The sequence below is a fragment of the Notamacropus eugenii genome, chromosome 2, assembly GCF_028372415.1.
Source record: "Notamacropus eugenii isolate mMacEug1 chromosome 2, mMacEug1.pri_v2, whole genome shotgun sequence".
Classification (NCBI taxonomy): Eukaryota; Metazoa; Chordata; class Mammalia; order Diprotodontia; family Macropodidae; genus Notamacropus; species Notamacropus eugenii.
This window is the reverse complement of record NC_092873.1, coordinates 359,507,488-359,566,252: the sequence shown is the minus strand read 5'-3', so window position 1 is coordinate 359,566,252 and position 58,765 is coordinate 359,507,488. Positions and strand designations below refer to the sequence as shown.

The following is a 58,765-nucleotide window of genomic DNA, read 5'->3' as shown; positions in this document are numbered from 1 at the left end:
AGTATGAACTATAATGGTAGTGAGACACATATATAGGGAACAGATGTGTCCAAGTCAACTTCCAACTCTGGGACTACAGGGCCACTATGTCCTTTCTCTCCTCGTGGAATCTTTGTGCTATGACTTCTCACGTATAATGATGGAGTATCACTTGCCTTCTCTATGGGTGAGGGAGGAAGGTAGAGAATTGGGAGCTCAATTTTTTTTAAGTGAATGCTAAAATAAATATACTTTATAAAATAAAGAAAAGAAATCTTAATGTTGTTCTCCTACTGCAAGTAGCATCTTTGTTGGGCAAGGTACTCAGGTAGACTCTCAGAATGCACTCCTCTTCGTGGCTCTAATCTTAATTTCCAGGGCTAATTCTCCCTTGAATTCAAAACTGACTCTTCTCTCCTGGCAGAGGTTACAGCCCTTAAAGATGCTTCCTCTCTTTTTTTTGCATCTGTCTGGAGAGTGTTTTTTTCTACTACCTGGGCTTTCCTGAATTGTCAGATTCTCAAACTGCTAGATACCAAAGCTAATGTAGTGAGGGTGGGGTGGGGGAGGGACAGAAATGAGAGAAATTCCCTTCTCTCCCTCTGCTGTCCTCTGGTATAGGCACAGAGGTCATGTTCCACAAAGTTGCTTGAGTTCTAGACTGCTCCAAACTAAGGAATAGGAATATTTCAAGGATTTGGCCAATTTTCAGCCTAGTCAATGACTTTACCTCTCCCAATTCAGTGAAAGGTTTACATTTTGTGTGGGTACAAAAAGGCAGCTAGGTGGCAAAGTGTAGAGTGCTGGGCCTGGAGTCAGGAAGACTCATCTTCCTGAGTTCAAATCTGGCCTGAGACACTTACTAGCTGTGTGACCCTGGGCAAGTCACTTAACCCTGTTTGCCTCAGTTTCCAAATGAGTTGGAGAAGGAAATGGAGAACCACTCCAGTATCTTTGCCAAGAAAACCCTAAATAGGGTCACCAAGAATTGGACATGACTGAACAATAGTAGGGAAGGTATTTTTTTAACTTCTATAATTTTTTCAACTTTTTATTTTCTCTTACTCCCACCTTCCCATCATTAAGAAAACAAATTCTTACAACAGATATTCACAGTCAAGCAAAACAAATTCATACAATGATCATGTCTAAAATGTATATTTCATTCTGTATCTTCAGTCCCTCAACTGTCAGGATCTGAGGAGGATGCTTCACTGTCTGTCCTCTGGAATCCTGGGTGGTAATTGCATCAATCAGAGTTCTTAAGTCTTTCAAAGCTGCTTCTCCTTACAATATTGTTGTCATTGTACAAACAGTTCTCTTGGGTCTGCTCACCTCACTTTGCATCAGTATACACAAATCTAGGGACAGCAAGCAGGGTGTGTTACCTTGTGACCTAAGAAGTAATTGGTCAGGACCCAATACCCCCTTCTCCTGCGTGTTAATAAATTTATTCCCATTGATATAAAAAGCTAGCATCCATCGACCTTAAATGACCTGATTAATAATAGCAGCTGCGACAAGATTGGCAGAGTCAGGGTTTCCTCCCCCAACCCTCCTCCACCTCCTTTAAGGAACAGGGGATATTTTCACCCTCAGCAGAAGCTGGAGTGAAGGGAGTGGGTCCTGGAACCAAGAGGAGAGAAAGAATATGAGTTATGATCATCTCTTAGAAATAATCATAAAGACTCATAAGGAAAAGCCACAGGTAAAAAACTGGTACAGAGGACTGATGCAAAGTGAAGTGAGCAGAACCAGGAGGATATTGTATACAGTAACAACAATGTTGCAGACTTAGCTATTCTCAGCAGTACAAAGATCCAAGACAATTCCGAAGGACTTAAGATGAAGAAAGCTGTCTACTTCCCGAGGAAAACTGATGGGGTCTGAATGCAGATTGAAGCATACGTTTTTAATTATTCTTGGATTTTTTTTGATCTGCATTTTCTTTTGCAACATGGTTATTATAGAAATGTTTTGCATGACTGTGCATATATAATCTCTCTCAAACTGTTTGCTCTTAAGTGGGGGAAGGGAAGGAGGGAGAGAGAAATTGGACCTCAAAATTTTTAAAAACAAATGCTAAAAATTTTTTGTTTATTTATAATTGACAAAAATAAATAAGTAAAAAAGCAATTGGTACAGATGTTAGATGGCTTGGGTCTCATTGAAGCTGGCCAATGAGGTTGGAATAATTGAATAGTGTTAGAAGATATTTCTAGCAACAAACCTAGAACCCACAACTGAGGCTGTATCCTACCCCATCATCTGCAGGACTCCTTTACACAAGGAAATTATCAAACCTTAAATGGCTCTATGACTTTTGGGGGACACTCTGTAGAAATATTACAGAGACAGCTGCTGGAGTTTACTTTGTGCCAAATGTGGAGCAGCTAATAACTCCTTGACTTTCCTTAGTGATTATTTTATCCTTTAGAAGGTGGAGGAACTGATAAAGATAAATTCTGTTCAGAATTTGATTCTCATTAATAAGGAGCAACTGACTGCTGGGGTGAATTTGGTGGAAACCTTTGGGGCAACTCCTTCCTAGATTTGTGACAAAGGAGAAAAAATATGGGCAGAGTTGTTGTGAAGATCAAATGAGGTAAGAATTGTAAACTGTTAAACACAGTATCTGGCTCAATAAGCAATGTTATATGTGTTAATTGGGGAATCTAGGAGGGCCTGGAGACAGGAAGGCTCGTCTTCAAATCTGGTCTCAGCTGTGTGACCCTAGGCAAGTCCCTTCACCCTGTTTGCCTCAGTTTCCTCATCTGTCAAATGAGCTAGGGAAGAAAATGGCAAAAAACTCCAGTATCTTTGCTAATAAAATTCAAAAAGAGGTCACAAAGAATTGGACACAATTGAAAATTGACTAACCAACAAAAAAGTTATTGTTTCTGTTGTTATTAATTTGGCAAAACCGAATTCCAAAGGGTTTGAAGGAAACACAAGTAGGATTCCATAGACTAAAATTCTTCCAGAGAAGTCAGGCCAGAAAAGATGGGAAGCTCTTAAGAATGAAATTCTTAAAGGACAAAGGGAAATGAGGTAAAGGTTGTCTTTAGGTAGGTTGTCTAAATATACCATTGTGGGGTTTTTTTGCTTATTATTTATTTCCAAGTGTCCTTAAATATGTATGATACTAGAGATTACACAGTTTTATCCTTTAAACAGTTATTCATTCAGATTGGAGGGCATTACTGTTGCTACTTCACACTAGAGTGCCATATTTAGGGGGTTCTGCAATCAGTTACAGTCCTCCAGGGGTGTAGCAACTAAGAGCTTAATACCCACTTAGCAGGATGAATCAACATAGATTCTAAAAAGATAAATAAATAAAGCGGAAGTAAGAGCAGGTCATGAGATGAATACAAAAATGTGACATAGTCCTGTAAAACTCATTATCAGGAGCGTGAAAACTCAAAAAGAGCTGAAACTGGTAAGGAAAACTAACAACATTTTTTTCCTAGTTTTATTTGGACAATGAAGACTATCAAAGATAGTATTGCTGGCTACTTATGTAACAGTGACCCTGGCATTCCTAACACCCCCACCACCACATCCAAAACCAGGTATGTGAGCTTGTTACATTTCAGCTCTCCCCCCAAAATCCTCCTGTACCTTTACGAGTGTTTGGAGGCATGACTAGTCTCTGCCATTGGCATTCACCAATTTAGGGGTCCCCTATACTCCAGTTCTATTTAACCATTTAAAGCAGATTAGCTTTTACAAAGGAATATTTACATCAAAGGCATAACAAACATGGGCAGCCAAGTGGTACAGTGGATAGAGGATGGACTTGGAATCAGAAAGACTCATCTTCATGAGCTTAAATCTGGCCTCAGACACTTAACTATCAGTATGGTCTTGGGTGAGTTATTTAACCCTGTTCGCCTCAGTTTCCTCATCTGTCAAATGAGCTGGAGAAGAAAATGGCAAACCACTCCAGTATTTGCCAAGAAAACCCCAAATGGGATAATGAAGAGTTGGACATGACTGAAAAACAATAACAAACATACAAACATTGTCCTCCAACACTGGAGTGGGGGTCTTTCTCTCCCCTATACCACCTCAGTCTCTGGGGAGAGAAGGAAGATTAGGTTCACAATTTAGCTCAGTTCTTACATAGTATAATCCCACCAAATTCCAAGTCCAAAGGCTTCCCCTTCCCTGACTTTAGTTCCAGAACCCTGGTTTCCAGGGCTTCCTGGCTGGCCTAGCTGTAATGATGAGTGTGGAATTCTGCTTCTAAGCTAGTTCTCAAGTTCCGGGACTCCATCATATGGCCTAGAACTGAAGAGGACAAAATGAAGTAGACCAAAATCCCAAACCCAAATCTCAGCTCCTAAATAGAAGGAGGAGAAAGTAGTCCTTCCCTCATACCCAGGTCAGGATATGCAGTGCTCATTCTTTGGGTGAACAGAACCTTCACTTCCTTGGATACCACCAGAATGAAAGAGGGAGATTGTTTTAAAGATCTGCTCAGTCTATTCCAGCAACTGCAGCCCCTGGAAAGAGGATTCCATCTACATTCCCACCCCAAGTATTAGTCAAACTCAGAATGCCTTCTTCCAAAAGTAGATTACTACCACCTCCCACATGAGTGCCTTTATCTTAGGTGATTTAAACCAGGGTTGGGGAACCTGTGGGTCATATGTGGCCCTCTAGGCCTTCAAGTGTGACCCTTTAACTGAATCCAAATTTCACCAAATAAATCTCCTTAATAAAAAGATTTGTTCTGTAAAACTTGGACTCAGTCAAAAGGCCACACCCAAGGACCTAGAAGGCCACATGTGGCCTCTAGGCTGCAGGTTCCCCACTAGATCCATGCAAAACTTCATTACATTCCTCTGGCTTCTTTTCTTTGCCAAGGAGCATGGTCTTTGCCATAAGGGAAGAAAACCAGAATGAAAATGGGAGTTGATACCCAAGATAAATGAGGAAACACTAAGACAGCACCTAGCTGTCCTTACTGAATTCAAGTCACCCAGCCCAGATGAACCACATGCTTGAGTGCTGAAAGTACTGACAGATGTGACTGCTGAACTTCTGCCAGTGATCTCTGAAAAAATGATGAAGACCAGGAGGATTACCTGCCACAGTACTGAAAAAGAGCAAATGTCCTGATTTTCATGAAATGTAAATAAGTTTGACTGATTCTTGGGGAAATTCTAAAATGGATTTTTAAGGAGATAACTAGTGAACACCTAGAAAAGAAATTGGTGATTATGAAAAGTCAGCAAAGCTTCATCAAAAGAAAATAATGCCATAGTAACTTTTCCCTTTTTTTTTTTTTTGGATAGGGTTATTAAGTTGGTAGATAAGGAAAGTGCCATGGATACATACATTCCAATAAAAGTAACTCATGCTCTTCTTGAGGAAAAGATGGAGAGAGACGGTTACCTAGAGAATGAGATGGACTCAGAGATGCTTAAATATTCAGACTCAAAGGGTAGTTATTAATGGCTTAAAGTTAACTTGGACAGGAGGTGATCAGGAGATCGCCCCAAGGATCTGGACTTCACTTTATGTTGTTTAATGTTTTCATCAGTGATTTGGATAAGGGTACAAATGGCCCACTCATTAGATTTGCAGAAAACAGAGCTTGGAGGGATGGCTGACTTGCTAGATGACAAGAGTCAAAGCTCAAAAGGTTCCTGATGGGCTAGAACATTGGCCTGAATCTAATAAGATGGAATTCAATAGCAATAATTGTGAAGTCTTATACTTATGTAACCCACCTTTTGGAGCCTGGCCAAGAGACTTGTACGCAGAGCAAGGAGAGATAGGGCAGGGCTACCTGCTGGCAGATAACCCCCTTTCCAGGCTTCACTGAACTCAGAGGGAATTTCTAACATGAAGGTAGACGACTCAGAGTGCTACTCTGTGGTTAACCACTCTTGTGGTTAGGAGATGGAGAAGCTAAACTAAGCAAGCAAAATGTGAATAAGGAGAAAGGGGTGTGTGTGTGTGTGTGTGTGTGTGTGTGTGTGTGTGTGTGTGTGTGTGTGTGTGTGTGTGTGTGTGTGTGCGCGTGCGCGTACATACACAAGCATCTGCATACATAATGTGTACATATATAAACCACATGTATGCACATATATAACCATGTATATGCATATACACACATATACATACATATATATCACATGTATATACACATACATATAATAGTGTGTATATTCATGTGCATATATACACAGACATACAAAAACATGTGTACATGCACATGTGTATATGCACATATACATTTATCCATACATAACCATATATATATACACACATATAACTGTGTGCTCACATGCACGTGTATGTGTATATATATTTGCATACATACATATATGTACAGCCATGTGTGTGCACACACGCACTGTAGATTCACTCACTTTGAAACCAGTGCTTCTCACAATTTAAGACGGACCTTGATAAGGTGGAAAGTAATCAGAGAACGACAACTAGGGTGGTGAAATGCTTTCAGTATCTTCCTCAATCAATCAATCAATAAAAATTTATTAGGCATCACTATGTGCTAGGCTCTGGGAATACAAAATCAAAAATAAATCATTCCTGCCCTCTGGGAACTTAACATTCAACCAGGGGAAGTGAACACATGCCTGAATAAATATACACACAAAATACATAAGCATATGCACATAACAAGGGTAGGGTGGGGCAAGTAGGGGTGTTGGGATTAGCAGAAAAACTAGCCCCTACTTGGCTTGAATGGCCCCTACTTGGATGGGGGCAGGTTCACTCTTTTTCACCTTTTCCTTCAACCATCCTCCTGGGTTTCCTTAAGTCAAAAACTTCATTCCATCCCACACTGAAGAAGCATGGGCCCCTTTTCACATTCTGGGAAAGAATAAAAGGGAATTCCACACAAGGCCAACTGCCACTCTTTCTCCTTGCTCCCCAGCTTCCTTCCCCCACATGAAAACTTCTTACTCACAGCTCAGATTTTTGTCAAGGGATAAAGCTTTTTGTCCCGCTTGGGGAAGTTAAGACATATAAAATCAATGAGATTCCCTTTCATTTCGTTCTAGGGTAACCCCCTAGTCAGGACAAAATCCCAATAATGAGTCTGTTTTTCCTTCCCTTCTCTATATCCCTGCGTGCCATGTTATTCAAATGCACTTCTCTCTGACTCTCCATCCAAAGAAAAGAAATACACTTCTCTGGGCCTCAGTTTCCTCCTCTGGAAGATAAGGGGGCTGGACTAGACTGCCTCTAAGGTTTCTTTCAGTTTTAAATCTATAATTCTATACATAAGAATTAGGAGATGCTATGATCCATCAATCAAACTTTATCTTAAGCCTGCACTCAGGACTAATCAAACAAAAATGTAAACAAACTTTTAAGCAACTGAAATGAGCTCTGGGGTTCCTTACTCTCCCTAGGAGGGGAAGAGGAGAGGAAGAGAGAAGGAGAAGCTTCACCATCAATATTCTTGACAGTAGTATAAGAAGCAGCAGAGACAGTGTTGACCCCCAGGCAAGCCCTCTATCATACAAGGGTGTGCTGGTAAATGTTTAACAACCAACTGTCAAAGAGGGAAGGGGGCATACCCATGACACACTTCTGCATTATTAACATTTCCTCCTTTATTTTCTCAACTCTAGACAATCACCAAAACAATAAATCAAGTCCTGATTTGTAGCATTTGCTGGACTTCTGAGATGCAAACGCTCAAGCTGAAAATTAATCTATATCACTGTCCTTTCCGTCATTCCAAGCTAGATGATCACTTGTATATATTACTGGCAATTTGTGGGTTGCACTCAGTGGCTACAGAGATCCCTTCCAACTCCCTCCTCTGCCCCAAACTAACACAAAGCCCCAAGAACTGCTCCTGGTTTTTTACCAGGTACCACAGAAATGAAAACAATGCCACAAGAATTCAAGGAACTGTTCCCTGGAGATCTGGCACTATACTGCTCTTTGGAGAGTGTAAAGATGAGGTCCTGCAGCAATCCTGGGCTTCTGGTTTCCCATCAGTGCTATGACCACAGTGCTGGATCATTGCCAATTGTTATGACCTATGTTTTGCCACTGGACTCAGATGAATCTGGAGGAAAGAGTGAGGTTGATGACTTTGCACAGCTCTGCCTCACTTCAATTCAATTCACTTGCAAGTCAAGACATCACCCTCCTGACATCACTGGTCCTCTTGGAGAAGGAAGGACGAACAACAGCCAACCACAACGAACATGTTGGAGGAATTGTCTTATTTGCCCAGATTCCATCCTCCATGTTTACTTCCATTCCCAGAATTTTGCAGACTTTTTTGTTTGAGAAAGGGTTCTTTGTTTAGCAGAGGGGAGAAAGGGAAGAATGGGGTTGTGATTTCACTATCAATGCAGATACTACAATTTGGGGAAACCCCGCCACCACTGCAGATGCTACAATTTATAGTCTGACAGAGATGCCTGGGGATGCTAGGAGGTTGTCAATCAACAGTGAAAAAAAAAAACAAACCCACATTTATTAAGTACTTAATATGTGCCAGACAGTGTGCTAAGGAAAGGAGGGGATGGGGTGGGGAAGGAAGCACAGTCCCTATCTTCAAGGAATTCATATTCTAGTGGAGACAGCATGGAAAAGGGGTAAGCTGAGGGGACCAGGAAAGGCTCCTGCCGAAGGGGGGATTTAAACTAAGACTAAAAGGAGGCCAAGAAGCCAAGGTGAATAGACAAAACATTCTAGGCAGGGGGACAGCAGAAATGGGAGATGAAGGAGCCAGGTAGATCAGTCACTGAATCATAGAAAGTGTTGAAGGGAGTAAAGTATGTGTGAAGAAGGCTGGAAAGAAAGATTATGAAGAGCTTTAAATGACAAAGAAAAGTTTGCATTTGATCCAAGAGATAATAGAGAACCATAAGAGCTCCTTAAGCAGGGATACTACATAGTTAATCACCTCAGAAGCTGAATGGAGGATGGATCTGAATAAGGAATGACTGGAAGCACAGAGACCAGTACCACTGCAATAATTCAGGTTGATAGGTGATGACCCTGACCTAGGGTTATGACTTTAGGAATGGAGAGGAAGGGATGTATAAGAGAAATGTTTAAGGTAGAAACAAGATTGGACAATGGATTGGATATGTGGGATGAGTAAAAGTAAGGAGCTGAGAATGTCTCTGAGGTTTCGAATCTGGGTGATTGGAACATTGATGGTATCTTTGACCATCAAAGGGAATATTTGGAAGAGGGAAGAGTTAGAGGAGATAATGAGTTCTGTTTTGGACTAGTTGATGAGTTGAGTTTGAGATGCCTATAGGATATTCAGTTTAAGTTGTCTAAGGGGCTACTGGAGATACTCCCCAGAGGGATGAGGACTGGATATATAGATATGAAAATTATCTACAGCTGTCCCTCTTCAGGACAGCTCATCCACTGGTATCCACTTTTCCCCCAACTCTCACCTCAGGTTCCAAGAAACCTGTGCAGCAGCCACAGCCCTGTAAAACTATCATGGCAGACTGGCTAAACCAGGCTGAGTGTAACTGATAAGCCTCAAACCCATCAGTGAGTTAGGGGGATGTTTAACCCAAGCATGTGAAGACTTCTACCACCTGGAGGAAGAGTCAAAGAACAATTTGTTCTAACAGTCATGAAGGAGGCTGAAGTAGGCGCTGTGGAGTGCTTAGAGCTTGGTCAGACATGGAAGATGGCAAGGTCATCCACTGCACCAGTTGCCCTGACTTTTGTCTTGGCATTGGACTTCTATGAATCTGAAAGAGAGAGTGAGGCTGATGACTTTGTGGAGCTCTGCCTCACTTAAATCCAATTCATGAATAAGTCAAGACATCACCCCCCACCCATGATGTCATTGGTCCTCTTCCAAAACAAAGGATGAACAACAGGTGAACAATGGAAGCTGAGGAGATTTTCAAGTGAAATAACAAAGAGTGAAAAGAGAAAGAAGCCTAGGGATGAGCAAAGAAGAAGGAGCAAGAGAGGCTGGACAAGTAGGAGGAAAACCTGGAGAGAGCAGTGTCATGCAATCTAGAGAGGAGGAAGTATCTAGGAGAAGGTAATTGACTCAATGACATGCTAAAGGGAAGTTAAGGAGGTTCAGAGGGAAGAAAAAGCCATTAGACTTGGCACCTAAGAGATCAAAGTTTGAGTAAGTGATTTGCCAAGGGTCATATAACCAGAATGTGTCAGGTAAGACTTGAACCTAGAACCTTCTGAGTCTCTATACACTACACCAAGGTGCTTCTCTCAAGAGCTACACATCTCTATTAATGTGTCTTTTATTAATGTAATATTTATTGTTTTATTAATGTAATTAATTTTTATTAATGTAATTAATTAATAATTATTCATATTAACTATTTTTGAGTTAGTACAACATTCCTGCATACAGCCCCATTTCCCCCCTTATCTCTGATATCTGACATCCTAACTTGTCTCTGTTAGAAAGATTTAAGAACTGGCAGGGATCTCGGAGATCATTTAGTTTGACTCCCTCATTTTACAGAGGAGGACATCTAAGTTCTGTATGGGAAAAAGACTTGTCCAAGGTCACACAGATAGTAATTACAGAGCAGGGATTTAAACCCAAGTAATACCTCTCACTTCAAAACTGCTCTACCTATCCTGTTGGAGCTGTCCCCTTGGATGAATTATGGGATCTATCCTCTCCTCACCAACAATAAGGGTGCTTTTCTTCTTTAAAATCTTCTTTTGTACATTCATTTTTAATTTGTCCCTCTTCCAATGAACACCCTTACCCTCCAAAAAAACCCTACAGAAAATAAAATTCTCATCATAAAATGCATAGTCCAGCAAAACGAATTCCCATGTTGGCCATGAACGAAGATGCCTATCTCTCTATGAACTTAAATTTCATCATCTCTCCGGCAGGAGGTAAATCTTTCCTCTTCAGTTCTCTAGACTTCTGGTTTATCATTACAGGGACTGGAATTCTAGAATTTATCAAAGTTGTTTTTCTTTGTAATGTTGCCATTGTACAAATCGTTCTCTTGGTTCTGCTTACTTTACTGTGCATCAGTTAACAGAGCTCTTCCCAGTTTTATCTGAAACTGTTTCTTCTCTAATTCCTTATGGCACAATAATATTCTAATATATTTGTCTGTCACAGTTTGTTTCACTGTTCCTCAATAAAAGGACATTCTTTTAATTTTCAAGTTTTAGTTGCTACAAAAAGAGTTATATTTTTCTACTATAGGTCCTTTTCTTCTTTTTGATCTCTTTGGGGATTAAAGCCTAGAAGTGATAATAGCTAGCATTTATGTAGCGCTTACTATATGCCAAGGGCTGTGCTTAGATCACCCTTACCATGTGCCAGACATTGTAAGAGCTTCACAATTATTATTTCATTTGGTCCTCACGACAACCCTGGGAAGTAGGTGCTATTATTATCCTCATTTTGCAGATGAGAAAACTGAGGCAAACAGAAGTCAAGTGACTTATCCAGGATCACACAGTAAGTGTATGTACAAGGGTCTTTCTTGAATTGCCTAGCTGCGGTGCTGGGTCAAAGTATGCCCCATTTCATGACTTTGGAGGAATAGTTCCAAATTTAGTTTCCAGAATGGTTGGGCCAATGTACAATTCCACCAACAGTGTACTACTGCACCTGTTTTCTATGGGGCTAGTTTTCAATTTCTCTCCACCCCCTATTCCAAGTCTCCTACACCTACCCCCTCTGATGAGGGCCCAGGGCTTTCCCTGGAATAAAGGACATTTCCGAAACGGGGTCAGGATGGGAGAACACTAATGAAGCTGACCCCCTGGGAGCTGGGGAAGAAACTGGCTCAGGTCTTTCCGCTTCTAGGGGAGAACTAAGCAGCCGGGGTGTGAACCTAAGATCCTCTGCCATATTGCCCAGCCCTGATGAGTGGAATGGGTAAGGTTCAAGGGAGTTTCTTGGGGGGTGTAAGTGACTCTTGGTAAGCACTGGGAAGAAAAGCCGACTGGAAGCCTCCCTTCTCCTCCAGAAGCAGATGGGAAGCTCAAAATTGGGGCAGAGTGGGGACTTGCCAGCCAGAGAGGAGCTGGCCCGGGGTATGGGGAGGGCTGCAGCAAGCTGGCTCATTTGCATCAGAAGTGATTGGTTTTCCCTGCTCGTCCCTCAGGAGGACACAATGGACAGTTGTTTGCTGCCGCAGCAGATCCATTTACCCCATAAGAAAGAAAACTGAGCACAAATGACTGATGGGTGATAACACCAGCCCCCATCTCTGCCTCCCCTCCCCCTCCCCCATCTCCGTCATTCATCCTCTCACCCTCCCAACCCATCCTTGCTTCATCTCTTTCAGTCAGTTCACTGTCTCTCTTTGCTCTTCTGTGTCTCTGTGTCTCTTCCAAGCTCGTTAAAGCTGAAAGGGTTCTTCAAACAACAGTAATAATGCTCACAGAGAATGTTCCAAAATTTTGAGTCCCTAAAGCTCAAGACTTTGGGGACACTGTATATTTTATGGTCACTCAAAAAATCAAATGATAATTATCACAAATAATTTATCAAATGATAAAATGATAATTATCACAAAATCAGTGATAACTCATCTTTTCATGATTTAAAGTTTGTAATTCACTTCCTCCATAACACATATGGGCCAAGGAGTATGTACAGATTAGTAGTCTTGGGGGAATATTTCTGACTTACTTTCCAGAATATCTGAACCAATTCACAGCTCTACAAACTCTGCTTCTATGGGATAGTAAGCAACAGTGACTGATCATCCCCACTGAGGTAGGAAATGAAACTATTCTTAATCACCATTTTACAGAGAAGGAAACTGAGGCTCAGAGATTATCCAAGATCCCACAGCTAGTCATCTATAGAAACAGGCCTTTCACCCCTTTCCACTACTATATTCTTGCGTTTCCTGGTCATCTTTGAGTTTCTCTTTCAGCCCCCGTTATCTGTCTCTGCCACTTTGTTCCTATCTCTCTTAGAAACAGATCCATTTCTCCTTGTCTCTGTTTCTATATTTCTTCATCAGTCCTAGGGCCTCTTCCTTTTGTTTCTTGTGACTTATCATGTGCTTGGCACATAGTAGGCATGTAATAAATATTGATTGATTGATTGATTGGTTTCTCCACAATTGATTGATTTTTCCACCTCAGTGTATGGTTGTATTTCTCTGTCCCTCTCCTCCTGGTAGAATAGAAAGAACCCTATACTTAAGAGTCAAGAAATCTGGGTTCAAATTCTCCCTCTGACAGTTAAGAGCTATGTGACATATGTAGGAAAGTTACAACTTTCTCAACCTTGATGTCTTCATCTACAAAATCAGGACATTGCTTTGTGTTACTTACCTTGCAGAAGTTTTGTTTGGTTTTCTTTTAAAGGGCAAGAAAGCACTTTGTAAATGCTTAAGTACTCTTATGAATCGGAATACTTTGACCCCATCTTTGTGCAGATTGAATAATTAGCAGGCTTATATTCAATGAACTCCTGCCCTAACATAATTGAGATCTGGCTGAGAGAGGTGGCAATTTGACACCCTTCTATGTAGGTGGATAAATATGGTACCATGACAAGATGAACAACTCCGCCCGGATGCCACCTTCACAGATGCATCCCCAGACAAGGGCAGCAGATCTGTGGCATGGGACTCAGGGGGCTTAGGGGCAGGTATTTCTCCTTTCTCTTCTACAGTTTCACAGGAACATAGATCTAAAACTGCAAGGGACCTCAAGTTTAACCTCTTCATTTTACAGATGAGGAAATCAAGGCCCAGGAAGATAAGTGACTGTCTTAGGGTCGAAAAGGTAGTCAGCATCTAACCCAGGTCCTCAGACTCCAGAGCAAAGGCTCTTTGGACCAACCTGCCTGCTTCCTTCTGAGTTTGTTTTGTCTATAAAACTAGACCAGAATACTCAAGAAGGACCCTTCAACTCAAACTGAGCCAAAATTATCTTCCTGAGATTATAAACTCTCTGAATAATGAACACTCCCCTCAGCCCCAGTTGAACTCCTGGTTTCCTGTACCTGCCTCCCACTCTCAGCCTGGCAAAGTGCTGGATTCAGAGTCTCAACTTTGCTTCTTCCAACCTATGTCATCCTTTAACTCTTCTAGGCCCCAGGTAATAATCTGTAAAATGATCCTATGACCCTTCTTCTGAAGGGCACTGGACTTTTTCAGAGGGCCAGCAACTCTGGGCAAGTCACTGAAACCTTTTTGCCTCAGTTTCCTCATCTGTAAAATGAACTGGAGAAGGAAATGGCAAACTACTCCAATATCTTTGCCAAGAAAACCCCAAATGGGGTCATGAAGAGCCAGACAGGATCGAAAACAACTGAACAAAAACAAAGCATGTCTGCATGATAGGGGTTGGGGGAAGGGGGGGGAGGTTGGAGGAAGATAGCTAGTGAATTGTATGGAGGAGAAACCTTGACATAAACTAAGCCGGGGCTGGGAATCTTGCAGCCATGAAGTCACATGGGGCCCTCTAGGTCCTCAAGTGCAGCCCTTTGATTGAACCTAAATTTCACAGAACAAATCCCCTTCATGAAAGGATTTATTTTGTAAAGCTTGGAATCAGTCAAAAGACTGCACTTGAACACCTAGAAGGCCCCATGTGGCCTCAAGGTGGAAGGTTCCCCACCCCTGAGCTAGGCAGAGGGGCTCTCCTCTCAGAAAGAGCTTCTCCTTCCCAACACACACATACCGTAACTTTAGTCAGGTTTCTGAGTTACCTACCTCCTATTGGCACAAGAATCAAATCTGTGAGTGAATCAGCTTGAGAGAGTGTGCGTGCGTGTGTGTGTGTGTGTGTGTGTGTGTGTGTACGCACCTATATCTCTTTTACTCTATTTCTCTGTGGGTTGGGGCTATCAGAGATACAGAGAGAGAGATACAGAGACACAGAAAGAGGGAGGAGGAGAGAGAGAAAAAGAGAGGGAGACGGAGAGAGAGGGAAGGAAGGAAAGACAGAGAGAGAGGGAGAGAGAAAGACAGAGAGAGAGACACAGAGATAGAGACAGGGTGTCTGTGTATGTATGTGAGAACATAAGGCCTCTGGATTCATTCTGTCAGTGAATGAAAAACTTGCCAATGATTTGTCCAGTTTCATTAGTGTGTGAACAGACATATGTTATTTCAGAATTCACAACTCAGGGGTTTTTGAGGGAAAGGAGCTTCCCCACCCTTTTTATTCTTGTAGACTTCCCCCACCCGTTTCATATTCTCCACCCACCATGGGCCTGGTCTCTCAAGCTGGCTCACAGTTTTGAGTCTGGGGGGTGGGGAAAAGGAAAGAGAACTCAAAAAACTCAAATGGATGGGAGGAGAAGGGGAGCAAAAACAGAACCAGGTACAAGAAACCACCAGTCCCTTCTCCCTAACTTCTCCTCCAGAGAATAAGTATTTGTGTAATACCTACTGTGTGCTAGGCATTGCTCTAAGCATTTGAATACATATATATATATATATATGTATATGTATGTGTGTGTGTATATATATATACATGTATATATATAATCTGATCCTTACAAAAACCCTACAGGCTAAATGCTATTTTTAGCCATATTTTATAATTGAAGAAACTGAGACAAATATGTTAAATGATTTGCCTAGGGTCATACAAGCCAGTGTCTCAGGCTGGATTTGAACTCTGGACTTCCAGACTCCAAAGTCAGCGTTCCATCCACAGCACAAGAGCTGCTTCTGGAACGGTGTTTTCCAAGTTCCCCATCTAAGTTCTGCCCTGATGCCATTTCCACAGATGCACCCCCAGACAAGGGCAACAGTTCTGTGGCATGGGACTCGGGGCTCAGGGGTGGGTATTTCTTGTCTCTCTTACCCACTTTCATAGGAGCATAGATCTATGAGTGCTCAGAGGCTTTCTAGTTCAAACCCCTCATTTCACAGATCAGGAAAGCGAGGTTCAGGAGGTTGTGACTTGCCTAGGGTGGAAGAGGTAGTCATCATCACAGGTGATATTTGAACCCAGGGTCTCAGACTTTAGAGTAAAGTGTCTTCACTGTACCAATGTTCCTGTCTCCCTCTGGGCTTGTTTCATCCACAAAACTGGACTGAATGACTCCTGAGGCTTCTGGTTTTAAATCTGTAGTCCTGATACAATCAGTCCTTCTTCCACCCTGGACCTGGACCACTAGAGAAATAAGCTGAATGTGTGGTACCATGGCAACCAGGGGAGCACCCATCAGGACAACGGGAAACACCACCTAACAAAGATGGTCTAGTGTCAGTAATCAGAGATTCCTGAGGGTACTCTTGGTCTTGTCCCCGGGAAGTAGCAAGGCCTGCAAACCTTAGACCGCCTGATTGGGTCAGGTCTTCTGAGGACAAGTCAACACTCTCTCATCAGCCCTCTCTGGGCAGTCTCTTCTCATTCTTTCCCATCGAATTCTTGTCAATCCTTTACCAGTAATAAGTGAGTATTACAATATTTCCTCTGTATTTCTGAGTAGGTGGTTTTATCCTATGTGTCAAATCTGGAGAGTGGTGGGGAAGGAATCAGTCTTTTCTATCAGAGGAGTTTCCCAGCGCTGCCTGCCTTCTGCCCAATTAATCTCCAGCCTCCCCTCTACTCCCCACTTTCCTTCCTCCCTCCTAATACAAGTTGAGTGCCTCAGAGGTTCAGAAAGAGTGGCAGCTTCTCCAGAGTCTGATTAGCTGTTTATTTCATTAAATGATTAACTGAGGCGATATTGTTTCCACAAGGATGCCTAATTTGTGGGGAAAGCAGCAGCTGAACCAGCCCCTGGTGCTTCCTCCTGATCCTAGGTGACAGGGCTCACCACCCTCCTGCCTGGGGGGAGGGGGGACAGTTCAGAGCAACAAAAGAGAACTGCCCCCACCCCTATTCTCACACACACTATCTCCCCCTCCCCTTTCCCATCTGTCTGCCCTCTCACCCCCAGCCTCAGAGCCTATTAGGTATCCCAGGTGTAAAGGAGGATGCAGAATTCATTTCCTGAAAATGCATTAAATGCTGACGTTTTGTCCCCCAGCAGATTTATCTTCCTAATTATGTTTTTTTAGGTTGATATTGAAATTCTGAGTTTGCTTTTCCTGGATGCAAATTATTGGGAGAGGGTGTGATGGGCAGGAAAGAGAGAGGTATCTGGAGGAGGGAAGATCGCCTGAGTTAGCAGGCCAGTAAAACCAATCTTGCATTACTTCCTTTGTAGCCACAAAGCATATAACTGCATTTCCTCTTACCAGGTATGATCCATAAGGTGGTCAATGGATAAAGTTTGAGTCATACACCCTGGGCAGCAACATTGCAGCCAAGCCTAGAACCCAAGGACTTCAATTACACTGGAGGGGGTAGGGTGGCAGTCAGAGAGATGCTTACCTCCTTTTGCCCCCTCTTGGACTCCTGAGTCCTTGCAGTTCTCTCTGCAACCGAATTTGATTTGTTCATACATAGGGTCTATGTTTATGGGGGCTAACTTTTCATTAATGCAGAAGGTAGGCCCTGAGAGTAAGCGAGAGATGACTGGAAATTTCCTTTCTTTGTTTGGAATGGGCAGGGGGAATTATTTTAAATGCCAAATTTCAGAGCAGATTCCCAGGGAAACATCCCAACAAAGAGGACATAGGTTATAAAGTATGATGGGAGAGGAGTACGTGCAAATTTAGGGGCCTGGGCTCTCTTGAAGTGGGGAGAAGCTAAGAATGCCAGTGTGGGAGAAAGGGTGCGATGGGGTGCTGTAGGTGAGGGAGGGCGTGTCTCTGGGTGAGAGACTATTCTCTCTGCTTAGGAGAGCCAGCCCTGTGTGGGCCAGCTCTCATTTCCCTATTATTAGGTACTAGGCTGGGGGGTTGGAAACAAGAAATTTCCTTCTCAAAACAACAGAGACTTAACACTCCCAAGAAGAGGATTCATGGAACCAACATCAGTGCAGCTGTGACTTTTAGTGTATACAACAATTCTCCATCCTTTTGTCATTTATTTTGTCACGAGAAAATTCTCCTCTCATTTCCCAGAAATTCAACATAGTTCTTTCCCTGCCCCGCTCCCCCTGCCCAGTTGCTGTCCTTGGCACCAGGGCCAGGGAGCAAAGGTGGACAGAGTGCAACCAAACACCTAACAAAACACACCAAGATATCACTTTGCTGGCTCCCTCCCACCTGGCTTCCCTCTTCTACCCTAGGACTCTCCAACCTAGAAAAAAGCACTGGATTAGGAGACACAAAACCTAGATTCAAATCCTGTCTCTAGAACTTGCTACCTTAGGAGACCCTGGGAAAGAGAAAAATCTCTTTGAGCCACGGGTTTTGTTATCTCTAGACAGCTATGTAAAGCATTTATTCAGTGCTTACTATGTACGTGTCAGGCACTCTGCTACAACATCTATAAAATGAGAGTAGAATGAAGTCTTTCTAAGTCCAAATCCCTTTATCCTATGAACCTTAGAACTGATGTACCCTTACCCAACCCAGACCTTAGAACTGTTGCCCCTTAACTCAAGGGAGCTCAGAAATGGCTAGGGGGGGCAGGGAGGGAAGCACTGGCCAGATTCCCCCAAATCAGCTAATGGTATCACAGGTTTTCATGATTCTCTGAATCTGGAATGAAATGGAAGTGATTTTTATTTTCCTGTCTGTGATAACCCCTCAAGGTGGGACATTTGGAACCTGGGTGTTGAGTGCAAGAGGGAATCCAAGACCATGAGGATGAGAGTCAAAGTTTCTGGGGAAAGGTGCATCCCCTCACCCCTTAACAAGTGGGGCTCCTGAATTGGCATTGGCAAAGGAGAGTTAATTGGGTTTGAAAGTTCATGACTATGTGACCTGAAATTAGGCCTGGCTGCCTGGAGGTGGTGGTTATCCTGGGGGACTCAGCTCTGCAGCGTGGTTTTAGTAGAGGAAGGGGGTCATGTGCCCAAACTTTTCTTTTCCCCCATCTAAAACAGAAAGAAGTGCCAGAGGGGCAATCCCAACCCACTTTTCCCAGAGAACTCCTTTTTCCTGTGGAAGTGATAGATGGGGGCCAGGGGGAGAGGTACAGCAGACTACATTTGCCAATGTCCTAAACTCTCCAGTACCTCCCAGAGCTCTTAAGACTCCCATCTTTCTCTGATTTCTACTGTAGAGAGCTCAGTCTTTAACCAAGATTCCTCTCCTTTTCAGTACCTTCAAATATTAGGAACTGTTATCTGGGGTCTAATTTCCATTGCTTAACCTCTATCTAACTAAGATGCTTCTCATCTGTGGTAGCCTCAAAAAGCAGCAAAAAATACCTGGGGTCTAACTCTCATCCCTCTTGCTTCTTTCTATAGATTTCAAAAATGCAATGAACTGAAGTACAGCCACTTTCCATGGACATGGGTTTTATTAGCCTCCTGTTGGTGAAAGAAGGCAGCAGGGAAGGAAACTGGATGGGGACATATCTTTTGTCCTGAATTTAGTGCATGTGGCCTGGAGTTAGGGGGTCAACAGAAGCAGATGAGTGATGGGAGCTGGAGGTGAGAGTAGCTCTGGGACCACCAGGGGCATGATATGAATATTGGGGCAAGTGCAGGAAGGTTACCTTCACCCGAGGATTTGGATACTCCTCATCGCCCTCATGTTCATGTGTATATATGTTCTGTGGACATGCCTGAGCCCATGCACACATACCTCTGGGCTTAGGGTTCTGTGTAGCATGTGCCCAGATCATATAATCATCAGGGACCCTCCCAGCCTCCCCAAAGTTCTATAAGTAAGAGAGAGGGAGGGAAGGTAGAGATGTTGGACATAAAAGTCCCACCCTCCCACCCATCCCCATCCCTATGCCAGATTAAACTAGATTATCAGGGTGAGTCCTAGAGGGCAATCATGGGTGAGACTGATCCCCTCCCCAGTACTCCCCTCAGGCTCAGCTGGGTGTCTGGGCTGCGCTCTCTGATCCCCTCACATGACGCTGCAGCTCTTGGCCCGGTCCTTACGAATCTCCGCCTCAGCCCCCTTGTCCGACCTCCCAGGCAGCTGTGCTGACCTCTGTGTTGACCTCTGTAGGCCTCTCCTCGAATCACTTCTACGAAGCTGCCTGTGGCCACGACCAAGAGAGGCCACGGTGGCCACGTGGAAGACATCTCGGACACTGCGCTCTGATGACCGGGATGAGCACTCAACGTAAGACACAGCCCCCACCTGCCGGGCGAGGACGCTGCCCTGGGACAGAGGGAAGCACAGAGGTAATGGTAGAACAAGGGAGCCCCCACGGAGCCAACCTCCACAGAGCCGACCCCCACGAACCAACAGTTGACACTCCCCAGCACACTGCACCAGTGTGGGTGTGGGTGTGGGGTTACTAGTCGCTGAGGGGCCTTGGGAATGACATGGTGGTCAGATCACGGAAGAGTTTGGAATGGAAATCAAAGGGTCAGAGGTGAGGGATACAGGCTGGACCACGGTCAGAGGTTAAGCTGGGTCAGAAGTTAGGGGGCCCAAGCTGGGACTGGGTCAGAGGGCGAGGTCTTGAGCCGCACCTGCTCATGTGTGACAGGGATGAGCCGCTGTTTGGAGAGTTCCCTCAGTGTCGCTAGGTCTGTCCTCATGTCCAGTTTACACCCGACCAGAACAACCTTAGCATTGGGACAGAATTCCTGGGTCTCCCCTTGCCACTGGTGGAGTAAAGAACAGGTTTGTTTGGAGGGAAGGAGGCATGGGGAGGGATCTTCCCCCTATCATAGGAAAGAGTTGCCTCTCTGACTTCAGAAGTGCCTATTCTGTATTTGAAGGCAGAGCAGTAGTGGGAGCTGGAGTCGTGGGAACTTTCTTAAGGGGTGTGTGAGAATGGAGGAGTCAGGATGGAGGGAAAGGCTTAAAAACTTGGGGCTTCTCACTCTCCTTCCCTCAGGGGAGGGGCTGACCTTCACCAGGGTTAAGGAACTCCCTTTTTCCCAAACTTTCCCTGGGAACTGACTAATTCAGACCCCCGCCCCCACCTCTTCCCAGGAACCCAGCAGGCCAAGAGCCTACTTCTCTCTATTCACCAAACACTTTTCTCATGGAAATCAGGTCCTGGGGAGAAGGCAGCTGGGGAGCAGGGCTTCCCCAGCCCCACCCCCTAAGCTCAGGGAGCTCCCAGACTGCTACAGAGAACTGGCTGGGGCTGGGGGAGAACCAAATGCAGGCTCCAGATTAGGATTAATTTTAGAGAAGAAGAGAATCTCTGGGCACAGCTGGCTAGGCTAGACAACCCCAGAAGTCACTTTCTTATTCTCCAGGGCATTGGGGTCTATCCTAATGATGCCAGAATACTCAGATTTCCTAAGGGAGGGAACCTAGAATTTCCCACAACCATTCCCACCTTCTTGAGCACACTGTCAAGTGTCTCTGGCCTGCTGATATCAAAGCAGATAAGGACAGCATCAGAGTCTGGGTAGGCCAGTGGTCGGACATTGTCATAATAGGAAGAACCTACGGAGAAAGAGAAACAAGGGGTCCAGAGCTGGTAGGAGAAGGCCTAGAAGGTAGGGTGGGGGAGGACTGCTTAGCTCGGGAATGGGTAATGGGACCAAAGCAGAGAAAATGGAGTCAGGGACAAAAAAGAGAATCCCCTCCGTTTCTTGCCAGTCCCCTGCTCCAATACAAATACAAAGGATGGGGAAATACCAAAGATCAATAAGTAATAACGTTAAACAGCCCTTGAATTGTCCTTCATGACTCCTGGAGGGTAGAGGAAGGGTAGAAGGGGAGGTAAGTAAGGAAGTTAGATTCCACTAAGAACTTTTCATTTATTATAGGATAGTGTTCTGGACTATCTGGGCAAGCCTCTGACCCCCAAACTCTCTGAGTCTTTATCAAGCTTGATCTCATCTCAAAAGAAAGAGATTGCAAAAATAAAAATCACTCCCTTCCCCTAAATTCTACGGATACCTATCCTAAGACAACTTGCATCTTCTTGGGCATGGGCTCTGCCTAAGTCTGGAGTGGTTTCTCACTATACCTTGTGACTCAGTTTCTCCTTTGGACAGACAAGATCCTACCCATTCTTTACATCTTCTCCCCAGACCCTGAAGCTTTATAAGTAAATAAATGGAAAGAGCAGAGCTCTGTGTGTGTGTGTGTGTGTGTGTGTGTGTGTGTGTGTGTGTGTGTGTGTGTGTGTGTGAGGGGGGATGGAAGGAGAATGTCCTTCGGGGGCGGAACTCCTCTGTGGACATCTGGGGGTCTCCTAGCATCTGAGCTAGCTGGCGCTGGAGGGCAGGCCTGGGCTTTGGAGAGGTGTCGGGTCCTTCAGATTTGACAGCAGAGGGAGTTACCTGAAGTGTCCCACATGTTGAGCTCTATGCGGCGCTTGTCGATCTCAAAGCTGGCCGTGTAGTTCTCAAACACGGTGGGGACATAACTCTGCGGACAGAAGGCACGGGGTCACGCGGGGGACCCTTTGCCTCTCCCCTCCACCACGCTCGGGCCAGATTTCCCCCCTCTTGGACACGGGGTCGCCCTGGGAGTTTTGGGGGGTGAGGGGTGAGAGGAGGCAGAAGAGGACTCTAGGGGCTGCCCAGGAGGGAGGAAGCAGAGCGCCCCTCCACGGTCCCCCCTTGGCTCCCCAGACGGAGCTCGCCTTCCTCCGGCTCTCCCGCGGGTACCCCAAGCCTCCAGAGGAAGCCCTGCCCTCCCAGCCCCCACCGCGCCGCCTCAGCCCCCAGCGGCCCCCCGGCTCCCAGTCCCTCACCCCGGGGTAGGCGTCCTTGGCGAACACCTGCAGCAGCGCCGTCTTGCCGCACTCCGCGTCCCCCACCACCACGATCTTGCACCGGCCGCTCTGCCCCTCCATGGTCTCAGCTACGCGCCAGCCGGGGCCCCGCGCCCGGCCCCGCCGCCGCCGCTGCTGCAGCCGCCGCCGACACCGGCATCTCCCGGGCCCGCGCCGAGCCCCCGCCCCGGGCAGCCTCCCCCGCCTCCCGCGGCCTCCGCCCCCCTGCCCGGCAACCGCGCCCCCGGCCCCGCCTCCCACCCCGGCGCAACGGGGAGGGGCTGGCCTGGGGGGCGGGGCCGGGGGCAGGAGGCGCCTGCGGATTGGCGGGCGGGAGGGGGAGGGGGGCCTCATTAAGGAGCTTCGTCCTCAGGGAGGAGGGGGGCCCTGGAGAATGGGTGCTGACACCCCGGAGAAGTTTCCCTGGGGTGAGCTCACTGCTCTGCGCCCTACACGGGCTAAGGGCCCTCCTCCAGCCAAACGCGTGCATCCACGTGTGCGTGCCACAGTCCACCTCGGGGACCTGCGGGGTGCGGGAAACGGTGCGGAGGAGGGATGCGGGGGAAGGGAGGGCGTTCCTCAATCCTTTCTCCCCCGGAGGAGACCCTAGAGAAAATAAGGTGCCCTTCTCTCTGAGTTGGGGGCCGGGTTCTGAGGATCGGTGACGGACAGCCGCGGGGCGGCGGTGGTGACATCACGGGCAACTCCTCGGCGGGGGGGCGGGGGCAGGAGGTGGGGTCATAGGGGAGAGTAGTGGGGACTGCACCGGGAGCCCGGGGTGCAGCGAGAAGAGCCCGAACACTCTCTCCCTGCAGCGAGCTCAGCTGGAAAATTCTGGAGAGCGGTGCCCTCTGGTGGTCAATTTGAGGAGAGGAGAAGGAAGAAGAATTCTGTTGTGTCACATCTGGTGAATTCAGATCCACATCTGGCTAGGCTTGGAATCCGGTCTGGGCCTTCTCAGGGCTTGCCTAAGAGTTACCCCACTGAGGCATCTGCGCAATAGTGGAAAGAGGAATGGACTTGGCAAAGTCAAAGTCAACATTGGAGTCCAGGCTTTGCCCCTTACTGGCCCTGTGACTTTCAACAAGTCATTTTCACCCTTTTCAGCCTTCCTATCCTCCTTTGTGAAACAGAGGTGATAGCTTACACCTTGGTGTAAGTGACTACCTTACAGGACCGTGAGGAAAGTAACATGATGCCCCACATCCAAGTAAACTTTTATTATTCTCAAGAGCAGTATGGTCTTAGAATCTACTGAGCTGGGTGGGAGTCAGAAAATCCAAGGACTCTAAATCCTGGCTCTCTCACTAACTAGCTGTGTGACCTTGAACAATCAGTTAACCTCTCTGAGCTTCCATTTCCTCATCTGCAAAATACAGGTATTCAAATAGGTGATCTATCAGTAAGGTCCCTTCTAGCACTAATGATTTTAGTTTGATTTTAATTATTTTACTTTTCCAAAGCACTTCCAGATCCCATTTTTATCTACGGAAAAGTAACCTTGTAGGGAATATATTATTTATTATGGATATATAGAAGGCACATCATCTTACTTTTGCCTTTTATAATTTCTGACTTTCTTCAGGGCCTAACTCTCATGTGTCTCCTGGACAGTGCCTCACCCCAAATTTCTTCATGACATATACAACATATATATATATACACATGTACAAACATATGTATACACACAGTTTTAAGAAAATTAATCTGTATACATGTTGTTTCTCTCCAATAAAAAAAGCTGTTTGACTGCAGAGACTGACTTTTTGTTTTTATCTTTGTATCTGCACATACTTAATACAAGCTTGTTGAACTAATGAATGCATAATAAATTAATCTCCATTTTGGAGACAATAAAATCAAAGCAGAGAGAGGAAGATAACTTGTCTAAAGCAGGCCTGCACAACCTGAGGCCCTCAGGCTGATTATGGCACATCAAAGGATTTTTTGGGTGACCCTTCAAAAATGTAGAGGATTTTTTTCTCTACAAATCTTCCTGGGCTGCACAAAAGGTTATGCAGGCCTGGTCTAAAGTCATATAATTATGCAGGTGCTTCCCTTTGTTCTGTGCACCCCTATATTATATTACCCCACTAGCAACCCAATAGTCTTCCCACTAGACCACACAAAATTGTGTCTGGACTCTACCCTGGGGAAAGATAAAAAATAAAACCAATCATATCTATGCTGGGTTGAGGCTTCAAATGGGGAAGGCCTGGGTTCAGTTCTCGGGCCTACAGGAGTGGGGGAACCTGAGGCCTAGAGGCCACATATGGCCTTCTAAGTCCTTGGGTGTGGCCTTTTGACTGAGTCCAGATTTTACAGAACAAATCCTTTTATTAAGAGAATTTATTCTGTGAAATTTGGATTCAGTCAAAGAGATGCATTTGAGGACCTGGAGCACCACATGTGGCCTCTAGGCCACAGGTTCCCCAACCTTGGCAGGATTTTCTTCCTTCAGGGTACCCTTAGCAGGATTTGGCAAATCCCCTCAGGCCCCTAAAGAGCCAAAAATTATCTATGTGATGATCAACAAGCATTTATTAAGTCCCTACTATTAAACCAGGTACTATGGTAGGCACTATAGATACAGATACCTAAATGAAAAAGTGACTGTCCTCAAGTTTAAGTTGGGGCTGGCAGTAACAAATACACAATTAAGAAAATACACAATACATATATTATCATTTCAAAGTAATATGGAGGCAGGCACTAAGCACTAACAGCTGATGGGATCAGAAAGGCCTCTGGTAGAAAGTGGTCCTTGAACTGAGCTTTGAAAGAAAGTAGCATCCTTTTAAAGCATAAGGTTTTTAATTTGGGGTCCAGGAACTTGGTGATGTTTTTTATATGTTTGGAAAACTATCTCAATATACATTATTTCAATTTCAATATACGTAATCCATATGTATTTTATTTTACGCATTTAATATATTATTTGAAGAAAAGCTCCATGACTCAAGAACAGTTAACTTCTTTTTTCTTAAAATATTTATATCTCTTTTATTAAATATTTCCCAATTATGTGTCAAAAAATTTAAACATTCATTTTAAAAAATTTGAGTTCAAATTCTCTCCTGCCTGCCCCTTCCTCACCCCTTGAGTAGAGGAACTATATATCAATTATACATGTGAAGTCATACAAAACATTTCTATATTAACCATGTTGCAAAAGAAAACACACCCGAAGAAAAATAAGGTGGAAAAAAAAATTAGGTTTCAATCTGCACTCAGAGTTCCTCAGTTCTCTCTGGGGGTGGATAGCATCTTTCAGGAACTGTCCTGGAGCAGAGGAGCCTCTGTGTTTTAAAGAAAAACCCTAGAGAGAATGTAGGGTAGAGATGCTTCATTCTTGGCATTTCTACCCCCAGCGCCCGGTACAGGAGGCACTTGATACATGTCTGGGGATGATTTGTTACGTTACTGTTACTAAGGACCGCGGAGACTCTGAACTTGTCCCGATCTTACTAAGCGCAGGCTCTCACCTAGCGGTCCGCTCCCCTCGGCTCCCCGGAGGCGCTCACAATGCCCGGCCTTCCTCTCCCCGCAGAGCTCCGCAGTAGAACGTTGGCACCACTGGAACGCAGGCGCTGCGAGGGCAGGGAACGTTTCGTCCCGGCCCGGGCTGCGCGGAGGCCGGCCAGAGCGCACGCCGAAATTGACTAGGGTCGCAGCGCCCCTTTATAACCAGCCGCTGGGCCCCGCCCCGCCCCGCGCCGCGCGATTCCTCGCCTCGTCGGCCCCGCCCCGCGCCCTTCGGCTCGCTTTCCCCAGCTCCCGGAGCTCGTTGCCCATAGCTGTGCAAGCGGGACCGGCGGCGAACGGACGGAGCAGGAGACGGTCATGTCCGCAGAGGGGGAGGTCGCGGAGGTGGCCGTTGCAGCGACGGCCATGGCCGGAGAGGGGGGCGACGCCGCTCCGCCGCCCGCGAAGTCCGAGGAGCCGGTGGCTCCGCCGCCGTCCGAGGCGACCAAGGACGAGGTTCCCCCAGAGCGGCCCCCGCTGCGCTGCCTGGTGCTCACGGGCTTTGGCGGCTATGACAAAGTGAAGCTGCAGAGCCGTCCGGCCACCCCTCCGGCCCCGGGCCCCGGACAGCTGACCGTTCGGGTGCGAGCCTGCGGCCTCAACTTTGCGGACCTCATGATTCGCCAGGGGGTATACGACCGTCTGCCGGCGGTGCCCTTCACCCCCGGGATGGAGGGTGCGGGCGTTGTGATTGCGGTTGGAGAGGGAGTCAGCGAGCGGAAGGTGAGCGGGCCCTTGGGGTCAGGAGGAGGGGTGGGGGTCACAGGTATGCTAGGTGAGTGGATGGGAGCCGGGGGTGTGGCACTGGGAGAAAGTGACTGCGGGCTGGGTGCGTTGGAGTGTGTGGGGAAGTGGATAGCGGAGGACTTGCAGTGAGCCCTCCCTGGCTTGGGGCGCCCTAGTAGTCCCTGCGGAGAAGGAATTTTGGGGTGATTGTTGGGAGGGGGACTCCACCCCATATGTCAGTCCAGTTGCAGCCGCCGCCCTTCGCTAGTGGCTGAAAAACAATAGGGTGGCCTTGCGCATGCGGAGAGTGAGTTACACATCCAGCCCCCCCCCTCGAAAAAAAAGGATTAGCCCCCCCATATCCTTGAATGCCCCCCCTCGCTTTTAACACAATCGGGCCTAGGCTGTGCACATCTGAAGGCAAGGTTTATAGCACCCGGTTCTCCGTGAGGGCAAAGGGGTGGGGCAGGGATCAGCGTTGGTTAAAAGCCAGTGAGTTGGGGGGGGCAGAAAGGGGGAGCCAGCACCAAAGTCACATGCACCCCCGTGGCTGGCGGGGGCGGAGGGGAGGGGACTACCTCTAGCTCAGCCAGAGTTAAGGAACGGACACGCCCACCCTCTGGAAGAGGGAGGGTTGGAACTCTTACCGTACGAGTCTCCCCCTTTTGTCCTCCCCCCTTTCTAGGGGCGTTTTCTGCCGGGTAAACTAGCTTGGGATTTGAAGGGGGGAGTGGCGGGGGGAATCTGGGGAGGAGGCATCGAAGGCGGGAGGGGGCATTCAGAGAGGCTCCTTCTGTGACCATCCTGCTATCTCTCCTCGTGACTCACACAACCGGCCTGGCTCACTCTGCTGCTGTTCAGCTGGCCAGGCCCGGCCAGAAACCTCCGAGCACCCTCCCCAGGGAGAAGTCAGACAAAGCAGCCCCCCACCGGGACCCTGGCTCCGATTTTCAGAGCTTTGGGGGTGGGGTTGGCACTAAAGAGCAGGTTGTCCCTGCTCTACCAGTCACAGCATCCTGTTTTAATTTATAATTAATCTCGGGCACAGCCCTTGATTATATTCAGGAAAACAAAGTAAAGTTTTAAAGAAACGTGTGTACAGAGGGACAGATCTGCGACAATCCAAAGAAATCTTTTTGTTAGAGACTTTCCCCGCTCTAGACCTTGGAACAAAGTCCCCAAAGGTATAAGGAGAAAGGCTGCGGATAGAGGTCTCGCTAAAACTCCATTAAACTCCAGTCCTTTCCTTCTTACTCTCTATTAATTTCAAAGCAATGTCAGACCTTTCTTTCTACCGTTTTGGTTAGGAAGCTGACCTGAAGATATGGGGGAGGGTAGAAGAGGGATTGGGGGATGGTGACCAGCCACATGTTCTTGTAAATTGTTGAAGGCCATTCTCTGTATCTTCCCTAGCCAATATACACAGGCCTTCCGACGGATATCCCGTCCTGAGGAAGAATTTGAAGTGAGGGTCTAGAATTGGGCTTTGAATTGACCTCACCCCTGAGATCAAGGGATACGGGCCATGTGGAACCATTATACAGGGCACATCCAGGGCCCTGTACAGGAAGATCCTGTAAATGGATTGTTGGAGTGGGGGAAGGAGGCTTGGGAGTCCAGAATACCCAAGTTCAAATCCTGTTTGTGAGACATACTAGCTGAATGACCATGGGCAAGTTAGTTTCTACATCTCTAAAATGTGAGGAAGTTGGTTCCTAAGCTCCTTTCCATCTCTAATTCTATAGTCCTATTAAATCAAAAGATTCTTCTAACCTCCCACCCCCACCCCCATTTACTAGCCTTTTAACAGACTGGAATAGTATTTTCATCTTGTTTTCCTTCTTCCCCCCATGTTACACTCAGTCTAAGGCTCCTGCCCTGGACTCTAGGGAGTGGAGTGGAGGAGAAAGGGAGGGAGATAGATAGATAGATAGATAGATAGATAGATAGATAGATTGATTGATTTCAGAGTTTTCATGCTCTAGTCTCCTTACCACGTAAAGAATATAGGCCTTGGGGATAGTAAACTTTGTGTTGGAAAGGGGTTTAAGTGTGGGAGTTCTAGCCCCCCTCCCCCTTCTCATTACCATGCAGGAGTCCCATCATTCTTGGCAAGGACTGAGACAGACCCTGATTGTCCAGAGAGTTCACCCCCACCCACATCTCTATGTTCTACATGGAAGAAGAATAAACCTTCCACCCAGAGAGGATCCCCCACACACACACCTCCCCCCGCAACTCCCCAAAAGCTGCTAAGCTGGAGAAGACCAAATAATAATCTGTTCTGCTTTCAGTGTAATCATTGTGTATTCTGTGCTGTGTGTTAGGGTAGAAGGAGAGTGTTTCTCCATCTTGGAATGGAAGAATGGCAGAGAGGTCTCTCTGACTACCCAGTAACCTCTCTGTGTATATAGCGTGTTCCAGAAGTCTTAATGTAGCTTAAAGCTGTTAGAGCTAAACTGTGCAAAAACGTTCAGAATACTCTGTATTCTATCCCTTCCTTTAGGACCCAATGTAAATGCTTCCTCTTCAGAAAATCTTCCCCTGATTCCCATTCCTATCTCATCCTCACAAGTTGGAGCTCAGCCTTCTTTGAATTCCCCTTAGGGTTTATTCTTGTACATGTTTTGTCTCCTCTACTCGACTATAAACTTAAGAGAAGGGATGGTTTTATTCATCTCTGCATTCTGCCCCCTCCCTTGGCAGTGTGGAGCAGCCTTGCACAATAATTAAATAAGAGCACATGATTTAGGAATTAGAAAGCCTGGGTTTGAGTCCTGCCTTCTCCACTTACTAGCTGTGCGACCTTAGGTAAATCATTTTATTCTCTGGGCTTAAGTTTCTGCATAAAATGAGCAGGCCCTACTGGATCAGGGGTTCTTAAACTGGGGTCCATAGACTTGTTTTAAAAATGATTTTGATAACTGAATTTCAGTAGAATTCATTTCTCTTATAATCCTTTGTATTTTATTTTATGCATTTAAAAGAACTTTTTTTTTTTCTGAGAAGGGGCCCACAGGCTTGCCCAGACTGTGAGAGGGGTCTGTGACACAAGAAAGGTAAAGACCCCCTGTTTCAGATGATCTGAGTCAGCTTCCTCCCACCTCTGATATCATATAATTTTCTTTGTTGAATGAAAAGTCTTCTCTTCCTACTCTCTAAGGTAGGTGACCGGGTGATGGTGATGGTGAATGCTGGGATGTGGCAGGAGGAGGTGACGGTACCAGCTGTCCAGACATTCCCAATGCCAGAAACTATGTCCTTTGAGGAGGCAGCTGCCTTGCCAGTCAATTACATCACTGCCTACATGGTCCTTTTTGACTGTGGCAATCTCCGGCCTGGCCACAGTGTTCTGGTGCACATGGCTGCAGGTAATGCCAGACTCTCCTTCTCTGTCTGCCTGTCCTGCTCCCCACCCCCACCCCTGCCCCCTCCCCCAACCCTCAAGCTGGCTGTTGCCATGGCAACATCAGGGAGACCTTGGCCTGTACTGCCCAGGAGCCTCCCAGAGGCCTCAGCAGTGCTGTTGCCTTGGCAACATCCAGGCTCTAGGTTGGGTTTGGTAGTGTGGTTTCCATAGCAACTTGCCCCTGCCCCTTTCCTATGGAAATCTGGGTATAGAATGTGAGTGTGGAAGTGGGGAGGGAGGTAAGGTGCATGAGGGCCTGCCAGAAGACTTGGTCTCCTACATGTTGGTTTTGTGACTGTCCCTGTATGTATGTCCCTTGGCTCTAGGAGGGGTAGGCTTGGCAGCCATCCAGCTGTGCCAGACAGTGGAGAACGTGACTGTGTTTGGGACAGCTTCAGCCAGCAAGCATGACATGCTGAAGGAGAAAGGGGTCAGCTACCCCATTGACTACCACACATCCAACTATGTGGATGAAGTCAAAAAGATCTCTCCCAAAGGTAAGTATGTTCTGAGCTGCATGTGTGTGTATATCAAGGGAGGGGGCTCCATTCTTCCATCTCCATCCCTGCTGACTTCCTGTGACCTTCCCTACAGGAGTGGACATTGTCCTGGATCCACTGGGTGGAGCAGATACCTACAAAGCTTACAATCTTCTGAAACCAATGGGTAAAGTTGTCACCTATGGTGAGTTGCTTCAGGAGTTTGGGGGGGAAACACTGAGGGAGAGGGTTTGAGTTGGGGTATCTGCATTGTTCGGCACATAGTAGGTAAATACTTGTCAATCTATTGTTTGGCATTGTATTCACCATCTTATGGATTAATTGAGGTACTTTTTTACTGATTTATTTTTAAATTTGTTTCATTTAAAAGTTCGATTATTTTAACGAATGGGTTAGGGAGAAAATAGCCAAGTGGGGTAAAGGTCTGTAGATGAAATGAGTTTGGGCAGGGGGAGGGGGAAGAGATTCCCAATCTCTAAGGAAAGGGAGTTGGCCCTTTTTTCTCTCATTCATAAGATTTGGAGATGGGAGGAATCTTAGAGGCATCAAGTCTGGTCGTCTCATTCTGCAGGTGAAGACTAAGTGTTGTCTAGGGTCACAGATCTGCTGAGTGTCACTTAGAACATAGATCTTCCTGACTCTGTGTCCAACATTCTATCCACCAATGCCACACTCCCACTGAAGGGATTTAGGGAAAGATAAAGCTGGAGAGGGGGACAAGCAAGGGGCTTTTGAGGCACACCAAAAAAAACACCACCACCAACAACATAAGCCAGATTTCCTCCAGGATCAAATGAGGTAATATCTATGAAGCGTCTAGCACATAGGAAATGCTTAATAAGTATTTATTCCCTTCTCTTCCCCTTCCGTCCCCCAGTGTGCCTGAGTGCTGCTTTTCTCACTATCCAGAGAATGCAAAGTCATCTTAATGTTATCCCTGAATCATATATTGCTTTCTTCTTTAGGGGGAGGAGTCTGGCAATATGTAACAAAAGGTATAAAAATGCTCACTCTTTGACCTGCTTGCCGATTCCACTTTGATGACTATCTCACAAGGAAATGACCCAAAATGAATAGGTAGAGGAAGGAATTACAAAGGCGCTTATAAGTGTGCTGGGTATAATGGCAGAAAAATTGCAAACAGCCTAGATTACAATTCTAGGTTATCTGAACAAACTAGTGTGCTATCACAAGGGAATAGTGGCTATCTGTAAAGTGATGGGTGTGTGGACTCTGCCCACATGGGATAACCTGTTGATGGTGCTAAAGTTCTTCTAGCATTGCTTTCTCATACCTGGAGGTCGTATGCCTCAAAGACTCCAGCAAGCCTTATGTTGCTAGTAAGAAGGCAGCTGCTTTGGCCTAGCCGTGGGCCTGTCTGCTGTTCAGGAACCAGCCCAAGTGCAACAAAGATGGTGCCTATGCTTGCTGGGACAGCCGTTAGAGACTACCAATTTGGCAGTCAAGTTCGTGGAGAGGAGCTGGGATGTAGAGAATCCACACAATTATAGTCATGCTGGTCAAAAACCCTTCCTGGAGGTCTTCAAATAAAAACTGCATGACAACTTGTGAGGAATGTTGTAGGAGAGGATTCCTGTTCAGGTATGGGTGGGACTAGGTGGCTTCTGTGTTCCCTATCAACTCTGATCCAGTGACATGACTGTAAAAATAGACACAAGCACATACGAAAATAGCAGAAAATAATCTGAGTACTTTAGAGTACAGTAGGTTTCCTTTAGATAGCACAGTAGATAGAGCTCCAGTTCCTCCAACTAGGAGGACCCTAGTTCAAATTTGGTTTTAGACACTTACTAGCTTTATGACCCTGGCCAAGTTTACTTAACCCCGTTTGCCATTCCAGTATCTTTGCCAAAAAAAAAACCCCACATGGGGTTGAGTTGAACACAACTGAAATAATTGAACAATAAGTGTCCCCCCTCCCCAATAAAAAAATGCTTAAGTTCCTAGTTATTTATATTTTTTCAGGAGGAGGGTTCGGGCAGGGCCTGGTCTTGTGATTTCATCAGTGTGGAAACTGATGTAGAACCACAACCTTTCAGTAACTTACTGTCTTGCAGTTGCTGCTTATATAGTGAAATGACTTGGCCAGTATCATCCAGCTAGCATATGTCAGAGACAGAACTTGAGTCTAGGTTTCCTAACTCCAAGGCTGATCTTCTCTTTACTATGCCATTTGTCTTATCTCTATGTATATCTGTCTCTTACCATGTATATACAATATTTGTATGGGTACATATGTATATATACACATATAAATACAAATATCATGTATTCAGTCATTCTCAGTTGTGTCCAATTCTTCATGACTCCATCTAGGGTTTTCTTGGCAAAGACACTAGAGTGATTGGCCATTTCTTTATCCAGCTCATTTTACAGATGAGGAAACTGAGGCAAATAGGGTTAGGTGACTTGCCCAGGGTCACACAGCTAATAAATATCTGAGGTTGGATCTTAACTCAGGAAGATTGAGTCTTCAAGATTCTGGTTGGCACAGTGGTGCCATGTAGAGGCCCCCTTTGTATGCATTTAATATACATACATAAAAATATATATATATGTACTTTTAAATTTAGTACATTTAGTTTCTTAATTTGAACAGACCTGTAGTTTTAGAGAACACCCAGTGAGGTAATTCCTGTCAATGCAAATCAATACCTGCTTTCCAACTTAGAATCTTAGAGGGATATATCCTGGGGTATATCTGATGGGTAAATGACTTGACCAAGGTCACACAGCCAGAATGTCAAAAGCAACAGTTGAACTGAAGTCTTCCTAATTCTAAGGCCAAGGCCTACTCTCTATCTATTATACTCTGCTGCTGCCTCTAAAGAATATGCATATTTAATATACAATGTAATGTTAAATCTATACTATATACACACACCAAATTTCTAATGTATTCAATGTACATAATATATATAATAACAGCACATATTTATATACATAGCGTGTACACCCATGCATGTACACATACAGGTATGTATATATTTTGTGTGTTTGTGTTTGTAAGTATGTGTATGTATTTTTATTTTTAAAAATCTGCCTGAGCCAAACATGGATCAAAAAATCAGTCTACTTCATGAAAGCAGATTGGTACATTCTAAAACAATCAGGAAAATGCTTTAGGATGAGGCACTGGTATGGAATTTTCTGAGCTGCTGTTTCCTGCCCTGGTGGGGATTGTTTGAGAAACGATTCTGGTTGGCCAGTGAGATGTGATTCCTTCCTCCACCAGTAGCAGATGTGGGTGGTTTTTGTACATTTGATAAATGTGTCCTGTTCCCTCTTTTCCACAGGGGTGTCCAACATGGTGACTGGCCCAAAACGGAACCTGATGGCAATGGCTAAAACCTGGTGGAATCAGTTCAGCGTGTCTGCCTTGCAGCTCCTGCAGACCAATCGGGGCATTTGTGGCTTCCACCTCAACCACCTGGAGAATGAGGTGGACCTGGTCAACAGGGTGGTTCTGCAGCTGATGACCCTCTACAGCGAGGGCCACATCAAGCCCCATATTGACTCAGTCTGGCCCTTTGAAAAGGTGAGTTGAGGACTGGCCCATGCAGGCCTACAGGGGTCTCCTTTATGAAGCTGGAAGGATAACAGCTGATATTAAAATACACGGTGCTGTAGGAATTATACCTCTGTTGTACATAAGAGGACAGTGATGGTCACAGAGACTTGCCTGTGTTCACATAGCTGGTATTGTAACCTAGGCTTTGCCTGACATCAAGGCAGCCAAGTGATGCAGTCAATAGAGTGCTGGGTTTGGAGTCAGCAAGACCTATGTTCCAATCCAGTCTCAGACACTTACTAGCTCTGTGATCCTGGCTAAGTCACTGATTCTCTGTTTGCCTCAGTTTTCTCAACTGTCTGTAAAATGGGAATAGCAATAGCACCTACCTCTCAGGATTGTTGTGAGGATCCAGTGAGATGATGGTTGTAAAACTGCTTAAAGGTATAGTACCTGGCACACACACTAGGTGCTGTATACATGCTATATCCATCCTTCGTTCCTCCAAGTCCAGTCCTCTTTCCCCTGTACAGTGCTTTCTCTACAGCTTTTGTAAGGGAAGGCCTACTCCCCGTAATCATGATGGTAGCAGAGAAGAGATGGAAAGAGCACTGCATTTGGAGTGAGGAGATGTGGGCTCTAAAACTGGCTCTGATGCTTTCTCCCTGTGACCTTGGACAAGTCACTTCCAAATCTCTCTGGTTCAGTTTTTCTTATCTGTAAGAGGAAATTGAGCTAGATCCTCTCTTTCAACTCCAAATCCTACAAGCCTTAGGAATACCTTGCTGTTGGATTACTCCTTCTCTGGGGGATAGATGGATGGGAGCATAAAGGATCAAGAGCAGACGGTTTTACCTCCTCCACAATTAAGCTTCAATGTTTGTTTGTTTTCCCCTCTTTCCCTCTACAGGTGGCTGACGCCATGAAGCAGATCCAAGAGAAGAAGAATGTGGGCAAAGTCATCCTGGTGCCCAATTCAGAGAAGAAGAACTAGAGGGAGAGGGTCATGGCAGGGGAGGAAGGGGGGGCAGAGAGGAGAAGGAAAAGACTTGGGGGCCCTAGAATGGAGAGGTCAGGTAACCCCTGATGTCTCTGCCTGCTTTCTTCTTCAGCTCTCACAAATACACTGCCCTTCCAAGGGTCAGGGATGGTCTCCGTGGTGTGATGACCTCTCTCCAATCATATTTCTTTCCTCTTGGTTCAGGGCTGCCTCCCCTCCCTTCCTCTTCCCCTAGAAGGTTAGGAAGTGACCACTTGGATGTATGGGCCCTGCTGAGTGGGCGGGGACCCACCCAGGGGCCCAGCTGCTTCTTCCCAAACCCCACCTCTTGTTGCCCTGGGCTTTCTGCCCTGCTTGTGCCAAGTTTAACCTCTTCCTCCCTCCTACCTTCCCTGCCCTGTTGTGTATGAGTTGATCTCTGCTTCATCTTTCCCAATCCTATTCCCTTACTTCCCCCAAAGAAACTGAAATGCGAGCTCAGGGTGGGGGTGAGGGAGGCTGTCCTTGTGAATCTAGTACATTTCCCATCTCAGCTGCACTCCAGATTCCCACTAAATCTGAGCAGCTGCAGAGCTCACCAGTCTCTAAAATGATACACAGAGTATCCCAGAAGTCTTAGGGCCGTTTTACTTAAAAAGGCCTTAAGACTTCTGGGACCCTGTATAAATGTTAGCAATTATTAGTCAGTAGTTAAGCCCAGTCGGCATGCCCTTCCTCCTTATTCCTGACTTTATAAGCACAACTGGGCCTTTCCTAACACAGGGCTTTTCCACAGTCTTAACCTAGTTTGTGTCTTACAGCCTAGGGAAAGGACCAGACTGTCCTCACCACCCCCTTAGGCTCTGAGGGGGCTTGGCAGGAATCCCCCTGGCTTCCCCTCTTCCACTGAGTTCCTTAGATCTGTTCTCAGTGCCTTAGCATCTGAAAAGTTTCTTGTGCTCATGGGGAGTATAAACGTATTTTCCCCCCAAGGTTCTCACCCTAGCACTCCCCAGGTGCCTTGTTCTGATGGAGCTGGGGTTTCCAGTCCCATTGCGCTGCCAAAAATCTCCTGTGTGTGTCTGAGGGGGTGGGGATGCAGACAGCCCATAGTCTCTGAGGCTTGGTGAGAAAAAAACTCACCGCCCTTTTGCCAGTCTCTCTTATCTGTCTGTTTTCTGGTTGGGGAGAATCTTTTTTTCAGCCTTGCAGATAACTGTGGAATTTACCAGCCTGGGCTCTTAGAGACAGTTGTGTCCATTTCCAAACTCTGGGACCAAAGTAAAATTTGAAGCACATTCCAGCTTGAGTCCTATAAGGCCCCACCTGACTTTTGCTTTCCTCAAAGTGGGAAGCAATTTTCTTAAACATAGCCCTGGATTTCTTGTTTACACTGAGGATTGGTTGGGGAGGGGGGAGGGAAGAGAACAGTAGGCAGATTTGGGCATCTGCCCCTTAGATCCCTGAGCTGGAGGCCATATGTCAGGATTCTGAGGGTGGGCACTGTCAGCCCCTCTTCCTCCATTTCTCAGTTAAGAATAGGGGATAATGGGCAGTTAGGTCACCACCCTGGCCACTGCCAAATGACTGGTGTGGGGAAGGGGGTGGACATATCATATCCCTCCCTCATTTTCTAAGCAAGGCCTAAAGTGAAATGTGATTTTCTGCTTGTGTGTTTGTCTCCCCCATCCACCCGCCGCCGAAGCTGCCTTTGTGTTTGTGTCAATAAAGTGCTGCCCCTCTAGCTCGGCTCCACGGAGGTGTGTGTGTGTGTGTGTGTGTGTGTGTGTGTGTGTGTGTGTGTGTGTGTGTGTGTGTGTGTGTGTGTGTGTGTGTGTGTGTGTGTGTGTGTGTGTGTGTGTGTGTGTGTGTGTGTGTGTGTGTGTGTGTGTGTGTGTGTGTGTGTGTGTGTGTGTGTGTGTGTGTTGGGTGGGGAAAGGAGGATAAGTGACACTGGAGGAAGCTGCAGAGAGACCAAGGGTTCTTGGCCTTTAGCCCTGGAGGCTGCTGCAGTTATTCTCCCACTCATACTATCAGACAAAAGCATTTATTAAGCATCTAGTTACAATGTGCCAGGCACAGGCGCTAAATGTTGGGGATACAAAGAGAGGCAAAAGACCAGGGCTCACTTTTTCCCTCTTTGCCTTACTCGGCCATCACATTTGAAATACTATGAAAACAGCAATGTCAGGTCACACATTCTATGGCCCAACAGGGGGTTTAATGTTTTAAAGGGGGAAAGGCTGGAGAGAAGGGAAAGAAGACCTCCCCCTTAAACACAGATAGAAAATCAGGGACAATGAGAAGGAGCAGGGGGAGTTGGTGTGGCCAGCTAACTTGACTCGGGGGTGAAAAGGGCCAAGCCCTGGGTCCCAGGGGCTACAACCTGAAGCTCTTCCACCTCACCCCCTCCTCGAGATGGCTTTTGGAAATGGATTTGGAGGATATCCTGAAGGTCTGGGCCATCAAGGATGTCTGGGATATTAGCCACCAGAACTGACTGGGGGACTGAGCAGCGACTCATCTGGAAAAGGTATAGATATAGATATCTATATATACACACACACATACACACATATACACATGTGGGGGATCAGGAGTGGACGGGGTGACGTGGCCCCCAGGACTAAAACAGGGTGCTAGGTATTTAGTAGAGATCCCCAGGCTACCCCTCTAGAAGCATCACATTCTGCTCCTGTTTCTCCCTTTCCCCCTCCCCCTTACCTCTATCTCCTGGATGTTTCCATCGATATAAGGAAAGACTCTCAAAGGAACTGACCGATTACCCAAGGTCACCATGAAGTGGCAGATCTGGGCCAGCCGCTCAGCCACTGGGTTGGGAGCAAATGAAGGGGAGGCTCCTTAGCCCTGACATACCCCAGTCCGTACCTCCCTCAGTTACACAGTGAAGCCCCTACTGTTTCCAGAGTTCCCCCATTACCTTTGTCATCACTAAAGCCCAGAACAGCTGCCCCTGGCAGCAGCTCTCGCATCTTCACCTCACCACCTCCATTGGAGGGTCTGCAAAAGAAAAGCTCCAACTTGTCCAACAGCTGCTCCTCGCTCAGCTCTAGGGCAGGCGGCAGGCCAATGACTAACACTTTTTGGCTACATAAAAAAGTCAGTACCTGGGAAAGGAATGGCAGAGAATAAAATCACCAATCCTACTGCTGTCTTAGAACCTGCCCACCCTGAGCTCTGAGAACCTTGATGGAGGTGGGAACAGGCAACTCAACAGGCTGGACGTGGACTCGAAACCGGCATTCCTCCAGTTTGATGTTATGCTCTTGGTGCTGCAGGAGACCTTTTGCCACTAGAGGGTGGACAACGATACACAGGGTCAGCACCTCACTATGAGAGGCTACCCCCCCGTTCCTCCCCCAACCCAATCCCTCTCCCAACCATGTTTCTCTTCTACCTTCTGGGTCTTCAAAACAGATCAAAGCTGAACTCCCAGGCAGTGGATAATGGATACGAAGATTGGAAACCAGGCTCTCGGGCATTTCCTTTTCTGTCTTTGTCTGTCCTCGGAACACTAGGACTGCCTGAGGCACTGGGAAAAAGACCTGAAGATGGGGGAGAGAGACAGATAAAAGGGAGTCAGGTCATCTCTACTGTTCTATTTCACTTCAGAGGTGGCTGTACCCTTTTGGTGATCCCTCTGGTGTCTCAAATGGATCTGTGATCTCACCAGTTCAAAGAGTTCCTTCCAACTATGTAAATCACAGTCCTCCATGTTTTCCCAAAAGTTCATCACTGTGGGTCCACCCAGTGTGCTGAAGGCCTTCCCCACTTTCTCTTGACATCAAGGGGTTCTAGTGCAGTGCTATGGTTGTCCACCTATCACCTCTCCTTCTTTGGCCACATGACCATCTCATCTCTACAGTGTTTGATGACTTCCTTTCCTCCTGTTCTTCAGAAATCCTCATTGGTTCTATGTTGAACTTGCTCTCAAGGACCTTTCTTGCAATTCTCATCAGTTTTTTGGAAGCAGCAGTGCACCATGTCTTGTTGCCATAAGGCAATACCAGTAAGGTGTTGGTATTGAAAAGAAGGGTGTAGGCATGGAGCTCTGCAATGTCTAAAAAGTAATCCAGCTCACCCTCCTGCTCCTCTTCAACTCTGCGGTCAACTCATTGTCCAACAGCCTTTTTTGCCTCATCTTAACCTACAGGTGGACTAGCTCTCCAGCAAGGGTTCTTATTATGGTGGAGTATGCAGCTCCACAATGGGTCTAGGATTTCAAGGAGTCCATGAACTTGGATGGGAAAATAAATGACATCTTAATTTCAATAGAATTGGTTTCCTTGGTAATCCCATGTATTTTATTTTGTATCTCTAAAAACATTATTCTGAGAAGGGGTCCATAGGATTCATCAGACTCCCAAGAGGGAGGGAAGAGGTACTTGATACAAAAAAAGGTTAATAAAATATGTCCATCCAATAAATCAATCAATATTGATTAAGCTGTTACTATGTGCCAGGCACCAAGCAGCATATGCATATTGAAATTTGGGCAATACACCCAGATTTTAAAGATTATTTTCTTATTTTCAAATAATTTAAATAATGATAAATAAATCAGTCACTTAACCCTGTTTGCCTCAGTTTCCTCACCTATAAAATGATTTGGAGAAAGAAATGGCAAAACCAGTCCAGTATCTTTGCCAAGAAAACTCAAACAGAAGATTCAGACATGGCTGAAAACAACTAAACAGCTATACAACTCCATCAATAATGTATGTATGCCTGTCTTCCCATAATACCTCCAGTGTTGACTATTCCCATCTTTTGTCATCTTTGACAATTTGGCAGTTTAGGGGTATGAAGTGAAACCTCAAGGTTGTTATAATTTGTATTTCTCTTATTATTAATGGTTTGGAGCATTCTTTCGTAGGGTTGCTCATAGTTTACCCCTTTGTCGCATGTTAATCTTGCCCATTTCCCTCACAACCAGTCCACTTTTCCCCTGAATTTTGTGTACTTGTATACACTGAATACAAGTGTACTTGTATTCATTGAATGGATGTATTTCACTCAAAGTGAGAATGCTATAAGACCTTAACCTGAAAGGGTCAGGGTCTCCCACTGCATCCTGGGCCATCTCCAGTCATCCTGATAAATATCAGGTCACTGGACCTAGATGACTCAGGAGAAGAAAGTGAGGCTGGTGACCTTGCACAGCCCTCCCTCACTCAAATCAGTCAACTGTAAGTCATGTCATCATCTTGATGTCATGGTCCTCTTTGAGAACAAAGGACAAACAACAATAGTTTCCAACCTTTTTTCCCCCAGGACTGTTTGCTCTGGTCATCTGACCACTTATTTACTGGGAAATGGCTTTCTTCTATTATTTCTATTCTGCAGCAGTAGCCTCCAAAGCAGGGTACCCCAGGTGTGCAAAATGATCCATGGAGGTATACAAAAAAAATAGCAAAGCTCCAAAGAAAGCCACACAGCTGTTCAGCAAGCTTGAACTTGTCTCCACTGTTCTCTTTCCTTCTTCCTGTCCCAAGGGCAGATTGTGAGCCACAACTGATCCTCCCCAGGCAGGCAAGTAGGCAGAAGGTCATTCCCTACCTAATCTCTGTGCATCCTTTCCTCCCTTCCCTGTGTCACTACAGCAGCAGGGCATACCTTGCATATCCCTTGGCCAGGGCTCTTCATTCTTTGAGGACAACAGTGAGATTATGGCTGTTCTGTGATGAGGACAGACAGACCTTGTTTTCTGAAAGTGGCGGACCTCACCCTCATAGGACAATAGATGGGAGATGGGCTCTAGAACTTGGAACCGACCAGGGGCATGATCTGTGGTATCCTAGGGGGAGGGGTTCTCCATGAGATCAGTCAGCCAGGATAACCTGGGATGAGGGAAATGTTTCCCCATGGATGTAATCTTCCTTTTGTCAGGCCACTTTCTTTTCTCTTCCTTCCTACCTCCAAGAGAACAAAGGCTTGTGCCAACTGGGGAAAGGTAGGCATGGACGTGTCAAAACTGGGAGTGAGTAACCAGCAAGAGGCAGCAGGGTTGGCTACTGCTGTCATTGGGTTTGAGGCTTAAGTAACCAAGCCCAGAACTCTCCAAGATCTCCTCTAGGACCTGATCTCCTCAAACCCATTGGTGAGCTTGGAATCAAACGAAGAACGCCATCCACCACCAGAGGACTTAGTTGGGCATCTTGCCACCTGCTACTACCCTCTTCTTCCCCTCTGGACCAGGACCTGACCTCCAAAGACCATGACCCTCCCATCCCTAATATCAGGGAAGGTAGAAATTTACTAGCCAAACTTTAAGAAAAACCATTTTGTAAGTGGTTTGGGGGCTTGAAATTTTTATATCAGGCCTTGGCAAGTGCACCCAAAGATGTCCTTCTTCCCGGGGGATCTTTGGATCATGGTGAAGGATCTTTTTCAATTATGATAGCCATTGAAACCAAGTATAAACTGAACTTACAATCAGGATTTTTTAGAATCCGTTGCCACCTACTATCTGATTCAGGGTAGGCCACTTCACTTTTATGGGCCTCAGTTTCCTTATCTGTAAAAGGAAAGGTCTAACATTCTCAGGATGAGGTTTGGTCTCTGTGAAGAGTAAATAGCTCCAGGATAGGGTTGGCTTAAACGACAAGCAGCAAGCCCTGGGTTACTTGATTTGAGAGGCTACCTCCAACCCTGTCACAGGAACTTTTACCTGGGAACAGTGAAGGGAGTTGGGCATCTGAGCCAGGAAGATGGAGGGAACCTTTGCTGACAAGGAACACCAGACCCAGCTGTACTGGGAAGAGTGGTGAGGGCCAAAAGGAACCAGCATACACTTGGTGAGTGCAGAAGCAGTGGGGCAGAAAGCCCCTGGTTGCTGGAACTTACAGGAGGTTGGAGGTTTAGCTTTGGTTCCAAGCTAGAGGGGAGAACTAAAGATTTGGGGCAAGAGGCACCATCTTCCATACCCCAGGGTTAGAGGGATTACAAAAATTAAGCTATTATCACAAAAAATGAACAAACAAAGGAGAAAGAATCCAACCATAGAAAGTCATTATAGGAATAGAGAAGAAAGGGTTCATCTTCAGAGGAGGATACTGAAGAAAAGAAACCCCCAAAGAGTAACATCAAATGGTTACTTGCCCAAAAAGAATTCATAGATCTTAAAAAAGACTTTAAAAATCAGATGACAGAGACGGAGGAAAAACTTTAAAAAAAAAAGAATAATCCAAGAAAAACAAGAAAGTTATGAAAGGAATGTCAACCAATTAGAAAAGGAGATCCAGAATCTTAAGGAAAAAAATGACACCTTGAAAATTAGAATTGAGCAAGGCAAAGTATGCGAAATTATAAGAGATCAAGAAATAATTAAATAAAATATGAGTAATGAATAGAAGAGAAAGTGAAATATCTTATAAGAAAAACAACAGGGGGGAGGAGTCAAGATGGCAGAGTAGAAAGATGGACCTGTAGAAGATCCCCCACACAGCCCATAAAATACCTGTAAAAAATGATTCAAACAAATTCTAGAGGAGCATAAGCCACAAAATGACAGAGTGAAAGAGATTCCTAGCCCAAGACAGCCTGGCAGGCCAACAGGAAAGGTCTATTGCACTGGGTGCAGAGCAGAACACAGCCCAGGATGGGCCATGGCTCGGCAAAGACAGGACCCAGAACAGGCTTCAGGGAGCCACCAGCAACAGCAGTTCCCAGATTGCTCAACCCACAAACATCAAAGACAGCTTCAAAGGTCAGTGAGAAAGTTCCTTCACCCAGGAGAAGAGAGCATGGTCTGGACTGCCAGCAGCAGTCACTACAGTGGCAGCGTCCATTTTGGAGCCCTCTGCCTAAAGCCCCTGGGGGAACTGAGCTGCTGATCTGAATCTCAGCCTTGAGTGGGGCCCTGGGGTGAGGAGGAGCGCTGCTGTGGTGGAGCTGGAAGTGGTTGTGGAGAGGGAATTCTACTCGCAGATTGTGGGCAAAAAAGTTTTTGGTTGCTCTCAGACCAGTGTGCAGGCCAGGAGGGGAGTAAACTCCTCTCCCTTGATTGTGCCACCTTGAAGGAACTGAGAACTTACAGGTCCCCAGGGTATACCCTCCTCTTGACAAAGGACTCAGAAGTCAAGTAAATGACTGGGAAAATGCCCAAAAAAGAGAAAAAAAAATAAGACTATAGAAGATCACATTCTTGGTGAACAGGTATTTTCTTCCATCCTTTCAGATGAGGAAGAACAATGCATACCATCAGAGGAAGTCAAGGTTTCTGCATCCAAAACCTCCAAAATAAATATGCAATGGTCTCAGGCCATGGAAGAGATCAAAAAGGATTTTGAAAATCAAGTAAGAGAGGTGGAGGAAAAATTGGGAAGAGAAATGAGAGCAATGCAAGAAAATCATGAAAAGTAAGTCAACAGCTTGCTAAAGGAGACCCAAAAAACATGCTGAAGAAAATAACACCTTTAAAAATAGGCTAACTCAATTGGCAAAAGAGGTCCAAAAAGCCAATGAGGAGAAGAATGCTTTAAAAAGCAGAATTTAGCCAAATAGAAAAAGAGGTTCAAAAGCTCACTGAAGAAAATAGTTCTTGAAAAATTAGAATGCAGCAGATAGAAGCTAATGACTTTATGAAAAACCAAGAATTTACAAAACAAAACCAAAAGAATGAAAAAATAGAAGATGATGTGGAATATCTCATTGGAAAAACAACCAACCTGGAAAATAGATCCAGGGTAGACAATTTAGAAATTATGGGACTACCTGAAAGTCATCATCATCAAAAAAAAAAAAAGTCTAGACATCATCTTTCATGAAATTATCAAGGAAAAATGCCCCTGTCCTGATATTCTAGAACCAGAGAGCAAAATAAATATTGAAAGAATTCACTGATCACCTCCTGAAAGAGATCTGAAAAGAACAACTCCTAGAAATATTGTAGCCAAATTCCAGAGATCCCAGGTCAAGGAGGAAATATTGCAAGCAGCTAGAAAGAAATAATTCAAGTATTGTGAAAATACAATCAGGATAACACAAGATCTGGCAGCTTCTACATTAAGGGATCAAAGGGCTTGGAATATGATATTCCAGAAGTTAAAGGAACTGTGATTAAAACCAAGAATTACCTACCTAGCAAAACTGAGTATAATACTTCAGGGGAAAAAAAAAGGTCATTCAATGAAATACAGGACTTTCAAGCATTCTTGATGAAAAGACCAGAACTGAATAGAAAGTTTGACTTTCAAACACAAAAATCAAGAGAAGCATGAAAAGGTAAACAGGAAAGAGAAATCATAAGAGACTTTCTAAAATTGAACTGTTTACATTCCTACATGGAAAGATAATATAATATTTGTAACTCTGGAGACTTTTCTCAGTATTTGGGTAGTTGGAGAGATTATACACACACACACACACACACACACACACACACACACACACATAGACAGAGAGCACAGAGTGAGTTGAATAAGAAGGGATGATATCTAAAAAAATAAAATTAAGAGGTGAGAGGAATATACTGAGAGGAGAAAAGGAGAAATGGAATGGGGCAAATTATCTCTCATAAAGGAGGAAAGAAAAAGCTTTTCCAATGGAGGAGAAAAGGGAGGAGGTGAGAGGGAAAAAGTAAAGCTTACTCTCTTCACATTTGGCTTAAGGAGGGAATAACATGCTCACTCAATTTGGTATGAAAATCTATCTTACACTACAGAAAAATAGGGGAGAAGGGGACAAGTGAGGTGGGTGGGGATGATAGACGGGAGGGCAAATGGGAGGAGGGAGTAATTACAAGTAAATAATTTGGGGGAGGGACAAGGTCAAAAGAGAGAATAGAAGAAATGGGGGGCAGGATAGGATAGAGGAAAATGTAGTTAGTCTTACACAACATGACTATTAGTCTTGTAAAACTACACATATATAACGTATATTGAATTGCTTGTCTTCTCAGGGGGGATGGGTGGGGAGGGAGGGAGGGAGAGAAGTTGGAACTCAAAGTTTTAGGAAGGAATGTTGAGAACTGTTTTTGCATATAACTGAGAAATAAGCAGTACAGATAATGGGGTACAGAAATCCATCTTGCCCTACAAGAGAGAAGATGGGGATAAGGGAAGGGAGGGGTGTGATAGAAGGGAGGACATATTGAGGGAAGGAGTAATCAGAATGTAAGGTGTTATGGGTTGGGGGAAGGGGAGAGATTGGGAGAAAATTTGGGACTCAAAATTTTGTGGAAATGAATGTTGAAAACTAAAAATAAATAAATAAACATAAAAAAAAGAAAAAAACACATCTGGAGAATAGATCAAGAAGAAAAAACACAAAAATAATCAGACTAACCAAAAGCTATGATCAAAAAAAGAATCTTGATACAATAATACAAGAAATAATGAAAGAAAATTATCCTGAAGCATTAGAACAAGGGGGAAAGCAGAAATAGAAAAAAATCCATTGATCACCACTTAAAAGAGATGCTCTGAGGAAAGCTCATAGGAATATTATAGTCAAACCCCAGCTCAAGGATAAAATATTAAAAGCAACAAAAATAAAACAATTTAAATATGATGGTGCCACAACTGGAATCACACAAGACCTAGTAGCAGAGACGTTAAAGGACCTCAGGTCTTAGAACATTTTATATCAAAGACCAAAAGACTCTAGCTGAAAATATAACACTCAGCAAAGTTAAGCATAATCCTGAATGAAAAAAAACAGACATTTGATCAACTGTCAGACCTTCAAGACTTTGTTAAAAAATAAAACAACACCAACCTAAACTTCATAGAAGATTTGCCACACAAGAGCCAAGAGGGACATAAAGTACATACAAAAAAATGATTACAAGGGATTCAATAAGGACAGGCCATTTACTTTTCATATATGTAAAATGCAAAGCAGATGTCTAAGAATCTTATTAATAATTAGGAAGCTCATAAGAACGATTGGGGTAAACCTGAGTATGACATAAATTTAAAAAGTAAAACCATTTAGAAACAGCTAAAAAGAGTAATTATTTTATACAAATGAAGTCCAAGAGGAATAATTGATACAGGAGAATTAAATTAGATACAAGGGAAGGTGGGGCTGGTAGTTCTGGTAACCTGCTTTCATGGGGAATAGGTTTAAGAAGGAACAGTACATATATATTTAGAAGAATATAAAAATCTTCTAAATTCAGAATAAAAGGGCAAAGGGATAGGGAGGGGGGAGAGGACAAGGGAGGGATCTTTAGAGGGGAGGATGAGAGAATAGGTAAAAGGGGGTATAGAATGGCATTTAGATTTATGGGAATGGGAGAATATGGCAAGCAGGCAAGTAATAGGAGGGCGAGGTAACTGGGTAGAAGTAAAGTGGAGGAGGAAACAAGAGATAAGTACAAACATAAAAACAACGATGAAGGGTAGAATTTGTTTGGAACATTATGTCTATATATATGTATATGTGTATATTTATATCTATGGCTATAGAGAAATATATCTGCATTTAACTGTATCCTTTGAGGGGGCAAGAGTGCAAAGTAAAAAAGTGCACAGCAGACAACAGAAGAAAACTTACAAGGAAGAAAAGATTAACAGCTCTCAACACAAGATGAAGTATTTATCATACAGGCTTTCTTGAAATGAAAATTTATTATTACATATTTTGAATCATCTCTTATTCTCTGATATGCACATGACATGCTTTTTCCCCCCTTTCTTACTTTGTATTTAAGTTCTAATATTTAAGTTTATGATATGGTTTTGTTTCTCTTCTCTACTCTGTATTTGTGTTCCGCTGTTTGTGTCTGAAATAAAATTTTTAAAAATCTAAATATATTCTCTTATAAGCCTTCAAATCACTTTTTCAAGTGTTAAGTCAATGTTTTCAAAAATAATGAAATACAGTCACTAATATTGTTCTCAATAGAAAAAATGGAATTGTAGTGAGAGCAAAATGACTTTCTGTACTGTTAAATGATATTTTGAACTTTTCTTAAATTTTGAAAAGATTAAAATATTGATTTCATCTTTGACTCTTCCTTTTCAGAATCCATTTTGTATATATTTTGCATGTTGATTATTTATAAATATTACACACATTGGAGCTGCATGCTTAAAAATGTTTAACTGGTAAGAATCAATGAATGAAAAAAAAATGAAAAAAAGATCAAGAAAGTTTGGAAACCACTGTTCTACCTAGATGCTTTCATTCTCCCAATACATAGTCTATTCTTACTCATCTCTGCCCTTCTGCCCATGCTGTTTGTTATCCATGCTTGGGATACTTTTCTTTCCCGCAACATCCTCAGGAGAATTCCTGCCTTGCCTTTTTAAAAAAATCTTAGTAATCTCTCTTTTTCAAAATCACAATAATTTCTCTATGTAGCCTTCTTCCCTCATAAACTGGAACCCTTCCTTTAACAAAGGGAAAGTACATCAAAACAGACCAGTATGGCAACTGTGTCTATGTCTGCCACACTCCTGCTTCATCTATAAAATTTAGTTCAAATGCTTCCTCCAGGAAGCTGCCTGTGATTGTACTTTTCTCCTGCTTTAATCACATGCAATGTGATATATCAAATATACTTATTTGTATATGTGTTGGGAGTTTTTAGGCCATAACACCTCTCCCTGATAATCTGCTGAGATATAAAACCATTTCCATCTGATTCAATGAAGAAAACAACTTCACTGATGAATTCACAAATTATTTAAGTGCTGAAGGAGTCACATCCCCTTTCTCCATGGTAAAGTTCATGAGGGTAAGGACCAGCCTCATCAAATTTTGCATACCCCCTAGAACAGTTCTTGCATGCAGTTGGTACTTAATACATTTTTGTTGAACTGAATGGAAGTGCCCCTTTTTACAGACAAGGAAACTGAAGCAGAAAGAAGGTTAAAAAATGGCTTGACCATTTCTTTGCTAAGGATTCTCAGCAGTTCTCAGAAAATGCATTTTTAACTATTAACAACTACATGAAAGAACGTCATTAAGTTACCAAGTCCAGATTTGTTCCTCAGAGCTACTCAAACCCATCGGACAGCTTGGAAGTAAATGAAGAAGGCCACTCACCACTAGGAGAACAGGGTTTACCTAGGCATCTTGTCACCTGCCACTACCTCCCTCTTCCCATCTGGAAAAGTGATCCTCTGGATCCAGGACCTGACTTCCAAAGACCATGATGCTCTCATTCCTGATATCAGGGAAGATGGAAAGATACTAGACAAACTTCAGAGTTATAATCGGAAGTAATGTTAGACCCTTCCTTTTACAAGGGAGGAAACAGAGGCCCACAAAAGTAAAGAGATCTGCCCCAGGTCACCCAGATATGAGGTGGCAAAGCCAGGATTTGAAACAGTCCATTGATTCCAAAGTCACATAAAATCCATCGTTGTAAGAGAAATACAAATCAAAACAATCTCAAGGTCTCACTTCTCACTCAGCCAATTGGCAAAGATGACAAAAGATGGGGATAGTCAGTGCTGGAGGAGTTGTGGGAAGACAGGCGTGTTAATGGATTGCTGATGGAGTTCTAAATTAATACAACCATTCTGAAAATCACTTTGGAATTATGCAAAGAAAGTGGTTAAATATCCATACCTTTTGATTCAGAGATTCTCATTCTAGGTAACACCCCACTCCCCTAACCCCAATGATATCTTATCAGTGATAAGAAGAAAGTTCTTATATACACCAAAGTATTTATAGCAGCACCTCTTGCGGTAGCAAAGAACTAGAAAAAAAGTATATACTCAATAAATGGGAAATGGCTAAACCAGTTATGATGCACGAGTGTAATGGATTATCACCTTACTTTAAAAGGCAGATATGGTGAAGACAGAGAAGCCTAGAAAGACTTATATGAACTGATGCAGCATGAAGTAAGCAGAGCTAAGAAAACAATACATATAAAAAGACTATAATAATGTAAACAAAAAGAACTGCCACCACCACCAGAACAAATGAAAGTAAGCAGAATTTCAAAAAACGAACAGCCCCTAAAGAAGAAAAATGAGAAGATATCCCCACTGCACTTCTTCGCAGAGGTGGGAGGTCCACGTGTATGGAACAGTGCCTATATTTTCAAATTTTTTTAATGTTATTAATTGATTTTGATTTTTTTTCTGCTTTCCTCTTTTTCTTTAAAAAATATTCTTTTCTTTTGGTACCAAGATAGTGGAGTGAGGAAGGAACCCTCTGAAGCCCTCCCAAATTCTCTTCCAAGTAACTAGAAAACTACATCAGAGTTGTTCTAGGAACAGGAAAGCAGCTTACCAGTCCAGCAGGAAAGATCTGTCTCATTGGGGTGAGAGGGGAATGAGGCCCAAGAGTGGCTCAGCCAGCATCACAGCAGGGGGCCTGCAGCAAGGCTCCAAGACTCAGGTAATCCACCAATGAAGCCCCACCCTCCTGCAAACCAGCAGTCCCCTAGGCAAGTGAGCAGTCTGTGCAGCACAGCAAAATCCCACCCCCAGGACAAGCCACCAGTGAGGCCTTGACCCAACTGCTGACTAGGGGTGAAGCCCTACCTCTGGAGCCTATCAGAAAAGAGATTCTGTCTCCATAGCAACTCAGCAACAGGGTCCCAGCCCTGGGACCAACCATCAACAAGATCTCTTCTCCAGGGCTAGCCACCAGAAGGACTCTGTTACCATAGCAACCCAGCAGCTACGCCCCAACCCTGGAGCAAAGCAGCAGCTGAATCCACACCTGGGGAGGCCTGTGGGAAGGCCCCAAACCCCAGTACAAACCAAAGGGAAGCCTATCCTTCAGAGAAAGTAAGCAGCTAAGCCTGAAGTCCAATGAAAGCCAGAGCCCCAGAACAAAAAACTGGGACAGCGCAGGATCAGAGTCCAACTCAAGTATAAACATCAATTCATTAAAAAAAGGCAGAAAAATGATGAAAAAAACAAAAAAAAAAGAGCTTGACTATAGAAAGTTACTATGGTGATAGAGTGGATCAAGGTAGAGAGCAATAGTGTCAAAATGGCTACATGTGAAGCCTCAAAGAAAAATGTAATTTGGTCTCAGGCCCCAAAAGAATTCCTGGAAGAACTTAAAAAAGGATTTTTAAAAAGAGAATTAGAGAACTAGAAGAAAAATTGGGGAGGGGTGGGGGAAGATGAGAAAAATGCAAGAGAATCATGAATAGAGGGTCAATAGCATGGGAAAAGATATATAAAAATTTACTGAAAAAATAACTCCCTAAAAAATAGAATTGGCCAAGTACAAAAGCTTGATGAAGAAAACAATTCCTTAAAAATTAGAATTGAACAAGTGGAAACTAATGACTCCATAAGACAGCGAGATATGATAAAACAAAATCAAAAAAGTAAAAAAAAAAATGCGAAATTTCTCATTGGAATAACAACTGGCATAGAAAATAGATCCAGGAGAGATCATGTAAGAATTATTGGATTCTCAGAAAGTTATGGTAAAAAAAAAAAAAAAAAAAAAAGCCTGGACAGCATCCTTCAAGAAATTATCACAAAAAATTGCTTTGATAAATTAGAACCCAAGGGCAAAATAGAAATTGAAAGAATCTACTGATCACAACTTAAAAGAGACCCCAAAATGAAAACTCCCAGGAACATCATAGTCAAATTCTAGAACTCACAGATGAAGGAGAAAGTATTCTAAGCAGCAACAAAGAAATAATTCAAATATCATGGAGTTATAGTCAGGATTACACAGGATTTGGCAGTTTCCACATTAAAGAATCTAAAATTTTGAAGAAGTTGAATGAGTTATAGGAGGAAATAGATAATAAAACTTTCCCCTCTCAGAATTAGATAAATCTAACCAAAAAATAAACAAGAAAGAAGTTATGGAAGTGAACAAAATTCTAGAAAAGTTAGATATGATAGATCTCTGAAGAAAACTGAATGGGAATAGAAAGGAATATATCTTTTTCTCAGTAGTACATGGCACCTACACAAAAACTTTCCATGTATGAGGACATTAAAATTTACAACCAAATGCAGAAAAACAGATATAGTTAATGTATCCTTTTCAGATCATAATGCAATAAAAATTACATTTAACAATGGACAATGGAAAGAGAGATTAAAAAGTAATGGGAAATTAAATAATCTAATCCTAAAAAACAAGTGAGTCAAAGAACAAATCATAGAAACAATAGATGATTTAATTAAAGAAAATGACACTGAGACAACATACCAAAATTTATAGGATGCAGCCAAAGCAGTACTGAGGGGGAAATTTATATCTCTAATTGCTTACATCAATAAAATAGAAAAAAAGCAAATCAATGAATTGGGCATGCAACTAAAAAACTAGAAAAGAACAAATTAAAAATCCCCAAGTAAACACCAAACTGGAAATCCTGAAAATCAAAGGAGAGATGAATAAAATTGAAAGTAAGAAACCATTGAACTAATAAATAAAACTAGAAACTGGTTTTAGGAAGAAAAAAACAATAAAATAAAACACTGTTAATTTGATTTAAAAAAGGAAAGAAGAAAATTAAATTATTAGTATAAAAAATGAAAGGGATGAATTCACCACCAAAGAAAAGAAAATTAAGACAATTGTTAGGAGCTATTTTGCCCAATTATATGCCAATAAATTTGACAATCTAAATTAAATAGATGAATATCTCCAAAATATAAATTACCCAGATTAACAGAGGAAGAAGAAATAAAATACTTAAATAACCCAGTCTTAGAGAAAGAAATTCAACAAGCCATCACTGAACTTTCTATGAAAACATCCCTAGGACCTGATGGATTCACAAGCAAATTCTATCAAATATTTAAAGAACAATTAATCCCAATAAACTATTTGAAAAAATTACGTGAAGGAGTCCTATCAAATTCCTTTTATGGCACAAATATGTTGATAGTACCCAAACCAGGAAGAGCCAAAACAGAGAAAGAAAATTAGAGAATAATTTCCCTAATGAATATTGATGCCAAAATTTAAAATAAAATACTAGCAAAGAGATTACAGCAATATATCACAAGGATCAGATGGGATTTATACCAGCAACTCAGGAGTGGTTCAATATTAGTAAAACTATCAGCATAACTGACCATATCAATAATAAAAACCAATAGAAATCATATGATTATCTCAAAAGATGCAGAAAAACCTTCGACAAAACACAGCACACATTTCTATTAAAAACACTAGAGAGCACAGGAATAAATGGAGCTTACCTTAAAATGATAAGTAATATATATCTAAAACCATCAGTCAGCATTATCTGCAAGGGGGATATGCTAGAACTCTTCCAAGTACAATCAAGGGTGAAGCAAAGATGCCTAGTATCAACTCTATTATTTAATATTGTGCTAGAAATATTAGCTATAACAATAAGAAAAGAAAAAGAAATTAAAGGAATTAGAAGAGGCAATAAGAAAACAAAAGATGACATGATGACAGGGAAATCATTGAGAAACTACTAAAACACTACTTTAAATTATTAACAATTTTAGCAAAGTTACAGAATACAAAATAAACTTACATAAATAATCAGTACTTCTATATATTACCAACAAAGTATCTCTGATAAAGGCCTCATTTCTCAAATACATAGAAAACTGACTCAAATTTATAAAAATACAAGTAATTCCCCAATTGATAAATGGTCAAAGGATATGAACTGGCAGTTTTCAGACCTAGAAATCAAAGCTATCTACAGTCATATAAAAAAATAGTCTAAATCACTACAGATCAGAGAAAAGGAAATTACAAAACTCTGAGTTACCATCTCACACTTTTAAGAGTGGCTAATATGACAAAAAAAGGAAAATGTTAGATGTTGGAGGGAATGTGGGAAAACTGGGACACTAATGTACTGTTGGTAAAGTTGTGAACTGATCCAACTATTCTGGAGAGCAAGTTGGAACTATGACCAAAGGGCTACAAAACTGTGCATACCTTTTGATCCACTGCTAGATCTATATCCCAAAGACATCCAAAAACTAGAAAAGGATCTATTTGTACAAAAATATTTATAGTAGCTCTTTTTGTGGTGGCTAAGAATTGGAAATTGAGAGGATGCCTATCAGTTGGGAAATGGTGAAACAAGCTGTGGTATGTTATTGTAATGGAATATTGTGCTATAAGAAATGACAAACAGAATGATTTCAGAAAAATGTAGAAAGACAGAAACTGATGTAAAGTGAAGCGAACAAAACCAGGAGAAAGCTGTATGTAGTAACAGCAATATTATTCAATGAAGAACTGTGAATGACTTAGTTATTCTTAGCAAGACAAGGATCCCAGATAATCCCAAGGAACTAATGATGAAACATACTGTCCACCTCCAGAGAAAGAACTGATATTGAATGAATATAGACTGATGGTATTTTTCACTTTCTTTTTTTCTCTTTTACTCAAGTCTTCTTGTACAAAATGAATAATATAGAAATATTTTACATAATTGAACATGTATAACATGTATCTGATTGCTTACTGTCTCAGGGAAGGGGGGAAGGAGAGAAAGAATTTGGAACTCAATATTTTAAATAAAAATGTTAAAAAATTAAAAAATATATATTCTTTGTTATATGGGATAGTTCTCTGGGAGTGGGGAGGAGGAAGGACAAACCAGGACAAAGTTAAGCAGTGTAAAAACAAAAGATACCAATAAAAATGTATTTATAAAAATAAAACTAAATGAAAAAATTCTCAAGAATTCCTAGCCTGAAAGGACAGATGAGAATACACCTACCTCTACTCATTTGCAGAGCTCAGAGATACCAGGGTAACACTGCATATATATATGTCAGATTTTTTTTAGGTACTGGTGTTTTGCTGAAATTTTATTTTTCTTCTTTTTCTTTTAAAAATAATTTCTTATAAAAGATGGCTCTCTGAAAGTGTGGAGAAGTTGGGATATAGGAAGAAATATAGGTAATGTAAAAAGATATCAATATATACATATGTGTGTGTGTGTGTGTATTTGTACTGTTAGGTTTTGTTTTGTTTTTAAGAAAGAAGCATGACCACGGTCACAGAGCTAGTAACTAAACCTCAAACTTGATGACTTGATTACAGGTCTTCTGACTTCCAATCTAGTGCACAGGAGTAGAAGAGCTTCTACCAAGCCACATAATTTCAGGATCAGAAGAGACCTCAGGGGCCATCTAGTCCAACCTATGCTTGACCAAGAATCCCTTCAACAACATACCTGACAAGTGGTCACTGAGCCTTTATCTGAGTAGGGGGAACTTCCTTCTTCTGTGAAGCAATTCATTTCACTTTTGGATAACCCTAATTTTAAGGAAAATTCTCCTTCTCACATTAAGTCTAAATTTCCTCATCAACTCCTGGTCATTGCTCCTAATTCTTATGTGGCTCCCTTGGCTATATAAGTTATGTGAACAATTCACTGATTAAAATTCAGGCAGTAGATGCCTACTTATTGTAAGGCATCATGGGAGATAACAAAGATTAAAACCAACCCCAAACTACCACACGTTTCTTGCCTTCAAGGATCTTAGACTCTAGTAGGGGATATAAAACATGTATATAAATACACAAATTGTTATCATAAAATTTAGAGAAAGGTATACAGGAGAAATCAAGGAGAAACTGAGACAGGAAGGATCACTTTAAGCCAAGAGATCAGGACACTTGCACTGAACTTTGAAGGAAGAGAGAATGTGAGGGGAGGCCATTCTATAGCTGGCCTCTGGGAAGGCAAAGAGTAAGGTAGGATAGTATGGTTCTGAACATTTTGGGGTCATGGACCCGTTGGGTAGTCTGGTAAAGCCTAGGGACCCTTTCTGAGGCGAGGGGCTTCTCAGAATAATGTTCTTGAATGCATAAAATAAAATATGTAGGACTATAAAGATCAATCATACTGAAATGTTACCAAAATATTAAAAAGATTCCCCCAATACAGGAGAATGATGAGTAGTTCAGTTTGGCTGGGATATAGAGCAGGTAATGGAGAGTGAAGTAAAGCTAGAGCAGGAGGTTGCACTTAGACTGCAGACCTTGAATGTCAAGCTAAGGGGTTTGTACTTTATTCAGAAGAGGATAGAAAAACATTGTGCAGGAATGAGGCATAATCAGAGCTGGGTATCCCAGCTGAGGAGGGAGCCTGGAGGCAGAGACACCAGTTGAGAGGCTATTACTTATCTCTTTCACATAGCAACTTTCCCCATTGCAGGTTTCGATATATCATGTGGGGTTGGCATAAGAAATTAACTGGGAACTTGGGGGGAGTTTTGAGGAAGCTGCAGAGGATACTTGAAGGCTCATAGATGCATAGAGCCTATGACCAAATACTTAACTCAAATTTTACCATAAGGTACCGTAAATACTCCCTAAAAGGGAAAGAACAAATTCAGACTTCTCTAGGATGAAGGGAAAGCCAAAACATTTTACGTGGATTTTGCTGCACCCCTAACGCTTTCAAGGTGGAAAGGATAACGGTACTATGGTCTAGAAAAGAGGCAAGTGTCCACACTTAGGTGATAGCGGTGATAATAGAAGTTATGTGGATGATTTTCAGATGTAGGACTGATCAGATTGGGCACCTGATGGATGTGAAAGAGAGAAGAAAAAACAAAGCCCTTCCCTCCTCACCGTCCCTCACCCTCTCCTGCTATCTGTTCCCCCTTTTACCTCCTCTTTTGGGGGGACACATTGCTCTATCTGGAGACGCTTTAGTTCCTCCTTTCTCTGTACCAGTATTTGCTGCTTTTTCTTCAGAGTGAGGAGTTCCTGCTCAAGAAGGAGGAATAGGCAGAGAAGTGAGGATGAATTAACTGTTTGCCTTTCCAAAAAATGTACATACCCAAGAAAAAGGTTCCCCATTCCAGAACATCCCACCTGAAATACAATCCATTCCCTCTCCTTCCTGTTAGAGGGTCCCTGCGGATCACTGGTACTCACCTGAAGCTTCAGTCTCCACCACTTAGTGTCCTGCTGAGGTCTGTACGTCTCTGCTCCCAATGCAGCCTCAAACGTCGGCTGATCCTTGTCAATCAACAAGCAGCTATTAGTGCCCACCATCTAACAACCACATAAGAAGCTCTGTAGGTTTAGGCACTATACAAAACATGGTCCCTCAAGGAGTTTACAGTCTGGTGGTTTCATTTTGTGGCGAGATGCGCACTCAAAGCATCACAGTCAGAGGTAGAAGGAACCCTAGAGGTAGCGTGCACAGTTGATAAATCACTGAACGTGGACTTAGGAAGACCTGAGTTCAAATCCTGCCTCGCATTCTGGGCATGTCACTTAATCTGAGATTCAGTTTCCTCATCTATAAAACAATGGCTTCATAAGGTCCCTTTTAGCAATCAGTCTATGAGCCTATGAGTTAATCATCACCTCTTCATTTTACAAATGAAGAAAGCAAGGACCAAAGATGTTCAATGACTTGTCTATTACATAAATGGTAAGTGGAAATTGTTGGTACATAAATGGTAAGTGGAAATTGTTGGTTGAATTGGTCCAGCCATTTTGGTGATTGATTTGGAGCTATGTGTAAAAGGTTTTATAATATATGTTTATATCACATAAAGTTTATATATATATTCATGCCCTTTGACCCAGAAATGCCACTACCAGGTCTACGCCCAAAGGAGATGAAAGAAGGAAAAGACCTATATGTATAAAATATTTATAGCAGCTTTCTTTTTGAATTGGAAACTAAAGTATTCCCCATCAATTGGGGAATGGCAGAACAAATTATAATATACTCTTGTACAGATGTGATATGGGGATGGTTTTAAGAGAAACCTGACAACACTTGTGCTATGAACTGATGCAGAACAAGTTAAGCAGAATCAGGGGAACAATTTATGTTATATTAACACCATAAAGACAAACATTAAAAGACTTAAGTCTGATCAGTGCAATGACCAATCACAGTTTTAGAGGTCTGATGATGACAAATGCTACCCATCTCCTGACAGATAGATGGACTCAATATACAGAACGAAACATATATCTTTGGATATGGACAATACGGGGAATTGTTTTGCCTGATGATTCATATTTATTAAAAGAGTTTTGCTTTTCTTTAACATCAGGTGACAGGGAACAGGGAGGGAAAAGTAGAGAAAAGAAATGATTGTTAGTTAAAAAAAATTTTTTTTAAAACCAACTAGCTTTAGGAAAGCACACCTAAGACAGGAGAATAGATTAATATGCAGAGAGATTGTACTGAATTGAGAGTGAGGACTGATGTTTATCTTTGTCATTAGATTTTTTGGGGAATGAGGGGAGTAATATTTCTCTTCAGAGGGTAAGGGTAAGGCAGACACCTTCAGACCCTAAGAATGGGATTGTTTTTTGAGACAATGTGGGATTTTATATGTGGATGAGGTCCTGGGGGTCAACTCCAAGGGCTTAGTCTTTTTCTCCTCTTTTTTGCAAGGAAGCCAAAGGGGTGGTGGTAGAAATAAGCAGCCTGATTTCTGATCCCAGCCACCGCATGATCCCTTTCCATTCCCTCAGTCTGTAATCTCAGTAGCCAGGAAGGGTGTCCCTCTGACGACCATCATCATACCCACCACTTACCTTACAATATTTCTCATCCATGAGGTTCTTCTCTTGTCCTGCTTAGGGGCAACACGAAGACTGAGGGTGCCACCTGGAGGTGAGGATTCGGGGTAGGGGAATGGAGGTGAGAGTGGACTATACAGGAGAAATTCCTTGGTCTCAACACTCTTCAGAAACGCAGCATACAGGATCCCCAACTTCTCTCCCCATTAGTACTTCCACTTTCATTTCTTGTAAATACCCTCCTCTCGGTGACCACGCCTCCCCTTGTATCTGATTTCCTTATACTCTCTATGGAGTTTGCCCAGAAATAAAAAGAGTCAACCTTCAGCACCCCAATCAATTGGAAGCTGGGACAATCTCCCCACCCCCAACTATGAGTTGAACAGTCAGTGAGACTCTGCCTCCCAGGGGAGCCTCAGATACGGAAATGTTAACCCCTTCTCCAACCATTCCAACTTCTCCACTTGATCTCAGAGTTCCACTCAATTCAACAAGAAACAAGAAGTGCCTATTAAGTAAGTAGTCAATTAACCAGCACTTATTAAGTGCTTACTGTGCACCAGGCACTGTGCTCAGTACCAGGGAGACAGACAAGGGCAAAAACAGTCTGTTCCTGAAGGAGTTCACATTCTAATAGGGGAGAGAAGATCCCTCTTAATTCTGGCACCTTCCCTCTGTGTATGATTTCCAATTTATTCTGTGTATATATATAAATATATATTATTTGCATGTAACTGTCCCTGTGCTTTCTCCTCCATTAGAATGTGAGATCTCTAAGAGCAGCACTTAGCCCAGAGATGACCCAGAAATGTTGAGTGGACTGTCTACAAACAAACTGATATAATGATTTAAAGTACTTTTTTTTTTGCATCTTTTATCGAAAAAAAATTCATTTATAAAATGGCAGTTAAAAGATATAGGACAGAAATTAAGAAATGTGAGAGTTGGAGTGGGTACAGCAGCAGGGGGAAGCATGAAGGACACAGAGGACTAAAAATGCCCTGGATGGATTTGATTAATCAGGAGCACAAACC

The 58,765-nt window shown here is 43.5% G+C and overlaps 3 protein-coding genes across 5 annotated transcripts; 1 reads left to right on the top strand and 2 right to left on the bottom strand.

Moving 5' to 3' along the window:
- Positions 1–19,247: 19,247 nt before the first annotated feature.
- RND2 (Rho family GTPase 2) lies at positions 19,248–22,806 on the bottom strand. Its single transcript, XM_072646599.1, has 5 exons — positions 22,600–22,806; positions 22,184–22,271; positions 21,229–21,338; positions 20,405–20,539; positions 19,248–20,087 (listed from the first exon to the last, which is right to left on the bottom strand). The coding sequence occupies exons 1-5, from the start codon at positions 22,699–22,701 to the stop codon at positions 19,827–19,829; spliced, it is 696 nt and encodes a 231-aa protein (XP_072502700.1). The 5' UTR covers positions 22,702–22,806; the 3' UTR covers positions 19,248–19,826.
- A 3,283-nt stretch (positions 22,807–26,089) lies between these two features.
- Positions 26,090–37,035, top strand: VAT1 (vesicle amine transport 1). The gene is made up of 6 exons (XM_072646598.1): positions 26,090–26,868; positions 30,035–30,242; positions 30,607–30,777; positions 30,875–30,964; positions 34,098–34,339; positions 35,223–37,035. The coding sequence occupies exons 1-6, from the start codon at positions 26,464–26,466 to the stop codon at positions 35,304–35,306; spliced, it is 1,200 nt and encodes a 399-aa protein (XP_072502699.1). The 5' UTR covers positions 26,090–26,463; the 3' UTR covers positions 35,307–37,035.
- A 284-nt stretch (positions 37,036–37,319) lies between these two features.
- Positions 37,320–58,103, bottom strand: IFI35 (interferon induced protein 35). Of its 3 annotated transcripts, XM_072646600.1 has the most exons (8): positions 57,747–58,094; positions 56,115–56,198; positions 55,845–55,943; positions 38,710–38,857; positions 38,498–38,604; positions 38,233–38,419; positions 38,016–38,122; positions 37,320–37,815 (listed from the first exon to the last, which is right to left on the bottom strand). In XM_072646600.1, exons 1-8 carry the CDS (start codon positions 57,765–57,767, stop codon positions 37,624–37,626), a joined length of 945 nt encoding a protein of 314 aa, XP_072502701.1. In that variant the 5' UTR covers positions 57,768–58,094; the 3' UTR covers positions 37,320–37,623. The 3 variants fall into 3 exon arrangements, with proteins under 3 accessions (XP_072502701.1, XP_072502702.1, XP_072502703.1); XM_072646601.1 differs by lacking the exon at positions 55,845–55,943 and having other exon boundaries at positions 57,747–58,103; XM_072646602.1 differs by lacking the exons at positions 55,845–55,943; positions 56,115–56,198; positions 57,747–58,094 and adding an exon at positions 49,515–49,591.
- Between the last annotated feature and the right edge of the window lie 662 nt (positions 58,104–58,765).

Coding starts and splice junctions, on each gene's coding strand:
- VAT1 (XM_072646598.1), top strand. CDS start 26,464: ATGTCCGCAGAGGGGGAGGTCGCGGAGGTGGCCGTTGCAGCGACGGCC. Junction 30,778..30,874: donor CAAAAAGATCTCTCCCAAAG/GTAAGTATGTTC, acceptor CCTTCCCTACAG/GAGTGGACATTGTCCTGGAT. Junction 30,965..34,097: donor GGGTAAAGTTGTCACCTATG/GTGAGTTGCTTC, acceptor TCTTTTCCACAG/GGGTGTCCAACATGGTGACT.
- IFI35 (XM_072646600.1), bottom strand. CDS start 57,767: ATGGATGAGAAATATTGTAAG. Junction 56,199..57,746: donor TGGATGAGAAATATTGTAAG/GTAAGTGGTGGG, acceptor TTGATTGACAAG/GATCAGCCGACGTTTGAGGC. Junction 55,944..56,114: donor GGTGGAGACTGAAGCTTCAG/GTGAGTACCAGT, acceptor CTTCTTGAGCAG/GAACTCCTCACTCTGAAGAA.
- RND2 (XM_072646599.1), bottom strand. CDS start 22,701: ATGGAGGGGCAGAGCGGCCGGTGCAAGATCGTGGTGGTGGGGGACGCG. Junction 21,339..22,183: donor CAACATGTGGGACACTTCAG/GTAACTCCCTCT, acceptor CTTTCTCCGTAG/GTTCTTCCTATTATGACAAT. Junction 20,540..21,228: donor TTGACAGTGTGCTCAAGAAG/GTGGGAATGGTT, acceptor TTACTCCACCAG/TGGCAAGGGGAGACCCAGGA.